The following is a 72,089-nucleotide window of genomic DNA, read 5'->3' as shown; positions in this document are numbered from 1 at the left end:
TTGGCCACAAATGCACCCCTTGTTTATCCAACTCCAGACTACTAAGAGTTAATCAATTCTCCTTTTGTTTAGGAATTGAAGGACAGGTCCCAACAAAATGTCACTTTTTCTCACAAAAAAACATACACCTTTTTCTTGTGAATCTCCGGGGAAATATATGATGCAGAGACATCCCCAAACTGCATGGGTTCCTCTACCTCCCCCAGAACTGGTTCACCCCCAGACCCCTTCCCCGGCAGAGGTACACAACCCCGACCAGAAAGCCCCGGAGAAGGTGGTCTCACCCCTCTATCCCAAAGGCGTCTATCAATACGTATGGCCAACGACATAGCAGCCTCCAAGGACTGAGGGATTTCATATACTGCCAAGGTATCTTTCAACCTTTCAGTAAGACCCTCACAAAATTGACTTCTAAGGGCTGAGTCATTCCATTTGGAATCCGTTGCCCATCTACGGAATTCAGAACTGTACGTCTCCACTGACCGATTCTCCTGCTGAAGGCGACGTAGCCTAGACTCAGCCAAGGCGACTCGGTCAGGGTCATCATAGATGAGGACAAGATCCCTGAAAATCCCCTCCACAAACTGGAGACAAACCGAGTCCTGTGGTAACGAAAACGCCCACGACTGAGGATCTCACTGCAGTAGAGAGATCACAATTCCGTTGCTCCTCATTTCCGGATGAGTAAGGACGAGTTTAAAATACAGTTTGCAGGCCTCCTTGAATACAAAAAACTCATCCCTACCTCCTGAAAACCTGTCCGGGAGGGCAACCTTGGGTTCAGGCTGGACAGGCCTACCTGCAGAGACCCTCACATTGGCAACCTGTAGCCGCTGCTGAACCTCACAGCGGAGGTCATTCACCTCCAGAGACAGACTGCGCAGCCGCTCTGCGAGCTCTGCAACTGGAACCATACCAAGGAGAAAGGGAAAAAAAACACACACAAAAAACACACACAAAAAAAACTAAGTGTCAGGTTTTTTTTTTCCTTTTCAAAATGTGCTCGGCCGGCGATAATGTCACGCAAGGTGTGGGAAAGACTTAGCGCAACACAAAGGGAAGAGAGAAAGGGAGTCCAGACTCTAGGGAAAGGGGGGAGTGGACACCTCCAAAGCTGATCTAGTATCACGCTGTCTCCACTATCGTCCCCATATTGGCTCTTCACCAATCGCCAAACGCGAACCTCGTCCTTTCCTTCCCTGGCGTTTGGCCCTGGCTAGGGAAGGGAGGGGGATGAGCGCTAGTCGATCGGCACAGACCACTAAAGACAACAAGGGGAGAGAACACCCATCTTCATAGCTCCAGAGAGGATGAAGTAATGCACTTGCTCCGAAAGGGTAATGTGAGTATCGTCAGCACCGTCCTCTGGCAGACAGCAGGTATTTATACACCCAGGCCAGGGTGTTAATTAGCCAGAGGAAGGTAGCCGCCGGTTACTAGAGAGACAGCCTCTAAGAAGGTATCTGTAATGCCCAACGTAGAGATCTCCTGCAACCAACTGCAGGGCGACTGTCTGTAACTTCTGACACACCTGTGATAATTCATTTGCTGGGGCACACTTATTTATTTATTCCATTAAGGATATTAATATGTGATATGTGCTTGTACTTTATATTTCACCAATCACTCCTTTATGGTCATTTTAGCCCTGGGAAAGCCTATGATATGAAACATATGTATCAGTAAGTACTGCGCAATTGACTTTCTATTCTCTTATCTACAGTGGGTACGGAAAGTATTCAGGCCCCTTTAAATTTTTCACTCTTTGTTTCATTGCAGCCATTTGGTAAATTCTAAAAAGTTAATTTTTTTTTCTCATTAAAGTACACTCTGCACCCCATCTTGACTGAAAAAAAAACAGAAATGTAGAAATTTTTGCAAATTTATAAAAAAAGAAAAACTGAAGTTTCATTCTCCAGCAGGACTTGGCCCCTGTCCACACTGCCAAAAGAACCAATACCTGGTTTAAAAACAACAGTATCACTGTGCTTGATTGGCAGCAAACTCGCCTGACCTTAACCCCATAGAGAATCTTTAGGGTATTGTCAAGAGAAAGATGAGAGACACCAGACCCAACAATGCAGACGAGCTGAAGGCTGCTATCAAAGCAACCTGGGCTTCCATAACACCTCAGCAGTGCCACAGGCTGATCGCCTCCATGCCACGCAGCATTGATGCAGTAATTGATGCAAAAGGAGCCCTGGGCAAGTATTGAGTGCATTTACTGAACATACATTTCAGTAGCCCAACATTTCTGATTTTAAAAACATTTTTCCAGCTGTTGTTATAAAGTATTCTAATTTACTGAGATAATGACTTTTGTGTTTCATTGGCTATAAGCCATAATCATCAACATTAACAGAAATAAACACTTGAAATAGATCACTCTGTTTGTAATGACTCTATATAATATATGAGTTTCACTTGTTTATATAGCACCCAACTTACTGTTAATCCTCATAGTGTCATTTGAACAGCTACATATCTATCTATATAATTGTCTTATCCCGTCTGTCTGACTGTCTGTCTGTCTTTCTGTCTGTCTGTCTGTCTGTCTGTCCAGGAAATCCCGCGTCGCTGATTGGTCTGGCCGCGGCCAATCAGCGACGCGGTATTTCACAAAAAGATGGCGACCGTTAGCGGCTGATCTGCCGCACGGAGGTGAGCGGCGATGCAGCCGGGAGATGAAGCCGGCTGCTCGCAGCATACGTCCCCCGATCGGAGGCGCCGCTGACCCCCCTGCGGCTACTGTCGGGAGATCAGCGGCTAGGACCGCTTATCTCCGGACGGTAAAAGTGACGCCCCTCCCCTCTCCTCCCCTCCTCTACTCTCTCCTCCCCTCCTCTCCTCCTGTCCCTCCCCCCGCTCGCTCAGGACCCCGGCACCCGGCGCCATACTTACCCCTCCCCTCTCCTCCTCTCCCCTCCCCTCTCCCCCCCCCTGCTCGGTCAGGACCCCGGCCATACTTACCCCTCCCCGTGCCTGCGCAGCAGCTCCTGTGTCTTCCGCTGCTGCTGTGTGACGTGTCAGGTCAGAGAGCGCAGTGACGTCTTTACACCGCGCTCTCTCCTGACCAGTCACAGCGCACAGCGGGAACATGCGGGCTACGCTGGAGTCCAGAGGAGCAGCTGACAAGTGAGGTGAGTATTGGATTTTTTTTTTTTTTTATTGTATGGGGCCATAGGGCATTAAATCGTGGGGTGGGGAAGTGTGACACCGTGGAGGGGCCATTATATGGGAAGGGGGATGTGACATCCTCCATGGGGCACTATGGGGGGGATGTGACATCCTGCATGGGGCATTATAAGGGAGGGGGGGTGTCACATCCTGCATGGGGCACTATGGGGGGGATGTGACATCCTGCATGGGGTATTATAAGGGAGGGGGGATGTGACATCCTGCATGGGGCATTATAAGGGAGGGGGGATGTCACATCCTGCATGGGGCACTATGGGGGGGATGTGACATCCTGCATGGGGTATTATAAGGGAGAGGGGGATGTCACATCCAGCATGGGGCATTATAACGGACGGGGGATGTGACATCCTGCATGGCGCATTATATGGGGGGGGGAGTCACATCCTGCATGGGGCATATTCTAGAATACCCGATGCGTTAGAATCGGGCAACCATCTAGTTATTATATAAAGGTCATTAGCATCCCCTCCATGTGGCACTGTTAATTTTAATTGGTTCTGATTTTATCATTATTAATAAAGATTAATTTTAATTCTGATTGATCTCTTCGTTACTTTTGAAAGCATTGACAGTATTGAAAGTATGGATTAACTAGTTGTATGAAGTGCCATTAACCTACCTTTTGTGGACATATTGGTAATTGACTATGACATTAATGGGTCTGAAATATTTCATGGGCACTGGTGTTATTAGCACTAATATTTAGACACTCATTAACATGTGTGGCACTTTATTAATTAATTTGTCACTTTTGCAGTTTACAGCACTTTCAAGCTGTCTATGGGGAATGAGACATATAGACACCCTGAAAGCTCTAAAATCAGCACTAGAGATCGATCCGCAGAGGATCGAGTCGAATTTCTTGAAACTTGTGGTTTCACTCGAATTTAAACACTTTGAAATTCGATTGGCGATATGCAAAAATGAAGCTTGCCCAGCACCATTTCCCACACTGCTGAAGTATTAGAGAGCGGGCTAATGTAATTTTGCATTGCCGAGCGCGCCTTCCCATAGTGCCCTGCAGTTGGGACATCTTATGGATTATCATACCTGGTACATTCATGGTCAGTACCTGGGTTATCACTGAGCACAGTTTGAGCGGCTGAGTCATTTTCCATCTCCAGAATCAGTGGATAAGTCTCTCTGTCCTGTATCATATAAGCTCTTATGCTCAGTGGGGTCCTCCCTCTCTCTCACTCCCTCACTCTCTTTTCTGTGGTTTCTAAGCTCTTATGATCAGCAAGGTCCTTTCTCTATCTCTCTCTCCTATAGAGTGTAAGTTCTTATGATCTGCAGTGTCCTCTCTCTATCTTGTAGAGTGTAAGCTGTTATTGTCAGCGGGGTCCTCTCTCTCCTGTGGAGTGTAAGCTTTTATGATCAGCAGGATCCTCTCCCTCTCTGTCTCCTATAGAGTGTAAGTTCTTATGATCTGCAGTGTCCTCTGTCTGGTAGAATGTAAGCTCCTATGATCCACAGGGTCCTTTCTCTCTCTCACTCTTTCTCTTGTGCTTTCTCGCTCCTGTAGAGTGCAAGCTCTTATGGTCAGCAGGGTCCTCTCTCTATCTTGTAGAGTGTAAGCTCTTGTGATCTCCGGAGTCCTCTCTCTCCTGTAGAGTCGATGCAATATAAAGTCTAAATGGTTTTCATTGCGCTGCTGTCATATCCCATCCTGATGAAGAAGTTTGGATAAAAGTTCGAAACGCGTTAATTTTAATTTGTAACAGACAAGAAATAAAAGCAAAAAAAATCCTTTATTGGAACCCTTTTGGATTTGGTATGTCTTTTCCACGTGGTTAGCCAGAAGCGCAATGAAAACTGTTTAGACTTTATATGGCATCGACTTTTGATCCCACGGACCCACGGTTATGCAGAAGCTGGTATATGCTTACGTATAGTTGCAGATTGCAACTTGCTAAGGTGAGTGCAAGATTTTAATTATTTGCACTGTTTTTAATCAGGTAAAGCCCTATTTGCACTCAATATCTTTCCAGTTTCCCCTGTAGAGTGTAAGCTCTAATGATCAGCAGGGTCCTCTCTCTATCTTGTAGAGTGTAAACTCTTATAATCTGCAGTGTCTCTCTCCTGTAGAGTGTAAGCTCTTATGATCAGCAGGATCCTATCTCTCTCTGTCTCCTATAGAGAGTAAGTTCTTAAGATATGCGGAGTCCTCTCTCTCTCTTGTAGAATGTAAGATCTAATGATCAGGAGCGTCCTCTCTCTCTATCTTGTAGAGTGTAAGCTCTTATGATCAGCAGGATCCTCTCTCTCTGTCTCTTATAGAGTGTAAGTTCTTATGATCTGCGGTGTCCTGTCTCTCTCTCTTGTAGAATGTAAGCTGCTATGATCAGCAGAGTGCTTTCTCTCTCTCTCACTCTTTCTCTCGCGCTCTCTCGCTCCTGTAGAGTGCAAGCTCTTACGGTCAGCAAGGTTCTCTCTTTTTTTGCCTCTCCTCCATATGTATTTTACAACAATTACAAGCTTTCCAGTACCGAGATTCATGTTTATTTATCGCAAATTATTATTTTTTGGGGGAACAATCGGCAAAGCCTGCGAATTTGAATTTCAAAAGATCTCCCCATCTTTAATCAGTACCTCTACCTTCTTGTAAGATTCATAAGGCCTCAGCAATAATAATAATAATAATAATATAGACAATGTTATTTCACTTACGTAGATGCATGTATCTTGGACTAAAAATAATGTTTGTAATTGAGTTTCATTAAAAAAATAACAGTACTCCAGATGTGAGATAGTGAAAAAACTGTGGTCTAGACTCTTTATTCACCCATGTATGTGTGGCACCCTGCTACGCACTGGTGCCACAAAACCCAGAAGGGTGCATGGATGGACTTCTCCACAAGAGGCCCTCACTACATTCACACACCTCCACCCTACCACCTCAGTCCAGCAGAGGGAGCCCGTTAGGGACATATATAGGGAGGGTGGAGCCAGGCAGCAGAGATTAGTGTTCAGAGACAGAGAGGAACACAGCTCAGAGTTGAGCAGAGAGCGTGCTGACGCTCAGAGAGCAGTGAAGAGGCAGTGAACTGGATGCTGTGCTTAGGCGAGCCAAGGCCTACAGCACGTGTGAAGGCCTAGCGAGGGCCTTGAGTGGGCCGAAGGCAGAGAGGAGAAGGGAGACGTAGTGAGGGGCAGAGGAGCATACCAGGCTCACCTCGATATATATACCAGACACCGGGTCCGCGCCTACAGAGACCCTTTATATTCAGTAGGAACCACCGGAACCCCTGGAGGACTTCAGGTCCCAGGTTAACCAAACTCTGACTAAAGTACCAGGGCTAGGAGTCACGGAGGCCCCAGCGTCCAGGGAGAGTGATCTCCAAAGAGAAGGCCCTACCACCAGGTCAGCAGGTGCTAAGAGAGACAGTAACCAAGCTAGGCCTAGCTCCAGGCAGGTCAGAAGCTTAGAGAAGAAAGCAACGGATCAGGAGGCACTATACCTGCTCACTGGGGAGAGTCCAAAAGTGTGCCCTTCACCTGGAGTACCCTGGACCATGCCTGCAGCATCACCAGTAAAGGTACTGAAGCATACCCCCGTGTGAGTGTCCGTCTTTCCTCCAGGACCGTCCTGCCATCTCTCCCCTGCACCACCATCCATTACACCCCACGCTGCCCTGGAGCTAGCTCTACCTGTGGAGAGCCACACCATCCCTGCTGCCGTAACACCAGCTCCAGAGGACTGCTCCGCAGCGGCGGCACCCCTTAGTCGCATTCCACAGTTGGCGTCACGAACACCTTCCCAAATCCCCTATAAATCCGCCTTTTTATTGACCGCCCTGGGTCACGGACCGGGCCAGCCACCGTGATATCCCCCGGCAACCAGAGGCCCGGCTGCCGAGTACCCCACGGCCCAGGGGGCGCGTCAGCCTTGGCGTCACGAACAGGATTGCCACCGGGTACTGTGCGCCTTTATTGAACTGAACTGTGTGTTAAACTGTTGTGAAGATCGCCGCCATTATCGAGCTGCAGCGCGAGAAGAAGAGGGGCGTAACCGCGGGAATCGGAGAGGCATAACCGCTGGAAGCGCGCGAAGCCCAGGACACGCCCCGCCCCTCACGTCGAACCAGGAAGCGTCAGGTCCTGGAAGGAGCCCAGAGGATGCTCTGACGTCAGACGCGAGCGACGCAAGGTCCTGGAAGAAGACTGTCGCCTGCGGAGCTGTGGCCTACCTGAAAGAGAAAGTGAAGAAGGTAGGCTCCGGTTCACTAGGGGAGCGCAACCATGGCAGACTACCAGCAAGCTGCAGAGCACCGGTTAACGCTCCGGATGCCCAACCTGCGCCCGGCGCTGCACAGGCCGGAGCGGCCGCTCTACCAGCAGGGGTTGTGACCCCGTTATTACCTATGTCCCTGCCGTATATCCCTGGAGCGAAGAGGCTCCCCCAGTATAACGGCAAACCGGACACCCTGTCCGGATTCAAGAGAAGAATATGCGGTGTGCTAGATATGTATTCTTTGACTGGCAAACAGAGAGCTGCTGTCGTGTTGGGACAATTGACTGGTGCCGCAGAGCGGAAAGTTGAAACCTGGCCAGCTGCAGACCAGGAATTGGTATCCATCATCTTTAAGAGACTGCAAATTGTGTTTGAAAAACGCACTGAGACAGATCTCCGGATGAGCTTCTACCACTGTGTCCAGAAACCCGAGGACAGTGTCCGGGACTACGCCTGGTGCTTACAGGAAGCCCTGCGGGCCCTGAAACAGGTTAGTCCAGCCAGCATACAGAATGAAAATAAAATGCTGACGGAACAGTTCATCCAGGGGTTGAGGTCCCAAGAAGAGAACAGAACTGTACGGTGGTGGGCCCTAGATCATCCAGATGCCACCTTTGACACCCTTAAGGACATGGCTATAAAGGGTCTGCAACCCCTGGAAACATCAGATACTGCTATCCAGCGTTACCAGGGTGGGGCCACCCCAGTGCCTGCAGCACCCACTGCTCCTTCATTAACGGCTGAAACAAAGATGCAAACAGTGCCTCCTAGCGAGTTGGACAGCCTACGCTCTGAAGTGCGCCAGTTAAGTAAAACCCTGACCACTGTCCTGAGCACCCTGCAGCTACAGGAGGAGCCCGAGCCGGAAGGAAGGAAACTACTCACCGACAGCCCTGAGGATGTCCCCTGGATGAGAAGAAGAAGGAGGACAACGCCACCCTGTAGGAGGACAACGCCGCCCCGGAGGAGGACAACGCCACCCCGTGGGAGGACCAATGACCAACGTCACCCTTCAGGAGAATTCATCTGCTACCGCTGCCAGAAGGCAGGCCACACAGTGCGGAACTGTCCTTTAAACGAGCAAACCCTGGGGCAGAGGGCCGACACCCAGGAGTGAATCAAGCAGGCCCATCAAACTGGTACCATCGGTTCGTGGGAGGAAGATCTTTAATGTCCATTGTGCTGGACCGCATCGCGACACCTGCCCTGCTGTACACTGGATCTCAGGTAACCATCATGCCAGATGTCCTCTACAAAAGGTTGTGGTCCATAGACGAACTTCGCCTGCCAGCTCCAAACCTTTCCGTGTATGCCTCCAATGGCCTTCCCCTTAACCTAGTCAGGGTTAAAGATGTGGCAGTAAAGGTGGGAAGAGTGGAATTGAAGGACCAGGGACTAATTGTAGTAGAGACTAATCCTGATGATACAGACTTGTATATGGTACTTGGCACAAATATTGTCGGTAACTGTTTGGGAGAAGTGTTGTTTTTGCTCCAGCAGATGGCCGACACTGCCAAACCAGGGCAGAGGAGGGTGCTCCAGAAAGAGATCCGAGCCCTTATGTACCAGCAACAGGTAAAGCTAACAGGTGGTGAAATTGGTAATGTACGGGTGACAGACCCGATACCTATTGTGATCCCCCCGATGAGTGAGATGCTGATTTGGTGTAGAGCAGCAATAGGTCTCAAAGGACGGAGCTACCAGGCGGTAGTAGAGCCCCTTAGCTCGGAGCATAGACCTACACTCTTGACTGCCAGAGGGGTAGTGGATGTACGCAATGGGAGGGTGCCCATATGCCTCCTAAACTATGGGGAGGACGAGGTTAGATTACCACGCTACGCCACTGTTGCCAAACTGTACACAGTACATAACAACTCCATACACACGGCGGAGTCCTTAACCTCACCAGACAAAGTGGGAGATAATGACCCGGGAACCCAGGTGGAGGATTGGTGTCAACAGCTCAATGTTGGGACAGACACCACTCCTGCCCATCAGAAACAGGGTGTACACCAGGTGGTTCAGGAATACGAGCAGGTATTCAGTAAACACCCACTTGACTTTGGGAGGATTAAAGGGGTACAACACCATATACCCACAGGTGACCATCCACCCATCAAAGAACGTTACAGACCCATACCACCAGCACACTACCAGAAGGCGAAGGAGATGTTGCACGACATGAAGACGGCAGGGGTAATAAGAGATAGCTGTAGCCCCTGGGCAGCTCCCCTGGTCCTAGTCAGGAAAAAGGATGGAAGCATGAGAATGTGTGTAGATTACAGACAGGTAAATCGCATAACACACAAGGATGCATACCCTTTGCCCCGTATAGAGGAATCCCTGGCTGCATTAAAGTCTGCAAATTACTTCTCCACCCTTGACCTTACTAGTGGGTACTGGCAAGTAGCTGTTGCTGAGGAGGATCGGGAGAAGACGGCCTTTACTACCCCGATGGGACTCTGCGAGTTCAACAGTATGCCATTCGGACTCTGCAACGCCCCCAGAACGTTTCAGAGATTGATGGAGTGCTGCCTGGGACACCGCAACTTCGAGACTGTACTGCTATACCTGGATGACGTGATAGTGTACTCCAAAACGTACGAGGACCATTTGAAGCACCTGGCAGAGGTATTTGAGTCGCTGTCCCGGTATGGGATGAAGCTGAAGCCCTCTAAGTGCCACCTGCTCAAGCGAACGGTACGGTACAGTACCTGGGGCACATCGTCAGTCCAGAAGGAGTAGCACCGGACCCGGAGAAGGTCACTGCCATCCAGAAATGGCCGGAGCCGAAGAGCCTCAAGGAGGTACGTCAGTTCCTGGGACTAGTCGGGTATTACCGGAGGTTTGTGAAGGACTATACCAAGAAAGCGGCGCCTTTGCAAGATCTCTTGGTAGGACAGTCTGGGAGAGGCAGAAACCCCCCGTTCCAGTGGGGTAAGGAGCAAGCTGAATCCTTTAAGGTCATGAAGGAGATCCTGACCGGCAAAGAGATCCTAGCCTACCCTGACTACAGCCAACCGTTCCTGCTGTACACTGATGCCAGCAACGAGGGATTAGGAGCTGTGTTATGTCAGAAGCAGAATGGCCGGGAAAAGGTGATCGCCTATACAAGCAGAAAGCTCCGCCCGACCGAGAGGAGCCCAGAAAACTATAGCAGCTTCAAGTTGGAGTTCCTGGCCCTGGTCTGGGCCATCACCGAGCGGTTCAAGCACTACCTAGCCTCCAGTAAGTTCACTGCCTACACTGATAATAATCCCTTGACTCATCTGGAAACAGCCAAGTTAGGAGCCATGGAACAACGATGGATGGCTAGGCTGTCAAACTACCAGTTCACCATTAAGTACCAGGCAGGCCGCAAGAATGCCAATGCCGATGTCCTATACAGAATGCCTCACCAGTCGGACACTGAAGAAGAAGTGGATGACCTAGAGGAGATTGAGCTACCTGCCTTCCACAGAAATGGGATGGTCCACGAGCAGCGCGCCTCCAGGAGGTATCGTGGTAAGACACTAAACCCTTTACCTCACCACAGTTGGAAGGAGACCCGGGACAGCGACCCGGTTGTCAGCCGTATCAAAGAACTGATAACCCAGGAAGGTTCCTCCCTGGAGAAGGACGTGTCTCCACAAGCCAAGCAGCTGTGGAATGAGAGAAGCCGGCTGTTCATCTATAGAGAGAAGCTGTGCCGAAGGTACGTTAACCCCAGGTCTCATGAGATGGTATGGCAGATCATAGTGCCCAGGACGGACATCCAGATGGTGTTGGAGGCCTACCATGATCAAGCAGGACACTTCGGCTGGAAGAAGCTAGAAACCCTGCTAAAAGGTCCGTTTTATTGGGTTGGAATGCGCAGTTCCATAGAGAGATGGTGCCGGGATTGTGGACCCTGTAGCCTCAGAAGAAAAGACTACAGCAGCCAGAAGGCACCCCTGCAACCCATCAAGACAACTCAACCCTTGGAGATCGTGGCCCTGGATCATGTTAAGCTGTCACCCAACAGGTCAGGATGTTCCTATGCCCTGACCATGGTGGATCACTACTCCTGGTTCCTGGTGGTCGCCCCCGTCAAGGATCTGACGGCAGAAACTGTGGCGAAGACGTTTCAGGCGTACTTCTGCAGGCCCCATGGATACCCGGAGCAGGTGCTGACAGATCAAGGCACTGCCTTCGAAGCCGAATTGTTCAAGGAGTTTTGCCATCTGTACGGGTGTAAGAAGATCCGGACAACACCGTACCACCCCCAAACCAATGGGTTATGTGAAAAGATGAATAACATCGTCATCGACCTGTTGAAGACCTTACCGCTAGAAGAGAGAAACCAGTGGCCAGACAAGCTACCTGACCTGGTAAATCTGTACAACCACATATCTGTGAGTTCCACCAATTGTACTCCAGCATATCTCATGCAAGCAAGACCCGGAAAGTTGCCCATGGGCCTGGAGCTTGGTGTAGTAGAACCCGAGGCAGATATGTCCACTGAAGACTGGGACACGAAGCAACAGGAACAGTACAGGAGAGTACAAGCCTGTGTCGAAGACAGTCTGAATAGGGTAAGAGACAAGCAGGAAGCACCGTACAACAGGAGTGCACCAGCTGAACCCTTGACACCTGGAGAAGTTGTGCTGAAACGAAAGAGAAGAAGGCACAAGCTTGACGACCAGTGGGAAAGGGAACCTTACACTGTGTTGAATTCCAGGTTTGACAATAGGAAAACTTGTCTAATCAGCAAAGACGGAGGAAGAACAACTGCAACGGCATCAAGAGACCATCTGAAGTTGTGCCCAAGTCCGCTGAAGCCCCAGGAGGAAGTGCCTCCCACTGCACCGGAGGAGCCTAAAGAAGCAGTAATACATACTGAATTAGGAGATTTCCCGGCAGATTGGCCCCAACTAGGAGGAGCAGTGATAATACCTGTGCTACACTTCTACCAACAGACAGAAGACCCTCCACAGCAAGTAGAACCTGTAGGTGCCCCAGAAGAGCCTACTCAGGAAGAATCTCCGGAAGAAGGATCCCCGGTTGGAGCAGAGCAAGAAGGCCCAGCCAATGGTACAAATGCCAGTCCCGTAGAGAGGTTAAGGCAGTCTTGCAGTCCCTCCACACCTAGAACTGACAGAATGGGAGGTAGTACAAACACCAGTACCACGCGCATCCCAGTACTACGTAGGTCAACACGTAGCACGCAGGGTCAGACCCCTGTCAGATACAGAGAGTAGGAAGAGAAACTCTAAAAGTATAAATAGTTGCCCCTTAGGGTGTGATTGTTCTTGTGTAATTTTCATGTACAGTACAGACCAAAAGTTTGAACACACCTTCTCATTTAAAGATTTTTCTGTATTTTCATGACTATGAAAATTGTACATTCACACTGAAGGCATCAAAACTATGAATTAACACATGTGGAATTATATACTTAACAAAAAAGTGTGAAACAACTGAAAATATGTCTTATATTCTAGGTTCTTCAAAGTAGCCACCTTTTGCTTTGATGACTGCTTTGCACACTCTTGGCATTCTCTTGATGAGCTTCAAGAGGTAGTCACCGGAAATGATGTTCCAACAATCTTGAAGGAGTTCCCAGAGATGCTTAGCACTTATTGGCCCTTTTGCCTTCACTCTGCAGTCCAGCTCACCCCAAACCATCTCGATTGGGTTCAGGTCTGGTGACTGTGGAGGCCAGGTCATCTGGCGCAGCACCCCATCACACTCCTTCTTGGTCAAATAGCCCTTACACAGCCTGGAGTTGTGTTTGGGGTCATTGTCCTGTTGAAAAATAAATGATGGTCCAACTAACCGCAAACCGGATGGAACAGCATGCCGCTGCAAGATGCTGTGGTAGCCATGCTGGTTCAGTATGCCTTCAATTTTGAATAAATCCCCAACAGTGTCACCAGAAAAGCACCCCCACACCATCACACCTCATCCTCCATGCTTCACGGTGGGAACCAGGCATGTAGAGTCCATCCGTTCACCTTTTCTGCGTCGCACAAAGACACGGTGGTTGGAACCAAAGATCTCAAATTTAGACTCATCAGACCAAAGCACAGATTTCCACTGGTCTAATGTCCATTCCTTGTGTTCTTTAGCCCAAACAAGTCTCTTCTGCTTGTTGCCTGTCCTTAGCAGTGGTTTCCTAGCAGCTATTTTACCATGAAGGCCTGCTGCACAAAGTCTCCTCTTAACAGTTGTTGTAGAGATGTGTCTGCTGCTAGAACTCTGTGTGGCATTGACCTGGTCTCTAATCTGAGCTGCTGTTAACCTGCGATTTCTGAGGCTGGTGACTTGGATAAACTTATCCTCAGAAGCAGAGGTGACTCTTGGTCTTCCTTTCCTGGGGCGGTCCTCATGTGAGCCAGTTTCTTTGCAGCGCTTGGTGGTTTTTGCAACTGCACTTGGGGACACTTTCAAAGTTTCCCAATTTTTCTGACTGACTGACCTTCATTTCTTAAAGTAATGATGGCCACTCGTTTTTCTTTACTTAGCTGCTTTTTTCTTGCCATAATACAAATTCTAACAGTCTATTCAGTAGGACTATCAGCTGTGTATCCACCTGACTTCTGCACAACACAACTGATGGTCCCAACCCCATTTATAAGGCAAGAAATCCCACTTATTAAACCTGACAGGGCACACCTGTGAAGTGAAAACCATTTCCGGTGACTACCTTTTGAAACTCATCAAGAGAATGCCAAGAGTGTGCAAAGCAGTCATCAAAGCAAAAGGTGGCTACTTTGAAGAACCTAGAATATAAGACATATTTTCAGTTGTTTCACACTTTTTTGTAAAGTATATAATTCCACATGTGTTAATTCATAGTTTTGATGCCTTCAGTGTGAATGTACAATTTTCATAGTCATGAAAATACAGAAAAATCTTTAAATGAGAAGGTGTGTCCAAACTTTTGGTCTGTACTGTATGTATTGATGTATTTTTGCCTTACAATGGACAATTTAGGTGACATGGGCACTTTTCTTGTTGTATTTAATTACCCGTAAGGGTACAAGGACTCGGTGGCTGAGGACTGTGAGCAGCCCAAAAACTGTCATGACTTACTGTAACTGAATTAATGTTATTTATAATTGTTATTATTGTATTATAATGTTACCAGTAGCGTTCAAGAAAAGTGCCTCCCATAAAGGGAAGAATTGTTATTTGTTTAAACCTGTTTTGAGAAAAATGCTTCAGTCCAGGAGTACTGAGTTTTACTAGGGGGGAATGTGGCGCCCTGCTACGCACTGGTGCCACAGAACCCAGAAGGGTGCATGGATGGACTTCTCCACAAGAGGCCCTCACTACATTCACACACCTCCACCCTACCACCTCAGTCCAGCAGAGGGAGCCCGTTAGGGACATATATAGGGAGGGTGGAGCCAGGCAGCGGAGATTAGTGTTCAGAGACAGAGAGGAACACAGCTCAGAGTTGAGCAGAGAGCGTGCTGACACTCAGAGAGCAGTGAAGAGGCAGTGAACTGGCTGCTGTGCTTAGGCGAGCCAAGGCCTACAGCACGTGTGAAGGCCTAGCGAGGACCTTGAGTGGGCCGAAGGCAGAGAGGAGAAGGAAGACGTAGTGAGGGGGCAGAGGAACATACCAGGCTCACCCCGATATATATACCGGACACCGGGTCCGTGCCTACAGAGACCCTTTATACTCAGTAGGAACCACCGGAACCCCTGGAGGACTTCAGGTCCCAGGTTACCCAAACGCTGACTAAAGTACCAGGGCTAGGAGTCACAGAGGCCCCAGCGTCCAGGGAGAGTGATCTCCAAAGAGAAGGCCCTACCGCCAGGTCAGCAGGTGCTAAGAGAGACAGTAACCAAGCTTAGGCCTAGCTCCAGGCAGGTCAGAAGCTTAGAGAAGAAAGCAATGGATCAGGAGGCCCTATACCCGCTCACTGGGGAGAGTCCAAAAGTGCGCCCTTCACCTGCAGTACCCTGGACCATGCCTGCTGCATCACCAGTAAACGTACTGAAGCTTACCCCCGTGTGAGTGTCCGTCTTTCCTCCGGAACCGTCCTGCTGTCTCTCCCCTGCACTACCATCCATTACACCCCACGCTGCCCTGGAGCTAGCTCTACCTGTGGAGAGCCACACCATCCCTGCTGCCGTAACACTAGCTCCAGAGGACGGCACCCCTTAGTCGCATTCCACAGGTGGCGTCACGAACACCTTCCTAAATCCCCTATAAATCCCCCTTTTTACTGACCGCCCTGGGTCACGGAGCGGGCCAGCCACCGTGATATCCCCGGCAACCAGAGGCCCGGCTGCCGAGTACCCCACGGCCCAGGGGGCGCGCCATATGTGCACTAAATTAATAAAGATCACAGGTTTTTTTTCACTGTCTCACGTCTGGAGTGCTGCTATTTTTTGCTGTATGTATAAGGAGGATACTGGGTTGATAACGTGAGGCTTGCACTCATTTGCTATATAAGTTTAGTATAGTGCTGCTTTGTTTTGAGGATAGATTTATAGATAGATGGATAGATAGATATGGGATAGATAGATATGAGATAGATAGATATGAGATAGATGGAGTGACATCCCAAGTGAAGACCTGAACCCGACACAAATAGAGCTTGTGAACAAACTGAAGGATATGGAGGAAAAATTCAAAGACTTACAAAACCCTCTGGACACACTAATTACATTGTCAGAAATAACAGAAAGGATCACACTGATAAAAGGTAAAAAAGCCAGTGGCCCAGATGGGATCCTTCCAGAAATGATGAAATACAGCCTGCCAGACATCCAGGCTGCGATAGCAAAACTATTCAATATTGTGCTGCAGGCTGGCTACTTTCCCAAGAACTGGAACCAAGGACTCATAACCCCCATACACAAAAACAGGGATAAGTACGACCCAGCAAACTACCGAGGAATATGTGTCAGCAGTAACCTGGGGAAACTCTTCAATTGCGTCCTGAATAAGAGGATCCTCACCTTCCTCGCGCAACACAACGTCCTCAGCAAAAGCCAAGCAGGCTTCATGCCAAACCACCGCAGCACCGGCCACATTTACACCCTGCACAGCCTCATCAAGAACCATGTCCACAATACAAAGCATGGGAGGATCTATGCCAGCTTTGTGGACTTCAAGAAGGCATTCTACTCAGTGTGGCACCCAGGACTATTCCTAAAACTGCTGGGGAGCGGAATAGGAGGCAAAACATATCATGTAATCCGAAGCTCCAACACTGAGAACAGCTGCAGCATGAGGGTAAATGGAAGGAAGGCGGCCTATTTCCAAAAGAGCCGAGGAGTGCGACAGGGCTGCAGCCTCGGTCCAACGCTCTTCAACATTTACATCAACGAGCTGACGGTGGCTCTGGAGTCCTCCTCAGCACCAGGACTCACCCTCCATGACACAGAAGTGAAATTTCTGCTGTATGCTGATGACCTCATGCTGCTATCACCAACTAAGAAAGGCCTTCAGGATAATCTGAAAATCCTAGAGACCTTCAGCACCACATCGGCACTGCCAATCAATCAGAAGAAAACTAATATCATGGTGTTCCAGAAAAGAAATCAGAAACTAGCAGGCCATCCCCAATTGATAATATACAGCTGTCCACTTACGGAAACCAACAGGTACACCTACCTGGGCCTAGAACTCAGCCAATCAGGGATCTTTAAGCAAGCCATACAGTTGCTGAAAGACAAGGCGTGCAAAGCCTTCTATGCCATCAGAAGACGTCTGATCCATCTCAAGGCACCTGTAACAGTCTGGCTAAAAATCTTTGATACCATCATTGCCCCAATCCTTCTGTACAGCAGCAAAGTCTGGGGACCAGTCTCATAACCAAACTGGTCAAAGTGGAATGCTGGACCAACAGAAATATTCCACCTAGAGTTCTGCAAACACCTCCTCCAAGTCCATCGGAGCACATCAAACAACGCGCCTGCCAAGCAGAGCTGGGCAGATTCCTGCTACACCTTGCGATCCAGAAGAAGGCGCTATCATTCAATGCTTATCTACAAAGTAGTAGTCCCAGCTCCTACCATCACAAAGCCTTGCTACACCAGGAAGCCCTAGAAGAACGAAGACCCCCAACACAAATCACCAGTCTGGATTTTGGCCGTTGGAGCTGAAAGGAGGACATCGGTGAACCAGGGGAGGAGTCCTGAGGAGACAATTTGCATATTCTCACTGCATTTTGGGATAAGTGAAGAGTCTCCGCGAGCTCAAAGAACACTGGATTTTGGCCGTTGGAGCTGAAAGGGGGACATCGGTGAACCAGGGGAGGAGTCCTGAGGAGATCATTTGCATATTGTCACAGCATTTCGGGATAAGTGAAGAGTCTCCACGAGCTCAAAGAGCACTGGATTTTGGCTGTTGGAGCTGAAAGGAGGACATCGGTGAACCAGGGGAGGAGTCCTGAGGAGATAATTTGCATATTCTCACTGCATTTTGGGATAAGTGAAGAGTCTCTGCGAGCTCAAAGAACACTGGATTTTGGCCGTTGGAGCTGAAAGGAGGACATCGGTGAATTTTGGAGCGTTTTTCACTGCTTTCATAACATATCAACAATAAGAACATGGAAGAGTCCAGGAGCCATTTGGTGAGCTGCATATCCTGCTACATGTTCACAGACTTGCCAATGGAAAAGCCAAACTTCACATGCCAGAAATGCAAGCTTGTGTCCCTGTTGGAGGAAAAGTTGCGAAATCTCGAAGAGAGGTTAACTACCTTGAATATCATTAAGGAAGGTGAAGAGTTCTTAGACAGAGCAGAATTATCTCTTCATGATACAGAAAGAGAAGAAATTCGAACTGCACCTGACGAAACAGAGGAATGGAAGCATGTGACCCAGAGAAGCAGGAGGATCGAGAGGCAGTCAGCACCCATACTGCTCAGGAACCAGTACCAGGCTCTCACGCAGGAGAACCATGAAGAAATACAGCAAGATAAGACTTTGCCCACAATGAATAACCTTGTAAGCCCTCAGAATCCTCCTGGATGGAGAAAGAAAAATGTTGTGAAGAAAAAACAGAGAGTGGTGGTCATAGGGGATTCCCTGTTGAAAGGAACAGAGGCCGCTATCTGCAGACCAGACATAACCTCAAGAGAAATGTGCTGTCTTCCAGGAGCAAAAATTAAAGATGTGTCTGACAGGATATCAAGACTCTTCGGACCTACAGATCACTACCCATTCCTGCTAATACATGTGGGGACAAATGACACCGCAAGAAAGGACCTGGAAACCATCTGCAGTGACTTTGAAGACTTAGGCAAGAAAGTGAAAGAATTGGGAGCGCAGTTGGTCTTCTCATCCATCCTCCCAGTGGATGGCCATGGAACAATGAGGTGGAATAAGATTCTACGTTGATGGTGCCGTCAACAAGGATTTGGATTTCTGGATCACGGAATGAATTACCTATATGATGGACTGCTTGCTAGAGATGGGGTGCACCTTACGAAGACTGGAAAACATGTATTTGGAAGTCGCCTTGCTACACTCATCAGGAGAGCTTTAAACTAGAACAATGTGGGAAGGGAAGCAAAAGGCCAGAAAAAGCTATACAGCTGACAAATACTATTGAGATCTCTGCTACTGGAAGTGGAAAGGAAGAACAAAGACAAAAAAATTTAAATAATAAAAATATGGGAGGAAGAGAAACCAATCACAAACTAAAATGTTTTTATACAAATGCACAAAGCATGGGCAACAAACAAGGAGAATTGGAACTACTAACGCAGGAAAAAGAATATGATGTCATTGGAATCACTGAAACTTGGTGGGACGATACACATAATTGGAATAAAAGGCTAAAAGGATACAACTTATTTACAAGAAACAGACTTGATAAGCGAGGAGGAGGTGTCGCATTGTATGTTAGAAAAGCGTATATCTGCACAGAGATGGAAGCAGAGACTGGGAGTTCTGTGGAAATTGTTTGGGTAAGAATACAAGGAGAGAACAACGGAAAGGACACCATTGTATGCATTTTCTACAGGCCACCTGGGCAAGCTGAAGATATGGATGAATTCTTTATGTATCAAATGACCAAGTTCTCCAAAAAAAATGACGTAGTGGTCATGGGAGATTTCAACTATCCAGACATTTGTTGGGAATCTCTCTCAAGTAAAGCTATCAGGTCAAGCAAATTCTTATCCTCTTTTGCTGACAACTTTATCTTCCAAAAGGTAGGGGAGAAAACAAGGGGATCTGCTACTTTGGATCTAATCCTTATAAACAGGGAGGAAATGATTGAGGAGGTAAAAGTGGCTGGGACCCTAGGAGGCAGCGATCATGCTATTATAGAATTTTGGATAACTAGAGGAGGAAGACATGTGAAGACTCAAACTTCAAGGTTAGATTTCAGAAAGGCAGATTTTAAGCGACTCAGAAAGAGAATAGGAGGGATTCAATGGCTGGATGTCCTTAAGGACAAAAATGTCCAGGAAGGATGGGAAATTTTTAAAAATGAGATTCTCAAAGCACAATTGTTAACAATCCCGAAAAGTAGGAAGAATGGGAAGCATTTAAGGAAACCAGGATGGATGAACACAGAACTTAAACACATGCTAAAAAGAAAGAAAGAAATGTTTATCAAATGGAAAGAGGGAGGCATATCTAAAGAAGATTATAATGCAGTCTGTAGATCCTGCAGGGCATGTATCAGGTTAGCTAAAGCTGACAATGAATTAAGGCTTGCAAGAGATGTCAAAAGCAATAAAAAAGGATTTGGGGGTATGTCAAAAATAAAAGTAAAGTCAAAGATGCTTTAGGATTTTTACAGGATGAAAATGGTGAAATGGTAAGAAAGGATGTTGAGAAGGCCGAACTTTTTAATTCCTATTTTGCATCAGTTTTCTCTCAGAAATAAAATGTAACTTCAAGTGATCTTCACTGTCCTATTAAAGGAATAGAAGAATCCAAGTTATCTGTAAACAGAGAGATTGTGAGGGAATATTTAGCTAACATAAACGAGTTCAAGTCTCCAGGTCCAGATGAATTACACCCCAGAGTACTGAAGGAGATCGTAGAAGAAATTTTAGAACCACTCTCCATAATCTTTGAAAATTCTTGGAGAACAGGAGAAGTCTGGAGAAGAGCAAATGTTGTTCCTATCTTCAAAAATGGGAAGAAGGTGGACCCAGGGAACTATAGGCCGGTGAGTCTGACTTCTATACCAGGAAAGATCTTTGAACAAATTATTAAACAACATGTATGTGACGCGCCCCTGGGCCTGTGTCGCGCTGCGGTGCGCACGTGGGAGCTTACCCGGAGCCGGATCCGTGGAGGGTTGTAATCTCGTGGCGGTGACCCGGTCCGTGCCCAGGGAGTCAAACTAGACGGCAGTCTATTAGTAGTAAATAGTTGATGACTACGCCACCCGTTGAGTGCAGCCAGGAAGCTGCTGCTGCAGGGCAGACCGCTGAGGCCGGTGGTAGGATTGTGCAGCGTGATAGTATAACCCCCAACGGGAGGGGTATGGTCTCAGGGCAGCCGACGTGGATGATGGGGGTAGCAGGAACCACTCAGAGACGGTACGGTGTAGTTCAGGGTCTTTACTGGTAACAACGATAGACCCTCCCGGAGTACTTGCTAGCGAACGGGGCCTGGTCAGTCCTTGAGCAGATGGGATCTCCCCTGGCCAGGCGTAGTTGTAGGCCTCCCAAACTGACTGTACTCTTCTGGCTACCTTGCTAGAAGCTGATGTAAGTAGCCCACGTCCCTGAGTGTACCGTGTGGTGCTCACCCGTATGGCCGGTGACTCGGGGCCTTCTAATGGCTTCCGCTCCACGATGGCGGTGCTGGTCCCACGCGTGTGACCGTGCCTTCAGGCTTCTGGGCCAGAGGACCTGAAATCCCCTGCCCGACGGATTCTGCTGCTGGGTAGGATTTAGTCCCCACAGCCTCGGACTCCGGGTCCGGTAAAGAATCTTCTTAGTCAGGGCGAGCTCTGTAGCTGCCAGCCCCTGACTCCTTGTAACTCTGCTGTTTCCTATGCTGCTTCTCTTCTCCACTCTCCTTGTCTGACTCACCCTGCCTCAGCCCCGGGTTTATACAGGGGAAGTTCTTCCCCTCCCAAGACTGGGCAGGAGGTGTGGCATGCACAGGATCCCTGACCAAAGGACCTCCCACCTGCTCTCAGACATAGTATCTCTATCACTGTGGCAACCAGACCCCTGGGGTGTCACATTCCCCCCTAGTGAAATTTAGTACTCCGGGACTAAACACATTTAGAAAAACATAACAAAGTATAACAATAACAATACTATAAGAAAAACACATAAGATGGTTACGGCGTGTCCGCAACCGGATGCAGTCTTTGAAGAAAAGCAAAGGTGTCCATTTCACCAACACAGGGAGACGTAACCAGGTAGGGGTCTGTCCTACCCCGAGTCCTTAACAGTCTCTAGTCCATCCTGGGTTACGCTCCAACTATATACAAGGATTCCCGGTAAATCCACCAAGGTTTCCTAAAAATAACTAGAAACACAAAATTATACACAAGCAACAAGACACAGAAAAACATAGATAAAACAATTTATACACTTTAAATTCTCCAGCGTGCGGGTAACTGGCCTCTAGTGGCCCGAGTGGACCTACGGAGCTGACTGTCTGGCCCTGAACTACAGGGTGTAGGAGCTGTCAAGGGTAAACTGGGCAGCTGTCTACCGGCTCTTTGTCTCACTAGGGGTACGGCAGGCTCACTATAAGCAGAGGGTTGATTCTCCTGTTCTGCTTGTGTGGAGTCTTCTGCCTCCTGGACCGGCTGTTCTTCCAGCTCTACCCGTTGCTCCGTAGGTTCTTGGGATGATGGTTGGAGGAAGGTGAGTACGGGTACCACAACTGCACCATTGACTTGAGTCCAAGACTGAGGAAAGTCCCCGAGCACGGTACTAACCATATCTTCCCTTTCTTCCACGGGTCGATGGTCTTCTTGTTCCTCTTCAGGGTTCCTCAGTTGTTCGGGACACTTCTTCAGGTGGTCCCGGGATACAATGGCTGTGGTTTCCCCTCCGTCTTTACTGATGGTACAGACCTTCGGGTTCTCGTGGCTTGAGGGCAGTACGGTGTACGGGTCCTTCTCCCACTGGTCGTCCAACTTGTGGAGCCATCTCTTCCTCTTCAAGACCTGCTCTCCGGGTACCAGGGGAACAGCGGGAGCATACTGGTTGTAAGTTTTCTCTTGTCTTTCCCTAGCCTGACAGAGACTTCGCTCCACGCTCTCCTGTACTCTCCGGTACTGCTGCTGCCTCTCTGTGTCCCAGTCTGTTTCTGGTGAAGTGTCCTCGGGGGTCAGGACTCCCATTTCCAGGTCAACAGGTAACTTACCAGGTCTTGCCCTCATTAGGTAAGCCGGGGTACAGTTGGTGGAACCTACCGGGATGTGGTTGTATAGGTCCACCAGATCGGGCAGCTTCTCAGGCCACAGACTGCGTTCTTCCAGGGGCAACGTTTTTAGAAGATCCATTACCACCTGGTTCATTTTTTCACAAAGTCCATTAGTCTGCGGATGGTAGGGTGTCGTCCTTATCTTCCGGCAGCCATACAGATTGCAGAATTCCTGAAAGACCTCCGCTTCAAAGGCAGGTCCCTGGTCCGTCAGCACTTGGTCCGGGTACCCGTGTGGACGGCAGAAGTGCTGCTGGAAGGCTCTAGCTGCTGTTTGAGCCGTTAAGTCCTTGACGGGGACGACAGCCAAGAACCGGGAGTAATGATCCACGATGGTTAACGCGTAGACGTAGCCACTTCTGCTTGGGGTCAGTTTTACATGATCCAAGGCTACCAGTTCCAACGGTTGCCGGGTGACGATGGACTGCAGGGGAGTCTTCTGGCTGGCTCGGTCCTTCCTTCTCAGGTTGCACGGGCCACAATCTCTGCACCACTTCTCGATGGTTCCCCTCATGCCTACCCAGTGGAACCGCTCGCGCAGCAGGAACTCCAGCTTTTTCCACCCAAAGTGTCCAGCTCCGTCGTGGTATGCCTCCATCACCATGGCTGCGTCTCTTCGTGGCACCACTACTTGCCAGAGTAATTCATGCGTCCGGGAGTTAACCATTCTGCGGCACAACTTCCCCTTGTAAAGGAACAGTCGACTCTTCTCTGCCCATAGTTGTTTGGCTTCCTCCGGAGCGTCTGGTTCAAGGCGAGCCTCCGGCCGAGTCAGCATCTCCTTCACCAGTCGGACGGCAGGGTCGCTGTCTTGCGTTTCCGCCCAGTTGTAGTGGGGTAAGGGGTTCAACGTAGCAGCCTGCTTACTCCTTACCCGGTGGGAATACTGAATAGTCCCATGACGGTGGAACGCAGGGAGTTCAACTTCTTCCAGTCCCTCCGGATCTTCTCCTCCGTCCGGCAGGTTGGGCATCCTGGACAGGGCGTCCGCGTTGGTATTGGAGCGTCCTGCCCGGTATTTAATTGTGAACTCGTAGTTGGACAGACGGGCCATCCACCTCTGCTCCAGGGCACCGAGTCTTGCCGTGTCCAGGTGTGTCAGCGGGTTGTTATCCGTGTACACGGTGAACCGGGAAGAAGCGAGGTAATGCTTAAAGCGCTCAGTGATTGCCCATACTACGGCCAGGAACTCTAACTTAAATGAGCTGTAATTCTCGGGGTTCCTTTCGGTGGGTCGCAGTTTTCGGCTGGCGTAGGCGATTACTCGTTCCTTCCCCTGCTGGATCTGGGACAGTACAGCTCCTAGCCCGATGTTACTGGCGTCGGTGTAGAGGATAAAGGGCTGGCTATAATCCGGGTACGCCAGGATTTCGTCCCCCGTGAGGGCCATCTTCAGCTGGCGGAAGGACTCTTCTTCCAGCTCTTCCCATTTGAAGGGCGGCTTCTGGTTCTTGGCCTTCCGGGACTGGCCTATCAGGAGGTCCTGCATAGGTGCTGCCTTTTTGGTGAAGCCGGGAATAAACCTTCGGTAGTAGCCTACCAACCCGAGGAACTGCCGCACTTCTTTTACGCTGGAGGGGCTTGGCCATCCCTTAATTGCGGTGATCTTATCGGGGTCGGGAGCCACTCCGTCAGCGCTCACCACGTGTCCCAGGTACTGCACCTTTGGTTTCAGGAGGTGACACTTGGAGGGTTTCACCTTTAGGCCGTAACTCGCCAGAGCCTCGAACACTTCCGCCAGGTGTTTCAGGTGGTCCTCATACGTCTTGGAATATACGATGACATCGTCCAGGTACAACAGGACCGTCTCGAAGTTTCTGTGGCCCAGACAACACTCCATTAGGCGTTGGAAGGTTCCTGGTGCGTTGCAGAGTCCGAACGGCATGCAGGTGAACTCGCTAAGTCCCATCGGGGTGGTGAATGCGGTCTTCTCCCGGTCCGCCTCTGCTACAGGAACCTGCCAGTACCCGCTAGTGAGATCCAAGGTAGAGAAGAAGTTAGCAGATCTTAAAGCAGCCAATGACTCCTCTATCCTTGGTAAGGGGTACGCATCCTTGTGTGTGATACGGTTGATTTTCCGGTAATCTACACACATCCTCATGGTGTTGTCTTTCTTTTTGACTAAAACTAATGGGGCTGCCCAGGGGCTACAACTATCCCGGATTACCCCAGCCTCCTTCATATCTCTAAGCATCCCCTTGGCGTGTTGGTAATGTGCAGGGGGTACGGGTCGATACCTCTCTTTTATGGGAGGATGATCTCCCGTGGGGATGCGATGTTCTACCCCCTTGACTCGCCCGAAGTCTAACGGGTGTTTACTAAACACTCTCTCATACTCTTGAACCACCCGATAGACTCCTTGTTTCTGATGTGAGGGAGTGGAGTCAGTACCCAAATGTAGTTGCTGACACCAGTCCTCCATGTCTTTCTTAGAGCCGTTACCTTCCTCCGGGTGAGATGGAGGCAAGGGTTCCACAGATTGTATAGAACTTTGATTAGTGGTATATAATTTGGCTAGCGTGGCATACCGGGGCAGGTACACTTCCCTCTCCCCGATATTTATTATGCGAATGGGCACCCTCCCATGGCGTACATTGACCACCCCCCGTGCTGTCAAAATGGTGGGCCTACTGTCTGAGTAAACTGGTTCTACCATTGCCTGGTAATCTCTACCTCTCAGACCAATAGCTGCCCGGCACCAAATCATCATTTCACTTTTTGGGGGCATGGCAATAGGAAAAGGGTCACACATTCCTACGCTACCAATCTCACCGCCGGAGAGTTCCACTTGTTGCCGTTGCATCAGTGCCCGGATCTCTTTCTGGAGCACCCGCTGCTCGCCGGAGCTGGCATTCTTGGCAACCTGCTGTAAAAGGAAAATCACCTCTGCAAGACAATTTTCAATTACATTAGTTCCTAGAGTTATTTTTGGGTGACTCTCATGTTTATCGATATCTACAATGATCAGTCCCTGTGCGGCCAGTTCGACTCTACCAATTTTGATGGTCACCTCTTTAAATCCGATCTGTGGCACGGGCTGACCATTGCTGGCGATGATACTCAAGTCGTCGTCGGGGTAGCGGGTAATATCCGAGTCATTCCAGTACTGCTTGAAGAGCACGTACGGGATGGTGGTGACCTGTGACCCGGTGTCCAGTAGGGCACTCATGGGAATGCCATCCAGTACCACAGGCAAGACTGGACGTCCTCCCACATATCTGTCGCGCCAGTTCGATGGGCCTGGTGATCTTTTTCCTGGGGGTTGGCCCTCTACCCCAGGTTGTGCCCGTTTAAAGAACAGTACCTTGCCATATGTCCGGGTTGATTGCAGCGGCGGCAGATGGGTCGTCCGTCCTCACTGTATCGGTCACTGGGTCTTCCTCTGGCCGGTGGGGTCCTCCTTGGTCGACGCCACGGGATGTCCTCCGGTCCGGATGCCAGCTGGATCTTCCCTGGGGTGGAAACCTGTAAAGACTGCACAGTTCGGGTTAGCGCAGCAACGCTCTTAGCTAGCTCTTGGACCTGATGGTGTAGGTCTGGAGCCGGGTCATTGTCCAAAGCCTGCGCATCAGCTCCCACAGGCCCTGCTGACAAGGGCGCCGCCTCCTGGTAGTAAGTGGTAGTGGGGCGTCTGTGGGTCACAACGCCACCTGGTGCCGGTTCTCGGAGCACCCGGATGGCTCTGTCCTTGAACTGTGCAAAGTCCAGATGGGGATCCTGTAAGGCCATTGCCCGCAACTGGGTTCGGTGGGCATTGCAATATAAACCCTCTATAAATTGTTCAGTCAACAGCCTGTCCTCGTTTCCCACCCCATCAGGGTCGGTCTGCTTTATGGCCCTCAGGGCCTCTTGTAGGTTTAGTGCATAGTCCCTTATACTCTCATGCGCTCGCTGCTTGCACCCGTAGAATCTAAGCTTAATCTCGGCTGAGGTGCGGGTATCAAAGGTGTCCTTCAGCCGGGTTAGTATCCCTGCGACAGTCTTCCTCCCAGGTGGCCAGGATTTTACTTCCCTTTTGGCTGCCCCGGTTAGTTGGGCCACCAGGATGCTCACTTTTTGCTCTTCTGTGAGGGGGTACACCTGGAAGAGGCTATCCAGCTTTTCTCTAAAGTCATGCAGGGTATGTGACTCCCCTGAGTACTGGGGTAGCCAAGCTGCTCCCGGGATATAGGGCATGGTGAAGGGCATAACTGCAGCAGCGGTAGCGCTGGCGGGGGTTGAGGCAGTGAAGCTCTCCTCCGTATCCGACATCTTCCTCCCCCCTAGTGGACCGTGGCCTACCTTGCGATGATCCTCTTCCGTAGGCCGCGGCTCCGCAGTGGATCGTCAGGGTTGAGGACCTTCCGTCGCGCTCCTGTGACGTCGGCGTCTGCTGGGCTCCTTCCAGGACCTTACGCAACGTCCGGACGTGAGGCGGGGCTTCAGTTCTCGCGCGCTTTCGGAGTCCACGCCCCTCTTCTTCCCGCGCGGCGTCCTCAAGATGGCGTCCAATGGCGGGAAAACTCCACGGATGGCGGGAAGAAGGTCGAAGATGGCGCCGGATGGCGGGAAAACTTTGCGGATGGCGGGAAACCTTCACCACTGGTAAGTTTGAACAGTCTTTGCTTTTCAGGCACGCAGTACCCGGTGGTTGCGGGCACGAAATCCTGCCGACTACGCCAAAGTTGACGCGCCCCTGGGCCTGTGTCGCGCTGCGGTGCGCACGCGGGAGCTTACCCGGAGCCGGATCCGTGGAGGGTTGTAATCTCGTGGCGGTGACCCGGTCCGTGCCCAGGGAGTCAAACTAGACGGCAGTCTATTAGTAGTAAATAGTTGATGACTACGCCACCCGTTGAGTGCAGCCAGGAAGCTGCTGCTGCAGGGCAGACCGCTGAGGCCGGTGGTAGGATTGTGCAGCGTGATAGTATAACCCCCAACGGGAGGGGTATGGTCTCAGGGCAGCCGACGTGGATGATGGGGGTAGCAGGAACCACTCAGAGACGGTACGGTGTAGTTCAGGGTCTTTACTGGTAACAACGATAGACCCTCCCGGAGTACTTGCTAGCGAACGGGGCCTGGTCAGTCCTTGAGCAGATGGGATCTCCCCTGGCCAGGCGTAGTTGTAGGCCTCCCAAACTGACTGTACTCTTCTGGCTACCTTGCTAGAAGCTGATGTAAGTAGCCCACGTCCCTGAGTGTACCGTGTGGTGCTCACCCGTATGGCCGGTGACTCGGGGCCTTCTAATGGCTTCCGCTCCACGATGGCGGTGCTGGTCCCACGCGTGTGACCGTGCCTTCAGGCTTCTGGGCCAGAGAACCTGAAATCCCCTGCCCGACGGATTCTGCTGCTGGGTAGGATTTAGTCCCCACAGCCTCGGACTCCGGGTCCGGTAAAGAATCTTCTTAGTCAGGGCGAGCTCTGTAGCTGCCAGCCCCTGACTCCTTGTAACTCTGCTGTTTCCTATGCTGCTTCTCTTCTCCACTCTCCTTGTCTGACTCACCCTGCCTCAGCCCCGGGTTTATACAGGGGAAGTTCTTCCCCTCCCAAGACTGGGCAGGAGGTGTGGCATGCACAGGATCCCTGACCAAAGGACCTCCCACCTGCTCTCAGACATAGTATCTCTATCACTGTGGCAACCAGACCCCTGGGGTGTCACATATGTAAGTACCTGGATAAGAATGAAGTGATTAACCAGAGTCAGCATGGGTTTGTAACTAACAAGTTATGTCAGACTAACTTAATTTCCTTCTATGACAGAATCACAGACTGGGTGGATCAGGGAAATGCTGTAGATATAGTATATCTTGACTTCAGCAAAGCATTTGACAAAGTATCTCACACCATCCTTATTGAAAAAATGACCAAGTATGGAATGGACAAGGCAACTGTTAGGTGGATTCATAACTGGCTTAGTGATCGGACTCAAAGAGTGGTCGTAAATGGCTTCACATCCAGTTGGATGAATGTCTCAAGTGGGGTACCAAGGGCTCTGTCCTGGGACCTGTATTGTTCAACATCTTTATCAATGATTTAGATGAAGGACTTGAGGGTAAACTGATTAAATTTGCTGATGACACAAAGCTAGGAGGGATAGCTAATACTAGAGAAGAGAGAGAGGATTCAAAGAGACCTAAATAAACTGGAGCAGTGGGCAGCAACTAACAGAATGGTTTTTAACAGGGAAAAATGCAAAGTACTACATCTGGGCAATAAAAATGGAAAAAGTATATACAAAATGGGAAGAATAGAGCTAAGCAACAGTACATGTGAAAAAGACTTAGGTATACTAATAGATCATAGACTGAACATGAGTCAACAGTGTGATGCAGCAGCAAAAAAGGCAAATACAATTCTGGGATGTATTAACAGAAACATACAGTCTAGATCACGTGAAGTCATTATTGGACTTTACTGCTCTTTGGTCAGACCTCATCTGGAATACTGCGTCCAGTTTTGGGCACCACATTTTACAAAAGACATCGACAAACTGGAGCAAGTTCAGAGAAGAGCAACCAGAATGGTGACCGGTCTGCAAACCATGTCCTATGAGGAACGGTTACAGGATTTTGGGAATGTTTAGCTTGCAAAAAAGAAGACTGAGAGGAGACTTAATAGCTGTCTACAAATATCTCAAGGGCTGTCACATTGTAGAAGGATCATCTTTATTCTCATTTACACAAGGAAAGACTAGAAGCAATGGGATGAAACTGAATGGGAGGAGACACAGATTAGATATTAGAAAAAACTTTTTGACAGTTAGGGTGATCAATGAGTGGAACAGGCGGCCACGAGAGGTGGTGAGTTCTCCTTCAATGGAAGTCTTCAAACAGAGGCTGGACAGACATCTGTCTGAGATGATTTAGTGAATCCTGCTTTGAGCAGGGGGTTGGACCAGATGACCCAGGAGGTCCCCTCCAACTCTACCATTCTATGATTCTATGATTCTATGACTCTGCCAGCAGTGCCCCCAGTAGGCCGTGGAAGATGAGACCCACTTCTTGCTGAGGTGCCCCAAATACTCCACAGTGAGGGACACTCACTTCATGAGGCTGTCCGATCTCCTCCCAGACTTCACTTCCATGGAGGAGGAAGAGAAACTGCCTATACTACTGGAGGAGGAAGAAAGCGCCTGTCACAGACTAAGAGGAGCCTGATATGTCATGTACTCCGATACCCCACCCTGGATGTGTCCCTATCCCTAACCCTATCCCCCCATTATTTTACCACTTGCTTTGGCAATGCTAACATGTACTTAGTCCTGCCAATAAAGCCCATTTGATTTGATTTGATAGATAGATACAGATAGATAGGGGATAGATAGATATGAGATAGATAGATAGATAGATAGATAGATAGATAGATAGGTAGAAGCTAGATAGATATTAGATAGATAATAAGATATTAGATAGATAAGATGATAGATAGATAGATAGATAGATAGATAGATAGATAGATAGATACTAATAATTAATATTTGCGTTTTGCCTTTGTGAAAGAATTTTTTTTAAAGTAGATACAGGCGCAGGTAGAGCTTGCATTGTGTACAGTGAACTGTGCACAGTTATGATTGAATTTCAGCTTCACCGGCTCAGAATGACTTCAGTCTTGGTGAAGAGCATTTTTTTTTACCTGCTACAGTTAAATGAAATTTATACAGGATGTAATTGTGTCAAATCCAGAATCATGTGCCAAACACTACTGGCAGGAAATGGGTTAAAATATGCTCCTCTGCGCCGCTCATACAATAGTTGCCATGGTAACCTTTATAATCTGACAGACAATTCCGCCTGACATTTTTTTTTCTACCTCAACCTTCACAAACTCACTAAAATGCATTGAATGTGCAAAAGGAAGCACAGACAATGTATGCAAATATATACACATTCGGTGATACCATCTCTCATCACTAAGTATGATAGGTGAAGGCAAACACATTTCATGCAGAACTTATCCAGATAAATAGATGCATTGTCGTTTTTTTTTTTTGTTTTTTTTTAAAGACTGTAGGAGTAAACTACAGGCTTTATGAAAAACCCACAGGCTTTATGGAAAATAAAACTTTCCTGATCAGTGTGTTATGTCTACATAGTGCAAAGCAGGTGGTCCCAAAATGTTGGAAAAGAAAAGGTACCAGAAAAATCAAGATAAATGTTAATTTGGATGTGCTTCAGGTTCTCTTAAAAAAATGATGTGACTATAATCTCAGATTAGAGAAGTCACTGATTGAAAACTTACTCCTCCAAATTCTGGAATATTATCTTATTAAAATCCCATACATTGAACTGACCATAAGGGACATTATGTCAGTTGATGATTTTTGGAAATATCTTATAGACTGGAATTTAAATATTGTCTTAATATAGTAAAGGCCCCTGTCTAAAAGAGGCAACATTGTAGCTAGCAGATGGGTTTACACATGTTGATCAAAATATGCGCGAAGAACATCCCATTTTTACAAGTGTAGTAATAGTGGAATTAATGTTTTCAGTGTTTGTAGAGTTGCATATGGCTTGTTATTACTTTTTGTACTGCAATCACAGCGTATGTGCACCAGCATATTCTAATTGTAGGGCTGACCGATCTAGATTTGCTGCATTTTAAATATTTTCCTTCATGAGCTTTTTTCTTCATGGCAGACACAATAACTCAGTTTTTCCATCTCTTCCAGGGAAAGGTGTCAACCAATATGTATGCATTTCCTGAATAGAAAAATACCAATGTAATTAAATAAAATATAATTTGGTATGAACATGGATTCAATTACCTAAACAGTAAATTAAATATGTTATTTATGGTAAAGAGTTACTGCAATAAAACTAAAAACAAAAATATTTAAATCAAATAAGAGCTAATGTATGTTACTCCACAATAATAAAAAAAACTTCAACTTACAAAATTTAAAATAGTTATGGCTGTTAAAATCTGGGAAGCAAAAAAACCCTCAAAAATCCTATGTAAATGGATCATTAACCCGCTTGATAAAGGTCACCCCTGTGCTCCAAAAGTTTGCAGGTATGTTTTTTTTTCTGGCTAGCCAAGAATAATCTATTTGTCTTTTTTTACATAGATTTTTCTATCTAACGTATGACAATAAATTTTTTACTGTATATAGTAACCCTGAGAAATTAACGCCCTTAAGGTGTTAAAGGATATCCAATTTTTAGTTCACAAGTATTAGTGTATTTTTGTTTTATTTATCAGTGATGTTGATCTTAGTTGGTCAGTTATGCAATGTATGTAATCATAACATCCTAGTAATAGAGGTGTTTGTAAGTTTATCATTTGTATAGTAATATGTCTCTGCTCAGTGGATTTCTTTAAAGAAAAAGTATTCTTAGAAAAAGGAGAGAGAAGGAAATATAAGTAAAAAGAAAATAGGAAAAATAGAGAGAAGGGAAAAAAAAGGAGAACCTGACAAAAAAACCTTATAAAAAAGAAAGAAAAAAATGGAAAAAAAAGCTTAAAAAGAGTCAGAAAGAAATAAATAGAATAAAGAAAGCAAAAGAAAAAAACAGAAAGGAGAGCAAAAGAAGGAAAGAAAAAGAGAAAGGAAGAGAAAGAAAGAGATAAAAAGAAAGTAAAGAAAAGGAAAGAAAGAGAGCAAGAATGAGAGAAAGCACGAGAGAAAGTAAAGGAAAGAGAAAGAATGAGAGAAAGAGAAAGAAAGATAAAGAAAGAAAAGGAAAGAAAGAGAGAAAGAAAATGAAAGAGAAAGAACGAGAGAAAGAGAAAGAGAGAAAGAAAGAAAAGGAAAGAAAGAGAGAAAGAAAGAACTAGATAAAAACAGATAAAATAAAATATAAAGAAAGAGAAAAAAGTAAGAGAAAGAAAGAGAGAAAAAGAAAGGAAATAAAAGGAAAGAAAGAGAGAAAGAACAAGAAAAAAAGAGATAAAAGAAAAGATAAAGAAAGAAAGAATGAAAGAAAGAGAAAAGAAAGAAAGAAAGAAAACTTGTAAAATGAACGTAGCCCATAGTGACTCTGTCAGTAATTCAGTGGCTGCCTGGGTTATGGGCAGGACCACACAATGAGAATATAGTAACTGATTTCACGTTCTTGTTTTATTGTCATTGCCATTATCTTGGAGCTGCAGTACTAGACACTTGGAAAAAACACAATTATATAAAATGACAAATGTGTCTCCCTGCAAGGAGGATACATATTTCATGTCTAACTTTCCAGAGCTGAAATGATGAATATAAGAAGAGACAACATCCAGGACCTGATTAAATTTGTCATGTTAGCACAGTAAGATCAAAATCTGTTTTCCTATTTAACTACAGCAAAACATTCACATCTTTTTACCAATTAAATGGCAGCATGATGGATAGCTTCAATATTATATAACAGACTGGAGTCCCAGAACCAGATTGAAGAACATTTATTTATATTGTTTAATAAAATTCAGTTTTCATCAGTGGATTTTTTTTTCACATGCACATGCTTGAAAAGTTAAGCTGTTAAAGTAACTTAAATTTGGTTGCAATATGTGACACTTCACAACTTTTTTTTATATTGGTTTTAATACCATGCAGAAATAATCAGATGATAACATATTTATGGTGGATAGTTTTCTGCCAATAGCATACAAACACAATGCAACATCAAGATGACCACAAGCTTTGTTTGGCAAAAAATGGAAGCTGGCACGTTTAGGCAGGCTGCGCTGAGGGAATGAAGAGCCTTGGGATTCCAAAACGGTTTTTATTACTACCAATGCGTTTCTGCTCCGGACCAGTGCCTTTCTCAAGTTACAAGAAACAATTTGATCATTTGGTTTTTATACCTTGAGAAAGGTGCCATTACCTCTGGAAGAACCCTTTCCTCCAACCTCAGGGCAGCAGCAGCTTTTCATGCATTTATAGGTGTTGTGCCTATATGCAACACCTTTAGGTGAGTGCTACTATCGAGTATACCTATCCCTTGCCAAACGGTATTGCCCTATTTTGTGTGCGCTTCTTTCGCTCTCCAGAGCTTCTCACAAGCTTTGTTTGTAGTATATCGATGACATGTAGGCTGCAATAAATGGCACCTTTAGGCCTTATCTGAAAAGTAGAGACTATGGGCCAAGGTTGCAAAGTGGCACACGAAGTGCTGAATAATACCATGTAGTATGCTACCCTACCAGCAATGCCTTTCAAAAACATTGTCTCTGAAGTATAGTATGGTCCATTAATCTCTATTAGAGGCATTTTACGCCTCTGTTCAATTTTGAACTTATCTAGAGCCATAACATGAGTAGGTAAAATAATCCCGTGCACCACTCCCTTAGACCCATGCTTTCTTGGGGCAACTTTGCACTATATTGCCAGTAAACGTACCAGAATTATCTAAGGCACCAAGTATAGTTCTCAAAAAGATTCTTTATTTATCACAACATAGAAAGTTAAAAGCTGCAACAATTCAGCCACACACAGCCTTTTTCATGCCATAAATTGGAGAAGACACATTTAGGCTATGTGCACACGTAGCGTTTTTGATGCACTTACGCTGCGAAAACACTTGTTAATAGGTCTGCCAGCTATAGCAATGGTAATCCTGATGTGCTGTGCACATGATGTTGAAATTTCCACTCAGGATTACCATTGCGGTAAAAACCACAGCATGACCATTGTTCGGGTGTTTCCGCCGCAAATTCGCGCCCATTGACTTAAATTGAACTGCAGCAAAACCGCAGGTATAATATTTATACCTGTGGATTTGTTGCGTTTGAATTTAAGCCAATAGCCGCAAGTTTGCGGCTGAAACGCGGTGCGGGTGGCACCCGGGTCAGGAGAGGAGGACTACTACTCTTCTCATCTGACTGCCGTTCCCGCTGATAACATCGAGAGCGGCGCAGCTGGGGGGAGCAGTAGTCTTCCCAGCCAAGCTGGCGTGCTCGCGCTAAAATAAAACCTGTCCGGCGACCTAGGTGTCCCCCTGGTCCCCGGCGACGCTCTCCTCCCGGCGGCCGGAGGTACACTGCGGGGAGCGTGCTCGCTCCCAGCAGTGTCCTGTGCTTCTATTACTTTGGGTCACGCGAGCGATCAGCTGATAACTCACGTGACCTCACCATGGGAACATTCTCAAGAATGTTCCCATGGGGGTAGCTCACTTGGGCTGATCAGCTGATCTTCAGCTGAAGAACCCCAATGACCTCCTGCAGCATGTATACTGATAGGTGTGATTTTACACTCCTGTCAGTACACAGTGCTTTCTCCTACAGCAATGACATCAGTGCTGTAGAAGTGACCCGGATTGCCAAGGGACAATCATTGGCATAATTGTGGACTGCGTCTTTGACGGTGGACAGGTGCGGAATATGGTTGTTTGTTTTTTTACTTTTTTTCAGAAGATCGAGGGCTTTGCGGACAGCATACAATAAAAAAAAATTTTAAACTGAGTGTTTTTTATTTCATTAAAATACTTTACTCTGGCCCTGTCTTTTATTGAAACGGTGGCGATAATTTTACTATGCGATTAGTACTGGGGGCGTCTTATAGACACCCTCCATTACTAACCTGGGCTTCACATCAGCCACCAATACAAGGCTAATGTGAACCCCAACCCCCACTACTACAGGGCAGTGGGAAGAGTGGAGGCTTAGGCTGTGTGGCCACGATGCGTTTTTTAAGCGTTTCCGCAGCGGCAAAAACGCTGCAGAAACGCTTAAAAAACGCATGGTAGAAGGCCTGCCATGTTCCCCAATGATAATCTGCATGTGCTGTGCACATGCTGTGGAAATTTCCGCTGCGGATTATCATTGCGGAAAAAAACGCAGCACTACCAATTATTTTGCGGAAGTGCTGCGTTTTCGCCGCGATTGACTTGCATTAGAACGCATGGATTATGCATCACTGTATATGTAGATGCGCATTCCACGTGTTCCAATGTGCGGATGGTACCCAGGTCTAGAGGAGAGGAGACTCTCCTCCGGACCCAGGTACCATAGAAACTGAAAAAAAAAGAATAAAAAATAAATTTTATATTTACCTTCTGGCGGCCCCCGATGTCCTTGTCTGTGCTTGCCAGCAGATCGCGATGGACTGAAGGACCTGCGCTGATGTCATAGTCATGTGACGGGTCATGCGACGCTGACGTCGGCAGGTCCTTCAGTGTACCGCTGCCGGCAGCCAGGACGGAGGGAAACAAGACACCGGGGGCCATCAGAGGGTAAGTATAGATTTATTTTTTTATTTTTTACCATTCTTTCGGTCACAGTATATAAATCCATGCCGTTTGCATGGATTTATATAGTGTGACCAAGTTGTCAAGCACTTTCCAAGTGATGCTAAAATCGCTTGGAAAGCGCTTGTCAACCCGCATGCGGAAATGCAAGTGAAGAACGCTTCACTTCCGCATGTCCCTGGCAGGAAAACGTATGTACAATCCGCATGCGTTTTTTTCTGCCAGGGAGATGCAGAAACACTCAGGAAAAAATCCTGAGAATTTCTGCATCGTGGGCACATAGCCTAAGCGTCAGATTTGGCACATCTTATGGATGCACCATTTCTGGGACTGCTGAGGGGTGATATTAATAGCCACGGAGGGGGCAAGTATTCATGGCCCCTTCCCTGGCTATTATTATCAGCCCGCAGCTGTTTGTTTAGCCTTTTCTGGTTAGATTTTATAAGGGGACCCCACGTCAATTTTTTTCTGGGGTCCCTCTGTAATCTAGCCAGTAAAGGCTAAACAAACATCTGTTGGCTGATATTAATAGCCAGGGAACATTATCTAATGGTCCCTTCGCTGGCTACTAATATGAGCCCAAAGCGGTCGGCTTTCCCTCTGCTGGTTATAAAAATGACGCGGGAGCCCACGCCATTTTTTAAAAAAAATGTAGGCTCTGTGCCCATGATCCGGACGTAGCCGTGCTTTGGACGCATATTTTTTGCTGCGTCCAAAACGTTGCATTCTATTGAACGAAGGTAAATCCACATGTGTTCACTGAACCATGCGGATTTACCACATTCAATGCATTCTAGTGGTCAAATTTATGTTGCGGAGACTAGCGACTCCGCAAGAGAATTTGACATGCTGCGGACCTGAAAGACACGCTACATGTCAGTGTCAGAGGGTGATTCGCAGCCTCTGATGCACGCATAGTGGACATGGGAATGTCTAGAGATCCCATCCACTATGCTGTAACATTTGGACGCTGTGGGTTTGACACTGCATAAGCACGCAGCGTCAAACCTGCAGCGGCTCCTGATCATGGCCACGTACCCAAACTCACCCGCAGCATGTCAATTTCTGGAGCGGACACGCTAGTCTCCGCTGCAGATTTTGACTGATTGAAGAGTCATTATATGCGGTGGATTCACATATACCGACAACAAATGTGCGACATTAGAACACCACGTTTTGGACGCAGCAAAAACACGCTACGTCCAAAGCGCTGCTGAGTGCTGATCGGGGTGACATAGAGGCTAACCAAACAGTTGTGAGCTGTTAATAATGGCCAGGGACCATGTTTGCAAATGGCACCTTCCTTGGCTAAAAATAGCAGCTCACAGCTGCCACATAAATTACATGAATGGAAATGCTAATGAGATTGGGCGAATGGAATTAGCTGACACCTAGCTCTTTTGTTTGGTAATGACAAGGTGTCAATCAGACCCTTTCATGCCCAAACCTAATTAAAGTAAAGTAAAGAGTTAAATAAACACACAGACACAGAGCAAACACTTTATTTGAAATACAACAGACATATTATTTAATCATTTAAATTAGCCACTATACTCACCCCAGTTCTGACGGTAATCCAATGGTTTAAGCAATGTCCCACCAAATAACTTTATTTAGCTCCAAAAAGCATTCATTGATGTACAAAAACGCTTCAAAAAACGCTTTAAAAACTGCAACAAAAAGAGCATCAAAAACGCGTCAAACCTGAGCGGAATTTCCACAGCGTTTTTCCTGGCAGGAAGGTGCAGAAATGCTCAGGAAATTTCTGCTTCAAATCCTGATCGTGCGCACATAGCCTCAGGTACAGAGAGACATAGAGTGCTATTTATTGTGGGACATCAACTGAAAGAGCTCTCTTTGTCTCTCTGTATCTGTGTTTTTTTCCAATTTATGGCTTGATAAAGGCTGTGTGTGGCCAAAAAGTTGCATTTTTCAACCTTCTATGTTGTGATTAATAAAGAAGCTTTTTGAGGAGTATACTTGGTGCCACGGATATTTCTGTTGAACTCTAATTTTGTTTAGAAGAGTTATCCGCTACTCAAACAAACCTTTCTCAATCACTATATTTCCCCAAGTAAATTAATGACACCTATACTCACCTCTGCTGCCGTCAAAGTTACAGCGTTGTTGTTACTAGCTCTCCTGGGACTCATGTGATCTATGTGACGCGCCCCCTGGGCCGCGTGGGGAACCCGGGACCGGGCCTCTGGTGGGATGCTGGGAGTGGTAGTCTCAGTGGCGCTGACCTGGTCTGTGCCCAGGGTGGTCAATTCAGTGGCATTCCTAGTGTAATAACAAATGTCCGACTACGCCACCCGTGGATTGCGGTCAGCGGGGACCGCTGCTGCGCTGCAGACCGCTGAGGCTGATGTTGTAAGCGCAGCCAAGTATGGGATAACTCCCCACGGGAGAAGTATTGCCTCAAGGCAGCTAGTGTGGATGATGGGAGTGATGGTGTGAGCGTCCCAGCACTGGTAGTGCTGGTGCGGCGATGAAACACAGAGACGTGGGGTTGCAGTTTCCAATGCTTTACTCACAGTTGTTATTCATGTCAATCCTGCAGGCGATGACTGCCCAAGCCGTGCTGCGTCCACCAAGCAGGGGACTCGACCAACTCCCAGGCAATTCCAGAGCGTGGCACAGGGCTCCTTTCTCTTCCCTTCTCTGGCCGTCCTCACCAGTGACCCACCTTTGTCCAGCTTCCTCGGGCCTTCTATTAGTGAAACCTATCTCCGGTTTCCCTGACCCTATATGGTATGCTTTCCTGGTGGATGTAGTGAGGGGTCGCACCAAGATGTGGTCACAACCTCCGGTCTTTGGCTGAAGAATCTGTTGCCTCCACCAATTTGGGTTCCGGTACCCTGCTCTGCCAACCCTTCACCCGCAGTCTCCTGGGCCTTTGGGGTTCCCTCTGTCCTCATGTCTCTGGGCCTTTCTTGATGTTCTTGTTCCTCTCTTACTTTCCTTTCTGTTCCTTCTTCTCTCTCTCTCTCTCTCTCTCAAGCCCTGGACTCCTGACAAGGCCTGCCTGGGGAGCAGAGCCCATGCAGCAGCTCTGCTCCTTGTCACTCCTCCTCAGACTGCACTCCTCTCTGAACTCACTCTCCGGACTGAACACTGTTCCAAGATGGTGCCCACCTTTTATACCTCCCTCTAGCACCCGAGCCCAGGTGACTAGCAACCAATGGGCCCCTACCTATGCCCAGAGATCCACCCCTATCTGCTCCTACACCACTGGGTTTTCCTCCCCCTCCCCACTCCAGCCAGGGACAGAAGCTGTCGTGCCTGCACTTCTGTGGGAGCACCGTTGAGCTGTCCCTCGGAAATGGGGTGTGTGTGGTGCATGCAGCCTAACGAGCCCTGGTCCACACTCCATCCTTACCCGGGAGTGGAATATCACACCTCTGGTTTGAGGTGCAATACCCCTGTAGCAGCCGAGCCCTCGGGGCGCTACATATGTCATGCAATCACTGCGACCAATCAGCGGCTTCTTTATTTGCCCCCACTTTTAATGTAACTGACATCCGGAGGAGGTGAGAGCTGCAGCTGCTCTCTGACTTCCTGTGAATGTCTGATTTTTCCGAAGGTGGGATCAAACACACTAAGTCTATGGATCCACGAAAAAATTGGACAGCACTCGAATGCCATATGGGTGCTGTCGATTTTTCATGGACTGTTTGATAATAGAAGATTGAAAAACCTCTATTATTTTTTTTTCACTCTAGAAAAACTGATTAAACTCTGACCAAACTATGATGGTAAGACCTGACACTGACCAAACTGATGAAACTTTAACTATTTTTTGTGTATGAGAAAAATCAGTGGCGTCTGAATCAGCCCTAAGCCTGAGTTTCCATACCTTGGCTGTGTCCGATCAGTTGTTTTATGACCCAAACATATCTGATGTCAAAGTTTTGAACTTGTCTGTAGCCTGATCAAAACTTTGGCATGCAACATTTTCGTAACCCAGTTCAAGGACCAATATGATGCAACAAGATAACTGAGACAATCCTGCAAACATCTATGAGATTACTTCTAATTGCAGTTTTTCTCTGGAATTTCAGTAAATTCATTTGAAAAAATCAAAAAGAAAACTTTTTGAATAAGGAGTGAAAGATCACTAAGCAGGATTTATTATTGACTTTGTATAGAAACAACACATGCAAAATGTACTGCACATTCCCAAACATGTGAAAACATTGTGCCATTTAATTAGTTTGCTAGACTGGATTTTTAAAATCCTTCTTTCCATTTGCATATGAAGGACTTTTAGCCACTGTGCCTAGTACAGACAATTAGATCTTGAAAACGTCTTGAAAAAAGAAAGCGCACATTAATTGCCAAATATCTGAGAATTAAGCCTGAAGTGACCAGGAAGCCATTATCCTCCAATGCTGCATATTCCAGAACTGCAACCTCCCTGGAGTGCCCGGAAGTACAAGGTGTTTAGTGCTCTGAGACATGGCCGAGGTAAGGAGGGCTGAAACCCGACCACCACTAAACAAAGTACAGAAGGTGAAACGTCAAGACTTTGCCAAGAAATATCTGAAGACGGATTGTTCAAAGGTTTTATGGACTGATGAGTTGAGAGTGACCCTTGACGGACCAGATGGATGGGGCCATAGCTAGATCAGTAACGGGCACAGACCTCAACTTCCACTCACACCCCAGCAAGGTGGAGGTTCGATACTACTATGGGCTGGTATTATTACAGATGAGATAGTTGGACCTTTTCAGGTTGAAGATGGACTCAAAATCAACTTCAAAACCCACTGCCAGTTTTTAGAAGGCACTTTATTCAAGCGATTTTTATGCAAGACAATTCTCCATTTTATGCGCTGAAGTCTCTCTGCTTGGTTAACTTTAAAGGGATTAAAGATGAAAGAATAATGGCATGGCCCCTTCCACAGCTGACCTAAACCTCATTGAGAACCTGTGAGCCCTTCTTAAACAGGAGATTTATAATGAAGGAAAACAGTCACCTTGGGAGTTGAGCCCACTGCTTACACAACGGTTCCAGGTGTCTTATACAGCCTGCACCCACCTGTAATGGCATGGGTCAAAGCTAGCTACAAATTGCTGCATTTGATCCCCTTAGATACCGCTGTCGATAGCAACTGCATGATCTAAGTGGTCATGCAAATGGGGCACTCACCTCTCCACCTACTAAAGGCCCTTGAGTCTTCCATGTTTGGACTCTTTATGATGCTCTACCACAGGCAAGGCTTCATAGGAGATCGCTTAATTTACAATGGGCTGTAAATCTATCACAGATTTAAATCTAAATCTAAAAAAGCCTAAAATGTAAAGAAATATTTAAAAATGTAAAACAAAAATCTTAAAAAAAGAATAGAAACATAAAATTATAAAGAAGAAATCTCAGCAAAATTTATATTCCCTAATTCCGCTCAATTACAGTATGTGTCTAATGTGTAATGGTATTAAAATACTTACTAATTCTTCCCCGGTTTCCAATGCCACTCCAGCCCTCTTCTGCCCATTGTGACTGCACTTCGTCTTTGCCATCTCTAGTCTTTGAGAATATGAACGAGGATCTATAGACTTATATTGACAACATGACTTTCGGTCCAGACACAAAACCTGTGTATGAGTCAGCAAATCTGATTTCAGGTCATGAGGGGCAGAAAATGACTGGAATGGTGCTGGAAACCTGGGACATAGATAAGTAAGAATTCACTTACATTACAATACATACCTAATCAGGAAAGACTAAGAAATAAAAAAAAAATTCTGAGATGCCTTCTTTAAATCAAGTTTTTATCAGTATAAAATTTTACCCTGACACTGTGTGTGCCCCACACTCTACGTAATGTATCAGGTAATCCAGCCTCTATATCACCGCTCTATATCACTGCTCCAGTGATATCCCAAGAAAACATACATGAGAAGTCACTGCAAAACTATGAAGGTCAGGAGAGACCAAAAAAATTGACTACTCGTTTTGGAAAGAAGTGCTTTCCTTCATCAGGCTGATCACAGGTTTCCAATGTGTCTCCTTTTTTAGTTGCATGAGGCAACAGGTTCACTGTGAGGGGTTGAATACCTAATACATTATGTAGAGCGCGGGGTACACACTGAGTCAGTGTAAATTTTGATACTATTGATATTACTTTTTGAGTATGACCCGATACCACCTAGCAGAGGGTACATTCCTTTCAGACACTCATACCCAGTATTTCTATTTTTAGGGGAAGCACTTTTTTTTTTTTTACATTTTTTTTATAAGTTTAAATGTATATTATTGTAGCTGTCACATTACATGTTATGTAGGTTTACTGTTCCTCTTAAGAACTTGTGGGCAGAAGAATACACAGGTACATTTACCAAAAGTGTCATATTGTATAATACACAGTTGAGGAAGATAGTAAGCACTATTGATCAATGTAGGGTAGTGCCTAGTGTGTAATTCCACTTTTTTATCAAGAAAAGAAGGTGTAAAACGTAACTATAACAGTTGCAAGCAGTGTGACTTTAGAGGTGCAAAAATCAATAACCAACTCTCAGCAAGTCTAGCCCCACTACACAGTCTTTCTGTCGTGGCTCAACTCCAGGGCTCGATCCGGTGACCTCTGGCTGTGGATTGGTTTCCCTCTCTGTTGGACCGAAGCCTGTGTTTTCTCTGTCCAACTGCTGATAATGCTCTTGTCTTTGCTTTGTTGTGTTACTTATCTGCAGGTGTTTTCACTTCCTCGTTTTGGATTGTCCTAAGAAATCTTAGGAGGTGCTATTTATACTCTCCTCGCACATGCAATGTATGCTTGCTATATTCCAAATTAGATGGATGTTTGGAGTCCCAGCTCCCCAGTGAAGGATTATCTGGCTGAGGTTTTCTCTATTGCTTCTCCTGCGGTTTGTTTGCGTGTCTCCCTTCTCAGCACCGTTCCCATTTTGTTACATTCAGGGTATGAGGGTTTTCACATATACAGAAGTCTTTTGAGTTCCTTTCTTTTTCTTCCATCTTTTAAATATGACTGTGTAAACACATCTTTAGCCCTGCGTCTCACCCTCTGTCTATGTGCACTACGTTCTGTTGTTATTCTTTTGGGTTACTCTCTGTGTATAGTTGTGGGTACAGTTAAGGCACTCAGAGTCAGCTGATGTTGAGTGGGGGTGCTGTTGTGTCATTTTAGGGTGCCAACCTCCATGGTCGGGCAGGGACAAATCAGGGTCAGGTTAGGGATTTGCCTAAATTGTATATTAACCTATGGTGTGCAGGTTTAACAACTCCCCTGGTTTGTTCATTCCCGTGTGAGTGTTAGGGCTCAGTCAAAGCACTTTCTTAGGAAAAACATATGCTGAGTGAACAGGATAATATGCTGGTATGGCTGATGACTAGTGCAAAGAATGGTGGACAGCAGAGGCTAGCACTGAGGAGTGATACATATGGTTGGCCTGTGGTGCTAGCAGAATGTAGAGACATCTGCAATGTCTGGAGTTTTCGACTGGCACTCACAAATTGGTGTGTTATATCAAATACTCTGCTCACCGGACCCCATATGCCAGTAAGGGCAGTAATGCCCTGATGGCGGCCCTGGGCTTGTATCATCAGCTGAATGTAGAGACAGCTGGAGCAGAGTATGGTGGAAAGCAACAACTGACTCTCTGGGGTTGCACTAATGAATTGGCATGTCATATCAGCTGACCATAGACTTAGCTAGAACAGGGAATAGAAAAAAAGCAGTAGCAAAATTTACAAGACTGATATAGGACCTTACAAAAAAAGACACTATTCAACTGGTAAAAATATGTAAAAAAAAAAGTATTCTAAAAAAGAATAAGCAACAAGCAGAGATACGATTACATCTAAAGTGTTTAGAAACATATATCTGAATTAACCATGAATAAGCGATAAAACAGTATGTTTTATGCTAGAACAGAAAAGAAAACGTGCTACAGGAACAAATAGAGTTTATACTCAAAGGTACATTTATTTTGACCCATAAATATATTTGTTTTGCTACCTAGTTTTTCTAACAATTGCCTGGCACAGCCATGGGCACCAGGCTTGGGCAAAATGTTGACAGTTATCAAAGCATATTAGGAACAGCATACAATGTTTTTCAATCCAGGAGGGAGTTTTGTCATATGTCAGTGCTACAAAGATGATGCCATTGTTATATATTAGTATAAAAATGGTGATACAACTGATGACAATGAAGAATTGATCCTGTTCAGGTGGGTAACATCACAGTATTCAATCGACAAAGTATATAATGAAGAATAATAGCTTCCTACCTTTGCGGCTGTAATATCTTATTGTCCAGTAGAAGTAGATCGATGTTGGATTAGTGTCAATCCCGTAGAGGGAACAGAATATATTGCCTTTCACGTTCCACAAGAGAATTCCGGGAAGTAGTTTCACGTGGCATCGCAATCGTACTACGGTTCACCTACATACAGTTCATTGAAAAAGTATTCATACTTTATGAACTTTTCTACATTTTTTCATGTCACACCCACAAACTTAAATGTATTTTATTGGGATTTTATATGATATACTGTTATAGCAGAAGATGAGGCCTCTCAAATTCAAAGACCCAATCTATGCTATATAAGTCTGAAAGTTACTTTAGGTCAAAATAACACCAGCAGTGAATGTTCCTTCTTGAATCAATAATGCGTCCTTGCTAGTCATCAGAATGTATCTGATTAAATGTGTCTAATCAAATGTGTCCGATTGAATGTTTCAACACAAGCACGAGAATAGAAATCAGTCTTTGTGTGCTAAAATTGTATAATCAAACCATATATGGTAAATCCGTTTCCTGCCTTCAGAGTGGATATAAGCCCATGCTTTGTAATAAAGTTTAGAGCTTGTTTGACACACCTCCTGTCCTGTGTCTCAGTCTCTCCGAGCTTGTAATCCAAAGGATAGAAGACTCAGAATGCAGTGACCACAGCTGGCGCCTCGAACAGGGACCTTGAGTTAATCTACCCAAGGGTGCTCGACCGGTCCGAGACGTGGGACGAGTGAAGCTCACTGTTGGTGATATATACAGCGCTGAGGTAAGAATAACTGTTATATTCTACCTAATTATATCACTGCATAGAAGAGACTCCCTCACCCCCGAGCAGTCGGCTCCCCAGGTAATTCACAGATTGTTGTCTGGCTCAGGTCCCTTTGAACCAGTAGAATCCCTCAGATAAATTGTCAGTCCTGCCTTCAATCCTTTGGAAAAACTTAAGAATGAAAGTATGGATCCGATGATTGTGTTGTGGGTGTGTCTCGGGATTGGTGTTTTTGGTCTGTTTTTCTGGTTGGCGTATAAGTCCTGGAAGGCTAGTAGTGGAATGGTTCAGAAACCTTTGTGGCCCATTGTCTAAGTGACCATTGTCTAAGTGACTGAGGAGTCTACTCTAAGTGAGGAGAACCAAAAAAAAATGAGGAACCAAAATGCCAAGGAAGGCATTATAGCCAAAGACTTAGTGGTACGCAGAGAAGGGAAACAGGCACTGATTGGAATTGACAAAATATTGTGTAAAGCGGGAATGAATGAGAATGGAGAGATGAATGGAGAGAAATGGAAATCCTTCTTTAACTGCTATCATGGATGGCTGAAAGATAAGGGTCTGTTGAAGACAGTGGATGTATGGATGAATGCATTTGCTCATTTTAAAGGAAAAATTGAAGAATTAGGAGACGGACGTTACAGACTGACAAAAACCGGAATGACAGATTTTTCTCTCTGTCCGCTCCCGACGTCACCCAGCTCACCCACACCCCAGTACCAGAATTCTCAGGAACCCAATTGTTGGGTTTGCCCCAGGTGTGGACAGCAGAACCCCTTGACAGTAGACATCTGTGTGGCATGTGGAGGACCGAGACCCCACCCAGCTAGACTATTCCCAATGAGGACGGTAGTTGTGCCAGGAGCACCGGGAGCAGCAGCAGCAGTGGGGGGGGGGGACACAGTTGTTCCAGGTCAGGAAGATCGCACAATGTTAATGTATAGACCATGGAGTCCTTCAGAGCAGTTGGCGTTGATCTCCCAGCTGCCAGACCCATCCCAGTCCCCTATGGGTTTCGCTAGAATGATCACCACCATTCAGGATACGTACCATGCCACTAGAATAGATCTGCAAGGGGTAATTAAGGGGAAATTGGCAGATGAAGCTCGGTATGACAGACTGACGGACGAAACTTATAAACAATACACATAGTAGAGACGACCCCCAGAAACAACAGAGGCAGAGGACGGACTGAAGGAGGAGGACAAAAACTGTGTTACGGATGTAAAAAGCCAGGACATTTTAGAAAGGACTGTAGGACCAACCCGTATCCAAATGCTCAGAGTACGGGTCCTCCAGCCGACCAAACAATGCCCCCATAGGATGAGGGTAGCTTGCACATGAACCCCCTCATCTCCTTACCCCCAACTCCCAGTTGCATAGTGCAGGTGAACCTACCAGGGGGACATGAAATCGATTTCCAAGTAGATACGGGAGCCGACAATTCAGTAATTACGCAAGGTGATTGGCCATACACTGACACTGATTTTTCACATCATGTCATTGCCACCCCCTTCAATTCCCTGTCTGTCCTGCTCCCTGTCACTAAGAGAATTCCCCTGCAAATTCAAGGAGCTACTGTACATAGCCAGCTCATGGTATCGCCCCGAGGCCAATGTAATCTATTGGGAAATGATGTGTTGTCCCAATTACAAGCACATATTGAGTATCATCCCGATGGCACTGTCACCATGACCCCAGGTTTAAAACCAAGTACCCTTTGCAAAATTATGTTACTAGATATTGCCAGCATAGAAGAGAAAAATGAGTTTCCCCCGATATTGGAGCATGCTGTACCACATGATTTTTGGGCCTCAGACAATACAGATGTTGGTAGGTTAAGAGTTCAACCAGTAATGGTGAAATTAAAACCAGGAGCAATTTTGCCTCAACAGAAGCAGTATCCCCTTAGCTCAGCTCAGGAGAATGCCATAGCCCAGCAAGTCCAAAAATTACTACAGAGGGGAGTCCTAGTCAAAACCCAGTCCCCTTGCAACACTCCCCTGTTCCCAGTAAAGAAAAAGAGCGTGCCAGGACAACCAGCCGCATATAGAATGGTCCATGACCTCCGGTTGGTTAACAAAGCCACAGAACTTCTAACACCAGTTGTGCCCAACCCGCATACTCTTCTGTCACAGATACCTTCTAACTCTCTTTGTTTTTCAGTGGTCGATTTGGCAAATGCATTTTTCAGTGTACCATTACATCCTGACTGCCAGTACTTGTTTGCTTTCACATTCCAGGGTAGTCAATATACATGGACAGTGTTGCCACAGGGTGCCCAGAACTCCCCCACCATGTACACTGCAAGTCTGCAGGAAATACTGGAGGGATGGTCTGAACCACATATCGTTGTTCTGCAATATGTCGATGACCTGCTCATTTGTGCTCCCTCCAGGAAACAATGTCATAGTGCAACTATATCGCTTATGTTGTTTCTCTATCACTCTGGCTGCAAGGCATCGAAAGATAAGCTTCAATTTTGTAAATCTTCAGTCACCTTTTTGGGACATTGCATTACACCAGGAGCTCGTCATTTAACAAATGCACGCAAACAAGCAGTACAGGCATTCACCGTCCCCATTAATGTTGCAGCCCTCAGAACTTTTCTTGGACTTGTTTCCTATTGCAGACAGTGGATTCATGCCGTCTCTATTTGATGCAGCCCCTCTATGACTGTCTTACTCCAACACCTTTTGTACTAACACCAGAGGCAATAGACTGTTTTTATTCTCTCAAAAACCGTATTTTGGCTGCTCCAGCTTTGGGTACCCCTAATTATGAGCTCCCATTTACTCTGTATCTTCATGAACAAGCCGGACACGCAGCAGGAGTTTTAACTCAAACACACGGTGATAATCAGAGACCTGTTGCCTATTTTAGTGGCAGATTAGTCACGGTAGCCAGAGGTGCACCATCCTGTGTACGTGCTCTGCATGCTGTTGGACTATTACTCCATAAATCCGCAGACATTGTTCTTGACCACCCGCTCACCGTTCTAACACCTCATGATGTCTACACTATATTGAACCAAGTGCAACCCGCTCACCTCTCAGCAGCACGTCATCTTAGGTTACAATGTGCACTGTTAATGCCTCCCAATGTTTCTTTACAGAGGTGTACTACCCTGAATCCAGCAACTTTGTTACCTCTCTCGGATCTAAAGGAGGGGTCAGGTACTGTGCTTTATAAAGAAGATCCAAGAGAGGAAGTTCCTCATGACTGTGTACAAATAATGGCACAAGAAACGGCAGTTTTACCTACTGTATTTGAACATGAATTACAAAATGCAGATTTTGAATTTTTTGTAGATGGATCACGTCATCAGGACGATTCAGGTACTTTCCATACTGGATATGCAGTTGTCTCCCTCAATGCAGTAATCAAGGCAGAACCAATGCTTCCACACCACTCGGCTCAAGAAGCTGAACTTAGGGCCCTAACCGAGGCCTGTAAACTAGCGGAAAGTAGTATTGTTAACATTTACACAGATTCTAGGTACGCATTCGGTATAGCACATGATTTTGGTCCCATATGGAAGTCAAGAGGTTTCCTGACGGCAGCAGGACACCCCATTAAGAATGCTGATGCGGTCCAGCAGTTAATTGATGCACTACAACTACCCAAAAAGGTAGCTGTCATAAAGGTAAGAGCACATACCAGACGCACCGACCAGGTGAGTAGAGGAAATGCGATGGCAGATGCAGCGGCAAAAACAGCAGCCAGTAAGCCGCAACAAGGGTCAACAGTACGTCAGTTAAGTGCCCCTAAAAACCCCTTTGTGTCGGAGGACATCTTATCCCAAATGCAGGCTCAGGCTCAAAAGGAGGAGGTTGATAAGTGGTTAAAGGAAGGTGCATGCCTGAATGAAGCAAATGAGGTATGGGGGAAAGGGACACGACGATGCCTTCCAAGGGCACTGTACCCAGCAGCTGCCCAGATGCTACATGGGCCGACACACCAATCTAAAACGGCTGTGATGAGTGTGATGCAGAAACATTGGGTGGCACCAGGATTCTCCACCTGTATAGAAAACCTGGTACAAGGGTGCATGATATGTGCTACACATAATCAGGGTAGAGTAGTTAAAACACCACCCAAACTCCCCCCCCCCCGGCCCCTCTATCCATTCCAGAGACTGCAAATTGATTATATTTAGCTGCCAAAGTCAGGATCATGGGAATATGTGTTGGTCTGTATTGATTTGTTCTCAGGATGGCCAGAGGCTTTCCCGATTGCCAAAGCCACGGCTGCGGCAACCGCAAAGAAACTGCTTGCGGAGGTGGTCTGCAGGTATGGGGTACCAGAGGTAATTGAGAGTGACAGAGGTACACACTTCACAGGTGAAATAATGAATGAAGTCATGTCAGCTCTAGGAATTCAACAAGCATTCCACACCCCATATCACCCGCAAAGTAGTGGTAAAGTGGAAAGACTGAATGGGACATTGAAATTAAAAATTCAGAAAGTCATGGCTGAGACAGGAAAACCATGGCCGGACTGTTTAAAGCTTGCTCTGTTTTCAGTAAGATATACGCCTAATAGAAAGACTGGACACTCTCCATATGAAATATTGTTTGGCAACGTACCCAGCCTAGGTTGTTTCTATCCGCAAGCATTAGAAATGAATAACCATGTGCTAAGTTCCTACGTGAGGGCTTTACACAAAAAGATTAAGCAAGTACATGATAATGTCTTCAGTTCTCTTCCAGATCCAGATCAAGACTCTAGCAGCCATACGCTGCAACCTGGAGACTGGGTGGTTATAAAAAGACACGTGAGGAAAAGCCTAGATCCACGGTTTGACGGACCCTTTCAAGTTCTGCTGACCACAAGCACAGCCGTTAAGCTAGAGGGAAAAGAGACCTGGATCCACACGTCCCATTGCAAAAAGATACTAGGAAAACCAGCGGACAAAGAATGAAGACATTGTTTATTCTTACCTGCATCCTTGCAACCACAGGTGCATGGACTAGGTTGAGCACCACAGATGGAGACGACAATAGATTCATTAAACACCATCTTGCTCTAATCGATGGACTAAAGGAGCAAAACCAGACCATTGCTAATTGTTGGATATGTACACATGCCCCTGTGACATCCACTAGCATACCCTTTCTCACTGTTCCAGTCTCATGGGAAGAGATAAACTTTTGGGTGAACTGTTCAGATAATAGGGCCCGCATGCTGTCATTATATAGACAATTCTAGTGTACTGACGCTGAAGCATAAGTTAGAGGACGTTGTAAAACTAAGGAAGCTTTATGATGAGGCCAACCTCAAGAATCAGGATTCCTGGTGGGCAAACACCTTTTCCTTTCTAAATCCTGCTAATTGGTTTAAAGGTATCAGTGGGTGGTTGGCTGGTATAGTGCAAGCTATTTTACAGGTTTTGCTAATGGGTCTTGCGGTTTATTTGGTTTTTAAGCTTTTTCTAATGTGTATTCAGCGGTGTACTAAAAGAAAATATAGAGAAACATATTGATAAATGAAGGAACAAAAGGAAGGAATGTTATAGCAGAAGATGAGGCCTCTCAAATTCAAAGACCCCATCTACGCTATATAAGTCTGAAAGTTACTTTAGGTCAAAATAACACCAGCAGTAAATGTTCCTTCTTGAATCAATAATGCGTCCTTGCTAGTCATCAGAATGTATCTGATTAAATGAGTCTAATCAAATGTGTCCGATTGAATGTTTCAACACAAGCACGAGAATAGAAATCAGTCTTTGTGTGCTAAAATTGTATAATCAAACCATATATGGTAAATCCATTTCCTGCCTTCAGAGTGGATTTAAACCCATGCTTTGTAATAAAGTATAGAGCTTGTTTGACACACCTCCTGTCCTGTGTCTCAGTCTCTCCGAGCTTGTAATCCAAAGGATAGAAGACTCAGAATGCAGTGACCACAATACCAATGCTAAGTAACAAGCATTTGTGAAGTGCAAAGTAAATGATACATGGTTTTCTAAATATTGAAAAAATACATTTAAACTCTGCGGTGAAGCAGGGAGACACAGTCTCCATGCAGTACCGCTCTCCGATCAGTAGACCGCAGGTTGATTTAGGACTGCATACAGAAATGCAGGTAGACGCACAGACGAGGTGGGGAGCGGAGCCCCAGGGCGATGACATCACCACTTTGGTCCACCCACACCTTGGTCCTGTCTGCTGGCGGACTACTCAGGATCCAGGGTTAGGAGAGTAAACAATGTTTTTTTTTATTTCAATAGTGCTCGGGGGCCATTATTCAATGTGGGGGGAATACTCGGGGCCATCATTCAGTGTGGCGGACACTGGGGGCCAACATACATTATGGGGGAATACTGGGAGCCATCATACAGTGTGGGTGAGGCTACTGAGGGGGCCATCATTCAGTGTGGGGGCGGCTACTGGGGGCCATAATTCAGTGTGGTTGACTACTGGGGGCCATCATACACTGTGCGAGAATACTGGGGGCCATCATACAGTGTGGAGAGATACTGGGGACCATCATAAAGTGTGAGGGGAATAATGGGGACCATCATACATTGTGGGGAGTGATACTGGGGGCCTCATACAGTGTGAGTGAGGCTACTGGGGGCCATCATACAGTGTGGATGGATACTGGGGACCATTATACATAGTTACATAGGTTGAAAAAAAGCCTAGGTCCATCACGTTCACTCTTTCTCCACCATTTTTTGTCACTAAATTATCTATAACCCACAATGTTATGTGTACTGAGGAAATCATCCAGCCCTTTTTTAATAGCTGTTGTAGTGTCTGTCATTACTACCCCTTGCGGATGGCATTCCACAGTCTGACTGCTCTAATTGTAAAGAACCCTTTCCTATTTAGCTGCCAGAATTACCTTTCTTCCACCCTTAATGAGTGCCCCCTGGTCCTTAGTATAGGGGGATACTGGGAGCCATCACATAGTGGAGTATGATACTGGGGGCCATCATACAATGTGGGGGCAACAGAAAAAGTGTTTTATACTTGTCCCGTGCATGTAAATTGTGCGGTCTGATCCTATGGGTGTTTCCAGATTATGATCAGCGCCACCTCGATTTCTTCAAACGCCGTGCCAGTCCCTTCAAATGCTGACTCTTCTAACTGCATGTAAGTGGATGATGTCTCTCCATCATCCATGTAGTGCCCGAAGTCTCGCGCCTGCGCAGTGGAATCGGAGAGTTGCGCGAGCGCCCCTCTGTGTACTCTATTGAACAGCCAGTGATTCCACTGCACAGGCGCGAGACTTCGGGTACTACGTGGATGGCGGAGAGACGTCATCCACTTACATGCAGTTAGAAGAGGCGGCGCTTGAAGGGATCAAGGCAGACCCATCGGAGTGGGCCATGCAATTTACATGCAGCGCAGGACAAGAATAAAACACTTTTTCTGAGTCGTGCAGACGCACGTCTGAGGATTTAAAGGGGTTGCATGATCCTCATTCTTATGATCTTAAAGATGATGGGCATAGTTTATAGGCAACAAAACTGGTGACAAGTTTCCTTTAAAGTGTACTGTATCCTAATATAGTATTTTGTCATTTCATCACATATAAACACCCCGAGTTTGTCTTCTTTTTTTTTTGGAAATGTCAAACGTGGGATTTTCAAGTATTTTTAGTTCAAAGCAATAAAAACAGCTAAACTGTATTTTTAGTGATTGTATTAAATGTCAACATTCGTAGAAATATGAAATAGTCCTGCATTTAATTGAGAACCTATTTTTAATGATAATACACTATTGGTATGTTTGAAGTTAAAATAAATTTTCCTTTTTATTCCTTTAATGGATTCTGAATAGTTTGGATAATATAAAATCTAAGTCATGCTTTTATTAAATCAGTCACACTAACATTTTTTATGGTGCTCACAGGGTAAATGCAATAATTACTAAATGTTTCTCTGGACGGAATGCTTTTTAATGCACGGTCGAGTTTGTTTGCTCTTTCAGAAATGAGTTTCCTGTTGTAATTAGATGTTAGCTAATAAACAGATGAAGACAACATCTGCATATAACAGATTGCTTTTTAATGTTTCTCAACCTTTGTTACATTTAAAATGGATATATAAGCATTGAACATTGCTACTGTGTATTGATATTGACTGCTGATTACTTGTGTTTTGCAGAGACTGATGAAAGACCTAATAATATAAAAAATTGTAAATCAAACATTCGTTCTTTTGCATGAACACATCACCAATTTCCTAAGTAAATATATTTCTAAAGGTGCTATTGATATGAAATTCTTAACAGGTGTCGCAACAATCCATCCAATGCACACAACAAAGAACTCAAACCATAGGTGTCCATAAATTATGTGTAATAGTGAGAAATGACACAGGGAAAAAGTATGGAACAAATGAAGAAAGAGAGGTGCAAAAAGTCATGGAAAGTCATGACAGCAGCGGAAATCTATCAGCTAGTTCAACTGATGGCCTATAAAAAGGTGTCTCATCACCAAGGTGCCACACAAGAAACATCTCATGATGGGTAAAACCAGTGAGCTGTCTCAAGACCTTCACAACCTTATTGTTGCAAAACATACTGATGGCATTGGCTACAGAAGAATTTCTAAACTACTGAAAGGTCCAAAGAGCACTCTTCAGGCCATAATCCAGAAGAGGAAAGAACATAATTTCACCATAAACTGGCCACTACCAGGTGCTCCCCGCACGATTTCAGACAGAGGAGTGAAAAGAATTATCAGAAAAGTTATTCAATAGCCAAGGACCACCTGTGTAGAGCTACAGAAAGACCTGGAATCAGCAAGTACACTTGATTCAAAGAAAACAAATGCACTCATCCTCCATGGCCTGTATGCATGTTCACTATGCAAGACTCCATTGCTGAAGAAAAAGCATGTTCAAGCACGTTTAAAGATTGCTCAACAACATTTAGACAAGCCTCTATGGATGTCGAAATACACTCCTTGTTTGGAGGTCAAAATGCACTGCATATCACCCCAAAACACGGAGATGTTGGACTGTTTTTCATCATCCAGCACTGGCAAACTTCACATAATTGAAGGATAGATGAATGGACAAATGTACTAAGACATTCTTGATAAAAATCTGCTGCCCCAGGATGATGAAGTATGAAACGAGGGTGGACATTTCAGCAAAACAATGATCCCAAACACACAGCCAAAGAAACTCTCAGTTGGTTTCAGCGAAAGAAAATAAAGATGCTTGAGTGACCAGGCAATCACATGACCTGAATCCAATAGAAAAAAAATTATGGAAGGAACTAAAGTTCAGAGTTCATAGAAGGAACCCACTTGACCTTCAGGATCTGAAGTGTGTTTGTGTGAAAGAATGAGCCTAAATTACACCAGAGCAATGCATGTGACTAGTTTCTCCATACAGGTGGTGCCTTGAAGCTGTCATCACAAACAAAGGCTTTTGTACGAAGTATGAAATAAATTTCATTAAGCGTGTTCAATACTTTTTCCGTATGTCATTTCTCATTATTGCATATAATTTAATTTATGGACATCTATGGTTTGATTTCTTTGTCTGTATGGATTGAATGGGTTGTTACCGACATCTGGTGAGAATTTCATGTTAATAGCACCTTTAGAAATATTATTATTTCATTCACTGTATATATATATATACACTGTGTGCAGAATTATTAGGCAAGTTGTATTTTAGAGGATTATTTTTATTATTGATCAACAACTATGTTCTCAATCAACCCAAAAGACTCATAAATATCCAAGCTTAATATTTTTGGAAGTTGGAGTGGGATTTTTATAGATTTGGCTATCTTAGGAGGATATCTATTTGTGCAGGTAACTATTACTGGGCAGAATACATTCTGTCAGTTGCTTGATCTGTTTTGATCAACATTGCGTGCAGCAGTCACCACAGCCTCCCAGACACTGTTCCGAGAGCTGTTTTCCCTCCCTGTAGATCTCACATTTTATGATGGACCACAGGTTCTCTATGGGGTTCAGATCAGGTGAACAAGGGGGCCATGTCATTATTTTTTCTTCTTTTAGACCTTTACTGGCCAGCCACGCTGTGGAGTAGTTGGATGCATGTGATGGAGCATTGTCCTGCATGAAAATCATCTTTTTCTCGAACGATACCGACTTCTTCCTGTACCACTGCTTGAAGAAGTTGTCTTCCAGAAACTGGCAGTAGGTCTGGGAGTTGAGCTTCATTCCATCCTCAACCTGAAAAGGTCCCACAAGTTCATCTTTGATGATACCAGCCCATACCAGTACCCCACCTCCACCTTGCTGGCGTCTGAGTCGGAGTGGAGCTCTCTGCCCTTTACTGATCCAGCCTCTGGCCCATCCATCTGGCCCATCAAGAGTCACTCTCATTTCATCAGTTCATAAAACCTTTGAAAAATCAGTCTTAAGATATTTCTTGGCCCATTCTTGATGTTTTATCTTATGTTTCTTGTTCAAAGGTGGTCGTTTTTCAGCCTTCCTTACCTTGGCCATGTCCCTGAGTATCGCACACCTTGTGCTTTTTGATACTCCAGTAACGTTGCAGCTCTGAAATATGGCAAAACTGGTGGCGAATGGCATCTTGGCAGCTTCACGCTTGATTTTCCTCAATTCATGGGCAGTTATTTTGCGCCTTTTTTGGTCAACACGCTTCTTGAGACCCTGTTGGCTATTTGCCATGAAACGCTTGATTGTTCAGTGATCACGCTTCAAAAGTTTGGAAATTTCAAGACTGCTGCATCCCTCTGCAAGACATCTCACAATTTTGGACTTTTCAGAGCCCTCAAATCTCTCTTCTGACCCATTTTGCCAAAGGAAAGTAAGTTGCCTAATAATTAAGCACACCTGATATAGGGTGTTGATGTCATTAGTCAACACCCCTCCTCATTACAGAGATGCACATCACCAGATTTACTTAATTGGTAGTTGGCTCTCAAGCCTATGCAGCTTGGAGTAGGACAGCATGTATAAAAAGTATCATGTGATCAAAATACGCATTTGCATAATAATTCTGCACGTGGTGTATATATATATATATATATATATATATATATATATACAGTACAGACCAAAAGTTTGGACACACCTTCTCATTTAAAGATTTTTCTGTATTTTCATGACTATGAAAATTGTACACACTGAAGGCATCAAAACTATGAATTAACACATGTGGAATTATATACTTAACAAAAAAGTGTGAAACAACTGAAAATATGTCTTATATTCTAGGTTCTTCAAAGTAGCCACCTTTTGCTTTGATGACTGCTTTGCACACTCTTGGCATTCTCTTGATGAGCTTCAAGAGGTAGCCACCGGAAATGGTTTTCACTTCACAGGTGTGCCCTGTCAGGTTTAATAAGTGGGATTTCTTGCCTTATAAATGGGGTTGGGACCATCAGTTGTGTTGTGCAGAAGTCAGGTAGATACACAGCTGATAGTCCTACTGAATAGACTGTTAGAATTTGTATTATGGCAAGAAAAAAGCAGCCAAGTAAAAAAAAACGAGTGGCCATCATTACTTTAAGAAATGAAGGTCAGTCAGTGCGAAAAATTGGGAAAACTTTGAAAGTGTCCCCAAGTGCAGTTGCAAAAACCATCAGGCGCTACAAAGAAACTGGCTCACATGAGGACCGCCCCAGGAAAGGAAGACGAAGAGTCACCTCTGCTTCTGAGGATGAGTTTATCCGAGTCACCAGCCTCAGAAATCGCAGGTTAACAGCAGCTCAGATTAGAGACCAGGTCAATGTCACACAGAGTTCTAGCAGCAGACACATCTCTACAACAACTGTTAAGAGGAAACTTTGTGCAGCAGGCCTTCATGGGAAAATAGCTGCTAGGACACCACTGCTAAGGATAGGAAACAAGCAGAAGAGACTTGTTTGGGCTAGTGAACACAAAGAATGGACATTAGACCAGTGGAAATCTGTGCTTTGGTCTGATGAGTCCAAATTTGAGATCTTTGGTTCCAACCACCGTGTCTTTGTGCGACGCAGAAAAGGTGAACGGATGGACTCTACATGCCTGGTTCCCACCGTGAAGCAAGGAGGAGGAGGTGTGATGGTGTGGGGGTGCTTTGCTGGTGACACTGTTGGGGATTTATTCAAAATTGAAGGCATACTGAACCAGCATGGCTACCACAGCATCTTGCAGCGGCATGCTATTCCATCCGGTTTGCGTTTAGTTGGACCATCATTTATTTTTCAACAGGACAATGATCCCAAACACACCTCCAGGCTGTGTAAGGGCTATTTGACCCAGAAGGAGAGTGATGGGGTGCTACGCCAGATGACCTGGCCTCCACAGTCACCAGACCTGAACCCAATCGAGATGGTTTTGGGTGAGCTGGACCGCAGAGTGAAGGCAAAAGGGCCAACAAGTGCTAAGCATCTCTGGGAACTCCTTCAAGATTGTTGGAAGACCATTTCCGGTGACTACCTCTTGAAGCTCATCAAGAGAATGCCAAGAGTGTGCAAAGCAGTCATCAAAGCAAAAAGGTGGCTACTTTGAAGAACCTAGAATATAAGACATATTTTCAGTTGTTTCACACTTTTTTGTTAAGTATATAATTCCACATGTGTTAATTCATAATTTTGATGTCTTCAGTGTGAATGTACAATTTGCATAGTCATGAAAATACAGAAAAATCTTTAAATGAGAAGGTGTGTCCAAACTTTTGGTCTATACTGTATATATATATATATATATATATATATATATATATATATATATATAAGAGAATATATATATATTTCTATACTTATATATAATACAGTTGTGCTCAAAAGTTTACATACCCCGGCAGAATTTCCTTTCTTGGCCTTATTTCAGAGAATATGAATGATAACAAAAAAAATTCTCTCCACTCATGGTTATTGGTTGGGTGAAGCCATTTATTGTCAAACTACTGTGTTTTCTCTTTTTAAATCTTAATGACAACCAAAAACATCCAAATGACCCTGATCAAAAGTTCACATACCCCAGTTCTTAATACCGTGAATTGCCCCCTCTAACATCAATGACAGCTTGAAGTATTTTGTGGTAGTTGTGAATGAGGTTCTTTAATTTCTCAGATAGTAAAGCTGCCCATTCTTCTTGGCAAAAAGCCTCCAGTTCCTGTAAATTCCTGGGCTGTCTAGCATGAACTGCGCGCTTGAGATCTCCCCAGAGTGGCTCAATGATATTGAGGTCAGGAGACTGAGATGGCCACTCCAGAACCTTTACTTTGTTCTGCTGCAGCCAATGACAGGTCAACTTGGCCTTGTGTTTTGGATCGCTGTCATGTTGGAACGTCCAAGTACATCACATCAGCTTCCAGGCTGATGAGTGTGTAACACGGGTACTTTAGATGCAGTGACACAGAAACACAGAGCAGCCAATACAGGGTTAATAAACAGTGGAGGTTTATGATAACAGGGTTAATCTCCACGCAGGGAGTAACAGGGGAAAATATGGGGAAAAACAAGGAAAGTAGCAGGTAAAAGTCTATAACTGACAGTTCACAGTTTAAGTAGATGTAGCAGAGTCGAACCGGTTGTAATCGACAGTTTTTACACTTAGCTGACTCTTATCCTCCACAAGGCAGTTGTCAGCTGATGCCGGTGTTGCTTTCTTCAGGCTTCCCTGCCCAAACAATGCTCCGCCTTCTGGCGGCAGCGGGCGGTCTCCGGTTTTACCCGCTGAGCCCCTAGTCCATAACACGGCACCTCACATGCTCGGCTCCACAGACCCTGCGTCTCTTCTCCCTCTAGTCGGCTTGACTCCTCTGGTCCACTGCACTCGAATCTTGCTCCAAGTACTGGAGCCAGGAGCCTGGACCCTCTCACACTGCTCTCCTGAGCGGGAGTCTCCTGCCGCTTTCCCGCGCAAAAGTCCTCGTCTCCCCCTCTCTCTAGCCACACCACCAGTTTCCAGGTCACCTGACCTCCCAGCTCCCTCTCTGGACACGCCCCCAGCTTCCCAGTCACCTGACTCCTGTGCTCGCAGTCTGTCTTCCCTCTGCAACCAGAGGTCCGGTCCCGGCAGTTCCAGATCCCTTGTTCTGAAAGTAATTACACCCCGGTCTTCCCCCTTACAAGAGCAAATTTGCCTCCATTATTTGCTGATAATGTGCTGCATTCATCTTTCCTTCAACTTTTACCAAGTTTCCTGTGCCTTTGTAGCTCACACATTCCCAAAACATCAGCGATCCATCTCCGTGCTTTACTGTAGGAATGGTGTTCCTTTCATCATAGGCCTTGTTGACCTCTCTCCAAATGTAACGTTTATTGTTGTGGCCAAAAGTTCAATTTTGGTCTCATCACTCCAAAATACTTTGTTCCAGAAGTTTTGAGGCTTGTCTCTGTGCTGTTTGGCTTATTGTAGGAGAGATACTTTATGGCATTTGCGCAGTAATGGCTTTCTTATAGCGACTCGATCACGCAGCCCATTTTTCTTAAAGTGCCTCCTTATTGTGCATCTTGAAACAGCCACACCGCTAGTTTTCAGATAGTCCTGAATTTCAGCTGATGTTATTTGTGGGTTTTTCTTTGCATCCCGAATAATTTTCCTGGCAGTTATGGCTGAAATTTTTGTTGGTCTACCTGACCGTGGTTTAGTTTTTACAGAGCCCCTGATTTTCCATTTGTTAAACACAGTTTGAATGCTGCTGACTGGCATTATCAATTCCTTGGATATTTTTTTGCATCCCTTTCCTGTGTTATACAGTTCAACTACCTTTTCCCGTAGATCCATTGACAATTCTTTTGCTTTCCCCATGACTCACAATCCAGAAACGTCAGTGGCTGGATGAAAGTTGCAAGAGTCTATCTGGATCCCAGAAACTCACTCAGCTTTTATGCACACACAATGATTACAAGCAAACAGGTCACAGGTGAGGATGTTACGCTTAGTAGTCATTCAAGCCCATTTGTGTCAAATTCTGTGCATGTTATCAGGCCAAAATCACCAGGGTATGTGAACTTTTGATGAGGGTAATTTGGATGTTTTTGGTTGTCATTAAGATTTAAAAATAGAAAACACAGTAGTTTGACAATAAATGGCTTCACCAAACCAATAACCATGAGTGGAGAAAAAGTTTTTTTGTTAACATTCACATTCTATGAAACAAGGCAAAGAAAGGAAAAATTCAGCTGGGGTATGTAAACTTTTGAGCACAACTGTATGCATATATTTGACCTATCATCTGCCTTTGACACAGTGGACCATTCCCTCTTACTACAGACTCTCTCATCTCTCGGCATCAGACTTGGCCCTATCTTGGATCTCTTCATACCTAACAGACAGGACATTCAGTGTCTCCTACTCACACACCACCTCCTCATCTCGCCCCCTATCTGTCGGTGTCCCCCAAGGTTCAGTTCTAGGACCCCTGCTCTTCTCCATCTACACCTTTGGCCTAGGACAGCCCATAGAGTTTCACGACTTTCAGTATCACCTCTATTGATGACACACATCTACCTCTCTGAACCCGATATCTACTCCCTACTAACCAATATCCCACAATGTCTGTCCACTATCTCATCCTTCTTCTCTGCTATATTTCTAAAACTTAACATGGATAAAACAGAATTCATTATCTTTCCACCATCTCATTCATCCCCCCCATCTGACCTCTCTATCAACGTCAATGGCTATTTACTGCCTTGAGGTAACCTTGGACTCTGATCTCTCCTTCAAACCACATATCCAAGCCCTTTCCACTTCCTGCCGACTCCAACTCAAAAATATCTCCCGAATCTGCACATTCCTCAACCACGAATCTGCAAAAACACTAGTGCACGCCCTCATCATCTCCCGTCTTGATTACTGCAACCTCCTGCTCTGTGGCCTCCCTTCTAACACTCTCGCACCCATCAAATCTAGCCTAAACTCTTCTGCCCGACTAATCCACCTGTCCCTACGCTATTCCCCGGCCTCTCCTCTCTGTCAATCCCTTCACTGGCTCCCCATTGCCAAAAGACTCAAGTTCAAACCCTAACCACGGCATACAAAGCCATCCACAACCTGGCTCCTCCTTATATCTGTGACCTAGTTTCCCGGTACATACCTGCACGCAACCTCTGATCCTCACAAGATCTCCTGCTCTACTCCCCTCTTATCTCCTCTTCCCACAATCGCATACAAGATTTCTCCCGTGCGTCCCCCCTACTCTAGAACTCGAGTCTCTACCCCAACATATCAGACTCTCGCCTACTGTGGAATCCTTCGCTCCACCATTACGCTGCATGACCCGCTCTACCCCTATTTCATGTTTCCTCACCCATCCCTTGTACATTGTGAGCCCTCACGGGCAGGGTCCTCTCTCCTCCTGTACTAGTCGCCGTCACGTTTTGTTAAAGATCATTGTAATTATTTTTTTATTTTTATATCTATACCCTTTTTTGTAAATGTAAAGCACCATGGAATAAATGGTGCTATAATATATATATATATATATATATATATATATATATATATATATACAGTATATATTTATATATATATATATATATAGTACAGACCAAAAGTTTGGACACACCTTCTCCTTTAAAGATTTTTCTGTATTTTCATAACTATGAAAATTGTACACTCACGCTGAAGGCATTAAAACTATGAATTAACAAAGTAGCCACCATTTGCTTTGATGACTGCTTTGCACACTCTTGGCATTCTCTTGATGAGCTTCAAGAGGTAGTCACCGGAAATGGTCTTCCAACAATCTTGAAGGAGTTCCCAGAGATGCTTAGCACTTGTTGGCCCTTTTGCCTTCACTCTGCGGTCCAGCTCACCCCAAACCATCTCGATTGGGTTCAGGTCTGGTGACTGGAGGCCAGGTCATCTGGCGTAGCACCCCATCACTCTCCTTCTTGGTCAAATAGCCCTTACACAGCCTGGAGGTGTGTTTGGGGTCATTGTCCTGTTGAAAAATAAATGATGGTCCAACTAAACGCAAACCGGATGGAATAGCATGCCGCTGCAAGATGCTGTGGTAGCCATGCTGGTTCAATATGCCTTCAATTTTGAATAAATCCCCAACAGTGTCACCAGTAAAGCACCCCCACTCCATCACACCTCCCCCTCCATGCTTCACGGTGGAAACCAGGCATGTAGAGTCCATCCGTTCACCTTTTCTGCGTCGCACAAAGACATGGTGGGTGGAACCAAAGATCTCAAATTTGGACTCATCAGACCAAAGCACAGATTTCCACTGGTCTAATGTCCATTCCTTGTGTTCTTTAGCCCAAACAAGTCTCTTCTGCTTGTTGCCTGTGCTTAGCAGTGGTTTCCTAGCAGCTATTTTACCATGAAGGCCTGCTGCATAAAGTCTCCTCTTAACAGTTGTTGTAGAGATGTGTCTGCTGCTAGAACTCTGTGTGGCATTGACCTGGTCTCTAATCTGAGCTGATGTTAACCTTCGATTTCTGAGGCTGGTGACTCGAATAAACTTATCCTCAGAAGCAGGGTCTTCCTTTCCTGGGGCGGTCCTCATGTGAGCCAGCTTCTTGTAGCGCTTGATAGTTTTTGCAACTGCACTTGGGGACACATTCAAAGTTTGCACAATTTTTCGGACAGACTGACCTTCATTACTTAAAGTAATGATGGCCACTCGTTTTTCTTTACTTAGCTGCTTTTTTCTTGCCATAATACAAATTCTAACAGTCTATTCAGTAGGACTATCAGCTGTGTATCCACCAGACTTCTGCACAACACAACTGATGGTCCCAACCCCATTTATAAGGCAAGAAATCCCACTTATTAAACCTGACAGGGCACACCTGTGAAGTGAAAACCATTTCCAGTGACTACCTCTTGAAGCTCATCAAGAGAATGCCAAGAGTGTGCAAAGCAGTCATCAAAGCAAAACGTGGCTACTTTGAAGAACCTAGAATATAAGACATATTTTCAGTTGTTTCACACTTTTTTGTTAAGTATATAATTCCACATGTGTTAATTCATAGTTTTGATGCCTTCAGTGTGAATGTACAATTTTCATAGTTATGAAAATACAGAAAAATCTTTAAATGAGAAGGTGTGTCCAAACTTTTGGTCTGTACTGTATGTATATATATATATATATATATATATATATATATATATATATACATATATATATATATATATGTACATACAATGGTGTGAAATGCCCTCTTCCTGAGTTTTTATTCTTTTGCATGTTTGTCACACTTAAATGTTTCAAATCACAAAGAAAAATTAAATATTAGACAAAGATAATACAAGTAAACACAATATGTAGTTTTAAAATGAAGGCATTTATTATTAAGGGAGAAAGAAATCCAAATCTACAGGGTCCTGTGTGAAAAAGTGATTGCCCCCCCCCCCCCCCTATAACATTAATTAACTGTGGTTTATCACATCTTTGGGAATGTGAGTTCAATTTCCCTAGCCACACACAGGCCTGATTACTTCCATTCCTGTTAACAATCATGAAATCACTTAAACAGGACCTGCCAGACAAAGTGAAGTAGACCAAAAGATCCCCAAATGCTAGACATCATGCTGCGATCCAAAGAAGTTCAGGAACAAATGAGAAACAAAGTAATTGAGATCTATCAGTCTGGGAGAGGTTATAAATCCATCTCTAAAGCTTTGTGACTCCAGTAAACCACAGTGAGAGCCATTATCCGCAAATGGCAAAAACATGGAACAGTGGTGAACCTTCCCAGGAGTGGCCGGCCGACCAAAATTACCCCAAGAGTACAGAGATGGCTCATCCAAGAGGTCACAAAAGACCCCACAACAACATCCAAAGAACTGCAGGCCACAATTGCCTCAGTTAACCCCTTTACTCTCGAGGGTGGTTTGCACGTTAATGACCAGGCCAATTTTTACAATTCTGACCACTGTCACTTTATGAGGTAATAACTCTGTAACGCTTCAACAGATGCCCCTGATTCTGAGACTGTTTTTCATGACATATTGTACTTCATGATAGTGGTAAAATATCTTCAATATGACTTGCGTTTATTTGTGAAAAAAACGGAAATTTGGCGAAAATTTTGAACATTTTGCAATTTTCAAACTTTGAATTTTCAAGACCTTAAATCAGAGAGATGTCATACAAAATAGTTAATAAATAACATTTCCCACATATCTACTTTACATCAGCACAATTTTGGAACCAAATTTTTTTGGTTAGGAAGTTATAAGGGTTGACCAGCGATTTCTCATTATTCCAACAAAATTTACAAAACCATTTTTTTAGGGACTACATCACATTTGAAGTGACTTTGAGGGGCCTTTATGACAGAAAATATCCAAAAGTGACACCATTCTAAAAACTGCACCCCTCAAGGTGCTCTAAACCACATTCAAGAAGTTTATTAACCCTTCAGCTGCTTCACTGGAATTTTTGGAATGTGGAAGAAAAAAATGAACATTTAACTTTTTTCACAAAAATTGTTACTTTAGACCCCAATTTTTTTATTTTTGCAAGGGTAACAAGAAAAAGTGGACCCCAAAATTTGTTTGCAATTTCTCCTGAGCACGCCGATACCCAATATGTGGGGGAAAACCACTGTTTGGGCGCATGGCAGGGTTCGGAAGGGAAGGAGCGCCATTTGACTTTTTGAATGTAAAATTTGCTTGAATAATTAGCGAACGCCATGTTGCATTTAGAGAGCCTCTGATATGCCTAAACAGTAGAAATCCCCCACAAGTGACACCATTTTGGAAACTAGACCCCATCAGAGAACTTATCTAGATGTGTGGTGAGCACCTTGAACCCCCAGGTGCTTCACAGAAGTTTATAACATTGAGCCGTAAAAATAACATTTTCACATTTTTCCCACAAAAAATATTTTTTCAGCCCCCAATTTAGCATTTTCATAAGGATTAGAGGAGAAATTGCCCCATACCATTCGTTGTGCAATTTCTCCTAAGTAAGCTGATACCCCATATGTGGGAGAAAACCACTGTTTGGGTACACGGCAGGGATTAGAAGGGAAGGAGCGCCATTTGACTTTTTGAATGTAAAATTTGCTTGAATAATTAGCGGACGTCATGTTGCGTTTGGAGAGCCCCTGATGTCCCTAAATAGTGGAAACCCCCCACAAGTGACACCATTTTGGAAACTAGGCCCCTCGGGAACTTATCTAGATGTGCAGTGAGCACTTTGAACCCCTAGGTGCTTCACAGAAGTTTATAACATGGAGCCGTGAAAATAAAAAATCTAACTTTTTCCACAAAAATTATGCTTTAACCCCAAATTTTTTATTTTCACAATGGTAAGAGGAGAAAATGGACCCCAAAAACTTTTGTCAATTTCTCCTGAGTACACCGATGCCCCATATGTGGGGAAAATACACTGTTTGGACGCACGGCAGGGTTCAGAAGGAAACGAGCACTGTGTGACTTTTTGAACGTAAAAATTGCCTGGAATTGAGAGCGGACGCCATGTCGCGTTTGGAGAGCCCCTGATGCACCTAAATAGTGGAAACCCCCCACAAGTGACCCCATTTTGGAAACTAGACCCCTCAAGGATTTTATCAAGGGGCATAGTGAACATTTTGAACCCAGAGGTACGAGACAGAATTTGATAACATTAGGTCATCATATTGAATAAGGGTATGCACCATGTATCGCGGGTACTCAAGTGACATGCTCGAGTCCCCGCCACGCATGTTTCATGGTTGTTAGACACCCAAAAAAAACATGCGGGGATCGCTCGTGCATGTCAGGCAATCCATGCAATGTTTTTTTGGCCACAAAGCATATGGGGCGGAGACTCTAGCATGTCACTCGAGCAACCGCAATACTCGGTGCATACCCCAGCACCCGATGCTAAGTTAAGTAGCGAGCACATGCGATCAACACTGGTTACCATATTGTCATCATTTTTTTTTCTTTAATTTTGAAAAAATCCCAATCCTAGCACAACCCTAACCCTAGCACAACCCTAACTCTAACACAACCCTAACCTTAGCACAACCCTAATCCTAGCACAACCCTAACCCTAGCACAACCCTAACCCTAGAGTTAGGGTGGTTTTCGCCTGGGAACTCTGCCATGCATGCCATTTTTGCCCAGTCTTTTTCTTATGATTGAGTCATGAATATTGACTTTAACTGAGGCAAATGAGGCCTTCAGTCCTTTGGATGTTGTTGTGAGGTCTTTTGTGACCTCATGTGACCTCTTGGATGAGCCATCTCTGCTCTCTTAGGGTAATTATATTCGGCCGGCCTCTCCTGGGAAGGTTCACCACTGTTCCATGTTTTCGCCATTTGTGGATAATGGCTTTCACTGTTGTTTTGCTGGAGTCCCAAAGCTGTAGAGATGGCTTTATAACCTCTTCCAGACTGATAGATCTCAATTACTTTGTTTCTCATTTGTTCCTAAATTTCTTTGGATTGCAGTATGATGTCTAGCTTTTGGGGATCTTTTGGTCTACTACACTTTGTCTGACAGGTCCTATTTTTAAGTGATTTCATGATTGAAAACAGGTGTGGCAGTAATCAGGCCTGTGTGTGGCTAGGGAAATTGAACTCACCTTCTAAAGATGTGATAAACCACAGTTAATTTATGTTTTAAGGGGGTGGGGGCAATCACTTTTTCATACAGGACCCTGTAGGTTTGAATTGCTTTTTCCCTTAATAATAAAGACCTTCATTTAAAAACTGCATTTTGTGTTTACTTGTGTTATCTTTGTCTAATATTTAAATTTGTTTTGTGATCCAAAACATTTAAGTGTGAGAAACATGAAAAAAGAATAAGAAATCAGGAAGGGGGCAAACACTTTTTCTCACCACTTTGTATATATATATATATATTTACAGTCATGGCTGAAAGTGTTGGCACACTTGAAATTGTCTCACATGGAAAAACCCATTTAAAAGATAACTTTTAATAATTTGCATTAAAATGCCTCAAGGCTCACAATAAATACTAATACCATAGAAACAGACAAACATAAAAGTGTGCTCCATCTACTACCAATATATAGATACTTCAAACATTTAGAGGGAAGGCTATGGCATATATATTAGTGAAAATGAGAACACTTGTTGAGTACCTCACACTCAAAGCCTATTCCCCTTTATTGGTGATTGATCACCGAAATACAAAACACCACTATGGAGTATAGCCAGTGGATATTACTGGTCTGTTGTGGTTCCAAAAATAAACCTGGTTCCAGGTAGCGTAGCAAGTGTATATATTGTATGCACACAACGCCTTAGCAGACCAACTATAAAAGATACATAATCATGTCCAATCATTTATTATAATAACCGACCTCTTGCCAGGTAGGAACCATATTCCACTCCAGACTTGTTTACACACCCATGAATTTATTCTATTTTTGTGATCTCACCCATGAAATTGTTCCAGAAAATGAAGTATTTCTCCCATAACATTATTGCTTTTACATATGTTTTTATACACATATTTATTTCCTTTGTATGTATTGGACCAACACAAAAAAAACAGGAAAAAAAATGTAAATTGGACATAACTTCACACAAAACCCCAAAAATGGGCCGGACAAAGTTGTTCACACCCTCAACTTAATATCCCGTACTTATTGCCAGTCATCTGGTGAGATACCTGACTTTTTTTTCTTTTGCACTCTGTGGATTTTCTGTGCTTGACCCCGCTTGATCTTCTTGATACTACTTGAACCTCTGATACCAAATTCAAACCTGACAATACCTGCCAACTACTGAACCGGATCTGCTCTGCCCCAATCTAGGGCCCCCCTCTTGTGCTTCTGCTTACCGGGCCCCGGGGTATTGCGTGCTGCCTTGCCGCTGGCGGAGTATATCTCAGCACAAGGAGACTCTGCCTTGGAGCTCTCGGCCGTGCAGCTGCAATGGAGTCCCTCCATCTCTTCTGTGAAGCACTGGAGTCGGCACGTACACGATGATGTTATCACATACCTGCCGGCATCGAGCGCCAGGATGCGCTGCAGGGGATCGTATGAGAGGTAAGTATGAAAACTTTTTTTTTTTAATAGAATTAATTAAATGATCTTGGGGGGAGCATATGATGAACTGGGACTGGGGAATGGGCAGAGAGTATGATGAACTGGGGGTGGGGCGAGCATATGATGGAGTGGGGAGTGGGCAGAGCATATGATGAACTGGGACTGGGGAGTGGGCAGAGCATATGTTGAACTGAGAGTGGGGAGTGGGCAGAGCATATGATGAACTGGGACTGGGAGTGGACAGAACATATGATGAACTGGGACTGAGGAGTGGGCAGAGTATATGATGAACTGGGACTCGGGAGAAGGCACAGCATATGATGGATTGGGACTCGGGAGTGCGCAGAGCATATGATGCACTAGGAGTGGGGAATGGCGAGAGCATATGATGGACTGGGGAGTGGGCAGAGCATGTGATGAACTGGGACTTGGGAGTGGGCAGAGCATATGATGAACTGGGACTGAGGAGTGGGCAGAGCATATGATGAACTGGGACTGAGGAGTGGGCAGAGCATGTGATGGACTGGGGAGTGGGCAGAGCATATGATGAACTGGGACTGGAGAGTGCGCAGAGCATATGATGAACTAGAAGTGTTGAATGGCGAGAGCATATGATGGACTGGGGAGGGAGTGGGCAGAGTATGTGATGAACTGGGACTGGGGAGTGGAGTGGGCAGAGCATATGATGAACTGGGACTGAGGAGTGGGCAGAACATATGATGAACTGGGAGTGGGGGTGGGGAGAGCATATGATGGACTGGGGAGTGGGCAGAGCATATGATGAACTGGGACTGGGGAGTGGGCAGAGCATGTGATGAACTGAGAGTGGTGAGTGGGCAGAGCTTATGATGAACTGGGACTGAGGAGTGTGCAGAGCATATGATGGACTGGGATTGAGGAGTGCGCAGAGCATATGATGAACTGGGAGTGGGTGATGGCGAGAGCATATGATGGACTGGGAGTGGGCAGAGAATTTGATGAACTGGGAGTGGAGAGTGGGCAGAGCATATGATGAACTGGGACTGGGGAGTGGGCAGAGCATATGATGAACTGGGAGTAGGGGTGGGCAGAGCATATGATGGACTGGGGAGTAGGCACAGCATATGATGAACTGGGACTGGGGAGTGGGCAGAGCATATGATGAACTGGGACTGGGAAGTGAGCAGAACATATGTTGAAGTGGGAGTGGGGGGTGGGGAGAGCAAATAATGAACTGGGAGTGGGGGGTGGGGAGAGGTAATGATGAATTAGGAGTGGGGGGAGAGCAAATGAAGAATGGGGATGGGGAGAGCAAATGATGAATAAGGAGTAGGGTGGATAGGGAGAACAAATTAATTGGGAGTGGAGATGGGGAGAGCAAATAATGAATTGAGTGTGGGGTACGCAAATAATGATGAATTTTCCAGGAACAGGTCATTTCTCCCTCCATCCGTCCCATTCATCTCACCTCCTCCTCAGAACTATTCTTCAACATTCACTTTTGTGTCTCCAAACACAGACAGACACCTCATGCTCTCTCCTGCTCCCACCTACTAACACTTTCTCTGCTCCTACTCACTGCTGACAATATCTCCCCAAATCCTGGCCCACCTCACTACATCCCCACAGTCACACCTCCTATCCTATCTAGCAACCCTTCTAACTTTATACACATCCACCCAGCCCCCACTTTCCCAGTCCCTCTAACAGGACCTCTATGGAATGCTCGCTCCATCTGCAACAAACTATCATACATCCATGATCATTTCATCACTAACAAACTTTCCTTCCTTGGCATCACAGAAACCTGGCTCACCCACTCTGACATGGCCTCCCCAGCTGCACTTTTGTACGGTGTATTCCACCTTTCCCACACCCCCCACCCCATTGGCAAGCATGGTGAAGGAGTAGGCTTTCTCCTGTCAGATAATTGCTCCTTCACCCAAATCCCACCGCTACCCTCCGTTATTCTCCCCTCTTTTGAGGTGCACTGTGTGCGTATCTACTCCTCCTCCAATCTCCAACTGGCTGTCATTTACCGTCCCCCAGGACCAGCCACCACCTTCTTTGACCACTTCACCACCTGGCTACTTAATTTCCTTTCCGCTGACATCCCCCTATTATCTTGGGCGACTTCAACATCCCCATTGACACTTCCCTCTCAGCTGCCTCTAAGCTTCTATCCCTCACTTCCTCCTTTGGCCTAACTCAATGGTCTTATGCAGCCACTCACAAAGATGGCAACACTCTGGACCCCATCTTCACCCGCCTCTGTTCCCTATCTAACCTCTCTAACTCACCTCTCCCTCTTTCCGACCACAACCTACTTACATTCTCTACCCTCTCCTCTCCAAGGCCACAATCCCCACTCCACAAACTTGCACACCCTTGCAAAAAATCTTAAACACCTTGACCTACATTCACTCTCTGAATCCCTTCTCCCTCTTACAGACATTAGTTACTTACATGATCCAGTTGTTGCGGCCTCTTTATAAAACATCATAACAGCTGCAGCTCTCAATTCGGTCGCCCCTTCACACATACCAAAGCTCGCACAATCGACAGGCAACCCTGCACACCAGTCTAACTAAAGAACTGCGACGGGCCTCCAGGGTTGCTAAGCATAGATGGAAAAGGTCCCACTCCAATGAGCACTTCATTGCATTCAAACAGTCCCTCACTACCTTCAAGTCCACACTCACTACAGCAAAACAAACATACTTCTCATCTCTCTTATCCTCCCTGTCTCACAACCCTAAACAGCTATTCAACACCTTCAATTTTCTCTTCCGTCCCCCAGCGCCTCCTCATGGTGGCGGTATTTTTCCTTGTATGTGGTATTATTTGGCCACTATGTGGTGGTAATATGTGATCTAGTCATGGTGTGGTGGTATACCTTGTATGTAGTATTATTTGGTCACTATGTGGTGGTAATATATGCTCTGGTTATGGTGTGATGGTATTTGTGTCTTGTATGTGATATTATTGGTTATTTTAAAACATTTATGTGAAACATTCCCTTAAAGGAAAATAAATAAAAAATATACCTAAAAAGAGTGCTGGATATTTTAAGAAATGTTTAATAGGTTAGAGTAGAGTAGGGCTCGACCAGAAGAGTCTACCTTGTCGTGGTGGCAGCTTAAAAAATCTTTTGCCCAAAACAAAAGCTGATGGCTATGTGATCTGGTGTTCGATGGGTAGTGTTAATGCGTGACTGGTGAGTACGTGGTGCAGAATTGGAGTTTTTCCAAGAGTGGGCAGTGTGACTGTGGAAGTTTCGAGGGATGGAGGCGGATCTGGGGTGGAGGCGGAGTCTCAAGACCGAAAATTTTGCCAGTATGGGGCCCTGAAATTACTGGTGGCAGCCCTGCCCTAACCCAATAACAGATACATGACTGTCATTAAGGACTCGTTCACACAACCATATTTTCGGTCCGAGTGTTCGCCATGAAGAAAGCTGACAGGACTTGAACCATTGTTATTCAATGGGGCAGTACAGATGAGTGATTTTTTCCACTGACTGAATCTGTGGGTCAAAATAAATCCCGGCATGCACCAGTTTCCTCCTTAAATCGGACGAAACTCACCGATTCAACTCAATGGGCAAGTGAAAAAAATCGAATGCCATGCACAGACACAGTATAGCATCCAATTTTTATGGCTAGATTGCAATTCTGTAACACATGAAACTGTAAATTGTCCAAAAAAAAAAACGGATTTCACACAGATGACAAGTGAGAAAAATATCATCCCTCTTTTCTGGATGAAACTGTGAACAATTTTTTATACGTTCATGTGACCCTACCCTGAGGTTTTCTCCACATCCAAGAAAAATGGTTAGATTACTCTGATCAGACTTGCTCAGAGTGGCATCAGTTTTTCTCTTTGACACGGAGATAAAAAAAAAGTTTCTCCACCTTCTCCATTCTGTCACTCTGTGATAATTGGACTTCACTCGCATGTCATCTGAGTGTGGTCTTATTTTTTCCCAGACCCATAGACTTACATTGCCGATTTTGATCCAACACTCGGATCAAAATCAGACACATCACCATTTTTGTCCGCTGAGGAAAAAATTGGACATGTGTACAGCCCCATAGAATATCGTAGGTGTGATTGCTATTACTATTTATTATTATAGCGCTATTTATTCCAAGGCACTTTACATTTGAGATTGCTATCCATGAAAACCACGGACAGCATTCGTGCGATAAAATCGGCCATATGCATGAGTCCTAATTCTAAGGATCACAACCTGGTTAACCAACAGCTAAAGTCCACA

Source organism: Phyllobates terribilis, unplaced genomic scaffold (genome assembly GCF_046119375.1).
Source record: "Phyllobates terribilis strain yellow unplaced genomic scaffold, ASM4611937v1 Scaffold_4__5_contigs__length_816908805, whole genome shotgun sequence".
In the NCBI taxonomy this organism is placed as follows: domain Eukaryota; kingdom Metazoa; phylum Chordata; class Amphibia; order Anura; family Dendrobatidae; genus Phyllobates; species Phyllobates terribilis.
This window is presented reverse-complemented; position numbering follows the sequence as displayed.